The following is a 61,662-nucleotide window of genomic DNA, read 5'->3' on the forward strand; positions in this document are numbered from 1 at the left end:
TGTTAATAAAATAAATTTCACCGTAAAATTTTTTTAGTTGATTATTATAAAAAAAGTAAATTTTATAAGCTGATGGTACCATTCCAAAGATAAATTCATTTGAATAAATTTCAATATTATAATTTCAATTGCAAATTTTTTAATACTGAGTTTCAACAATATGTTATTTATTAAAATTAAAACGAGTTGAGAGAATTGAGATTTTTTAATGCAAATAGTTATATCGTTATATTAGTATAAAACTGATATACATTGAAAAATATTATGAAAAGCTTCTGGTCAATAAAATATTAACAATTGTTAGGATTCGATACCACTTTTAATTAGGTTAAAACCTAATTATTCAATTTTTTTAAAACATAACTCAAGCTTGAACGAGTCATCGCCTAATAATCTTATGTGGTAAAAGACTCGCGGATAAGGTTAAAAATTGCTGATGTGGCTTGCTCCATATAGATTAAACAGAAAATTTTAAAAAATTGTTAAATGCGGTTTATAAAGGAAGGTACTGCGGAAACAAATGAAGAAGAAAAATAAAACGGTCAAGAAGGCGCAGACGCTCCAGGAAGAAACCGACGACGGTGGATGACGGATGAGAAGCGCAGCGCAGGCTTGTATGAAAGAAAATGAGAGGAGAGAACGGGAGGAAAATGTTTAATAAACTTTGATTTAAGAAATTAAAAAGTTAAGATTAACAGCTTTTAAATTTTCTGTTAGATCCACATGAATCAAGCCTCGCGTCTGCAAGTCGTTGGCCATGATGATCAGGTTAAGACTCACATTTAAGTTATATATGACAATGATTAATTTATTAAATAAGAAAAAATTAGGGATTGAGTCCAACTGAGCTAGAATTAAGGGACTGAGTAGTAAAGAAGTTGAATAACCCAAAAATTAATTTTTTCTTATTAAAATTGAATCAAATTATGAAAATCAATTAGCCAAAAATTTATATAAATAAATTTAAATTATTAAAATTTGATCTAAATAGTTCACATGTATACTTTTATGGAAACATATTATATATATATATATAACATTTTGTGAGATATAGACTCTTAACCGTTTAAAGCTGATCTAATGATGATGATCAATACAAACTTGTATAAAAACCCCAAGAAAAGCGAGCAATAACATCAGACGAATTAAGAATCAGTACAAACTTGTAAAAAAATATTGCTTTTCTGAGTTCATCACTAGCATTACGATAAACGAAACATACATTTACGAGATAAATAATAACTTAGAGGAGACACAAAAACAGTCAAAGTTAAACATATGATTCACAGCCCATAAAAGTTACTCTCGTTTAAAATACAAACATCAAATCTTTAAAAGGGCATGGTTTTTTTTTATAAGATTCAATTTAATTTGGATTTGTCTAATCATTTACTATATTTTTTCATTTTTATTCCTAACTAATTATTATGTCTCTCTTATTTCTCTTTTTACTTACTCTCTCTTCCACTTATCTTCTCCATAAATAAGAGCGTTTTAAGAAAATAAGTTGTATATACTGGGGCTTCTCCTGGGGCATGATTGGAAGCAGCACATACTAGAGACTCCATATATACATTGTGAACCTCGTAATTAAGCACCACGCAAAGAAAACACACTTTAGCTTGCGAGGCGTGGAAAACTAATTCTACAAAACTGACTCGAATTAGAAATGAAATCAAGAACAAGAAGCACTAATGAAAATTTGCTTCCCTTACTTTTCCTAGGTGTGCGTAATCCCATATAATGAAACCAGTGGTATATACTGTATAAAACAACAAATCCTAAGAAAAACCATACACCAGCAACCTATAAGAAGAAATCTAATTAAACAATTAACCTAATATCATAGTTCATAGATAGGTCGACACAGATAGAGAGCTAGTTAGTAACATCTGGTAGTTTTTGCACCTACATTCATCATTCTGCATGATTTATCACCAAAAAGACTCAACAAACATAGATACATAATGGATTTATTTAAACACAAAAAAAATCTTTTAGGATTAAGATTCTTTATTACTGATGTTGCCAACGGACATAAGGCTTTCCACGTGAGTACAACTATCATATATGATACAGCCACATTTAACAACAAATGTGTTAAACTCATTAGTTGTGAGATTGAGTGTGTAAACATCATCCCCCATGGTACAGAAGACAATCTCATTCCTCCAAATAGTCATTGGATGTAAGATGCGTGGACATGAGCTGCTAGTATATTTTTTAGTCCAAATCCATCTTCCCCTATATGCACATATGTCCTCCTCCATCACCCACAAATGAACAATATAAGATCCATGAAGAATGACAGCAACCACAGCAAGTTTGTCCTCATATACTATAAGCCTTTTACTTCTATTATATTTTAGATCAGGCAATGGTATCAAGGTACACACTTCCTTTGTTAGGTCAATTGAAACTACCAGATTATCATCATTAGACGGAGTCGACGGGTCTCTACCAGAGAAATACATAACACCATTAACAGCGACATTTTCCCATTTACTAATTTTTATGCCCTCTAAGTTCTCAAATTCTACTTCCTTCCATGACCCAGCTTTTAATGAATAAATTTGCGCTGGATTAGCTGCAAAACAAGGTCCACAAACATAAATTCTCACTATTTTGTAATCATTGTCGATGGGACTGAACCCAAATCCTTGACGGTAAGCACTATTAAAATCCTTAATATTTAAGGGCAACTTTCTGAAGTGTCTAGTAGCTGGATTCCATAATAAAAGGGTAGGGGGAACTATACCATTTTCCTTTGTCTTCCATGGAAGAACTGTTTTTACCAAATTATCAACCACTTGAACACAGAGCAAGCCATTGCTGGAACCCACGATCACAAGATCAAAACAGGAATCGACCAAAGGTGATATTTGAATCTGAGGGACTTGCATGTTGTGACGATCCACGATGCGCAAATCTCCGAGCCATTTGAGTAGAAGCAAAGGGTTTTGATGACTGGAGTGATGGAGGTGGTCTTGGATGAAAAACGGAGTTTTGATGAGATTTTTCCAATCTTTGCACACACATTGAAATCGGATTAAGGATTTCACCGGAAGTCTTTTGAGAATGTTAAGTATGATGTCTCAGGGAACAAAAGGTATGTGGTCTTCCATTACTTTCATGATGCTCCCCCATAAATTGGAGAAGGAATCTGAGGTTGACGGCGAGTAGTGATATCGGCGTTATTTGAGGGTTGATCTTTTAAAATATTTTAAAAAATTTCTCTTAATAGAATTAAGTGTTTGAACTTAAATGTATAATTTCAAAATAAAGGCGAGATTCACGTAAGTACTAATTAGAACAGAATATGAGGAAATTTATTATACTCTAAGATAAAATGTTACCGGGGTAAAATAATAAAAATAAAAAGTGCAAACGTAAGAAATTGAACTTAAAAAGTTTTTTTTTTCCTTAAAAGAGATAAACTATAAAATATGTATCTAAATCTAAATGTTTATAAAAGTCATGGTTATTTGGGGTTATCACTGCCGATTCTCACCTCTAAATTTGATTCTCATTAAATGACTTTTTAATTAAATATTGATGTTGATTTATTTTAAAGTGATTCCCCTTATTTATTCAACTTAATTCATGTTGATCTTTTGGATTTCAATCGAATTTTATTTAGAACGTGATTATAATTCCATACTACACTACCATGTTTTATTTATTTTTAATTAAAATCTGATTCAAGATTCTCAAACTCTAATGATCTAATCATGGTTATTTGGCATTATTGCCGCGGATTCTTACTCTCAAATGATTTTCATTAAATATCTTCTAGTTAAATATTGATTAATTTTATTTATTCAATTTTAATTCATTTTGATATTTGAGATTTCAACAGGTTTTACTTAATTAGGTCCCATAATTTATTATCATATTTAATTTTTTTATTAAGATCTAATTCAAGATAACATTTTCTAAATCAGAATCTGGCAGTAATTAGTTTTTAGATATTAAAGGCCGTTCTCATCTCACATCCTGCTTAAATAAAAAATAATTTTTTAATTGGATTTTGAATTTTTAGATATTAAAGGCCATTCTTATCGTAATTTTTAGATTATTTTTCAGGTTGATGAATTTTTCTATTAGATTTCTGTATAGTTTATGTCTACTCGGGTTATTCTTAAAAACAAACGCAAACAAAATTAGGCTCAATCCGCCATATCAATTAAATTAATCTAAAAGACAGGGTGAGGCTAAAAAATAGGATGAATATATGAATGGCGCATATCAATTAAATACTTCATCTCCGGTCCTAAATATAAGACCCTTATACACACTAGTATAAGGGTCTTACATTTATGACCGAATGAGTAGTATTTATAATTGACAGCTTAAACATAGGATTAATATATGAGATTTTGTGGTTTGGAACCTCTCATCTTCCCTTCTCATCCTCTTCCCTCCTCTTCCTTTTTTAACCATTGGAATAATATTTTAACAATTCAGATTTAAATTTTTTTAAAAATTATTATTAAAATATTAAATTATAAGAATAAATAAATAATAAATTACAAACTATATTAAAATTTAATTCTAGTGGTTTGCAAATGCACTAAATGTTTTTAAAATTTTTTTATAAATAGTTTACAAAAATATAAATCTAAACCGTTAAAATATATTAATCCAATGGTTAAAAAAAGAAAAAGAGAAAAGAGGATGGAAAGGGAAGAAAAAAGGTTCTGAACCAGAGGTTTTATGGGGTAACAAAAGTGAGCTAGAGATCTATTTTGTGGGGTAACATGATGATTGATGACAGCTCCCTCTTCTCTCTCACCGCGCATATTTGATTCGGAGAAACGAAACTATAGAAAAGGAAAGAATCGAAAAGGAGGAAACAAAGAAGCAAATGAAGGTGATGGATTGTTGGTGGAGAAATGCAGATTTCGAACTTGAAATTATATGAGAACCGTAGATATCATATTCCCCTTTTATTATGGAACTCAATGCTTAGAGAGGTTAGAAAAGGCGTGTTCCGGAGTTATATTTAGGACCAAAACTAACTCAAAAATTGGGTCCTATATTAAGGACCGGAGGAGTATTAATTTTGAGCTTGATTATATTCAGGATATGGCTTCGGTCAAGTTGATAATGATTACAATATAGTGAACATTAAGGTTCCTGATTTATAAATCAGTCCTCACCCTTTCGTTTTCCATAGTTACGATATTTTTTTCCCAATTTTTGGGCTGTACTCACAATCCCCCCCCCCCAAAAAAAAGTCAGAAAAGCTTGCTTAGTTGAGTAAGAATTGATTAACGGAAAATATCGAAGAAATTGTAGAAGACGGTTACGAAATCAAGTAATAATACCTCAAAGGTTATGAAACAATAGTCAGAATTCGGAAAAAAGAAAGAACAGAAATTGCAAAAGACAGATTACAACACAAAGCTTATATAGATAATCATTCCACTCATGACTTTGAAGAAGGATTTAACAACTATAAATAAATTATGATATAGAGCTTCAACGAATGAATTTACACTAAAACTCTAAAAGTGTTTGATTAACGTAAACTTGAAATTTGAATGCAGGATCAAAATTCTTCAATGTTAATGATGCCGATTTACTAATACAAAGCTGTCCACGTAATTGAAAATCTTAGTCCCAGTGTCTCTTTCGGGGTAAGAGACATGTCTTCTTTTCCTTATTGGTTCAAAATTGGAAGAGTGAGATCTCACAGAAAGCCTCTTAAACTCATTAGTAGTGAGATTGAGCAGATATAAAATTGTTGTTTGACGTCCATCATTCTCAATCTCATCAAAAGGTAGCAAGACAATCTCATTCATCCAAATAGTCACGGGATCTAAGGTCCCCCATGTAGAAGGGCTACTAGTATATATTTTAGTCCATCCCCCTCTCTCCTCGTCCTCGTCCTCAGATAGGCATGTATCCTCCTCCCACACCCACAAATGAATCAGAGAAGATCCATCATTTTCTTCAACGCAAGCAACCACAGCAAGTTTGTTCTAATACTCAATAAGGCTTGCACGACGAAAACCACCGTATATGCGAGGCAATGGTATGAACTCACACACTCCCTTCTTTAATAGGTCAATTGGAAGTATTAGATCCTCGTCGTCGCACCACGTAAAATCCCAAAACATAACTCCATTAATAGTGATATATGTAGCACTTGTTGATATGCCCCTTAGGTCGTCTCCAACGTCTATGTGCTTCCATGACCCGCAATTCAATGAATAAACTTCCACGGCTTTGATATGATAATGATTATATTCATTAATTCTCACTATCTTGTAATCATTATCAAGAGGACTGAACCCAAATCCATAATGGTCATCAAGCTCACGAGGATCAATGTGAGTTCTGTAGAACTCTAATCCTACCTCGGCAATAAGGTCAGAATGAACAATAGTTCCGGGGCGCACATCTCTGATGTCTCTAGTCGCTGGATTCCATATCAAAATGGGGTGAGGATCTATATAATGTTGATATGCCATCTAGGTCGTCTCCCACGTCTATGTGCTTCCATGACCCGCAATTCAATGAATAAACTTCCACGGCTTTGATATCATAATGATTATGTTCATTGATTCTCACTATCTTGTAATCATTATCAAGAGGACTGAACCCAAATCCATAACGGTCATCAAGCTCACGAGGATCAGTGTGAGTTCTGTAGAACTCTAATCCTACCTCGGCAATGAGGTCAGAATGAACAATAGTTCTGGGGCGCACCTCTCTGATGTCTCTAGTCACGGGATTCCATATCAAAATGGGATGAGGATTTATACCATTCTCAATTTTAACACAGACCAAACCATTGCTGGAACCCAAGACCTTAAAATCATAAAGAGAATGAGTAGAAGGCAATTTTTGAACTTTTTGGACTCGCATATCGCAATCCAGCACTCTGAGGCTGATACCTCGGAATCTGCGATGGTACTGTTCAAGGAGAAGCAAAGGCTTTCGACAGCGAGAACAGTTGAAGTGATCTTCGATGAAAGACGGAGTCTTGATGAGATCATTTATCAGATTTTTCCAATGTGTGCACACACATCGAAGGCGAGTTAAGGATCTTACCGAAAGTCTTTTGAAAATGTTAGCCATGATATCCCTGGGGATGAAGCCTACGTGGGCTTCCGTTTCCGTTATCTTCACAGTGGCCGCCATTAGAAAAGGAATCTCAGAGGAAAGAAGTCTGTTGCAGGCAACAATAGGGCATCGGAAGGTTGTTCTAATTTATTTGTTTATTTCCAGTTTGAGAATAAAAAAATCCAAATAGACTAAACTGAATCTGTTATGAATATTACGTGGATGTCTATATATCCCTTCCTCTTCATCTTCTCCAAGTAACTTCCACTTCTTCCACCATCCATTACTTCTCCACTATTCATTATTCCTCCACTATCCATTCACTCTTGTAACCCAACTCCATTCATATTTATGGGATTGATTATCCATTATTTGTCATTTAAGGAAAATTGTAACCTATATATAAGACTATGCTTACAAATAGGGCATGCCATTATATTGTGATGCAAGTAAAGTAAGTGAAGGAATACAATATCATTCTCTCATTTTCTTGTCTACTTCTCTTCTCCAATCTACTTTCATTGTTAGTTAATTTCATAACAGAATCGAGGATTATATATATATTTCTTAAAAATGCATGTAAAATAGCTAAATCCAAAAATGAAAGTAATTATTATTTTGACGGAAAAAGTCAAAACTATTGGGGGAAAATGAAGAAAGTCATGATTATTTTGGGATAATTAATCCACAACTCCTTATAGTTTCAACTAATTTTGAATCAGATCCTTATAGTTTTTTTTCTTTTTATCGGGTCCTTATACTTTTACCTATTTTTAATTAGGTCCTTGTATTTATTTTTCTTTCTATCAAGTCCTTACAAGTTCACCTTATTTTTAATTAAGTCCCTGAATTTTTTATTCTTTATTTTATAAATTCTAATAGTACTATTATATAAACATAAGGTAGTGTATATTATTTAATATTAGTTTATAAACAATAATATCCTAAAGATATTGAATTATTATAATGATTTTAATTTTTTCAGCAAAAAAATTAATTGTTCTAAAAAATTTTCCTGAATTAATTAATTCTATTACTTTTTTATTACATAATTATTAATTTAATTTAATTATTAATATTTTATATTTAAGTATTAATCTATTTAATTAAGCTTATATTTAATTAATAAATAAAATTTAAAACTACATGGACCTGATTAAAAATTTAGTGAATTATAAGGGCTTAATTAAAAGAAAAATAAATACAAGGACCTAATTAAAAAAGAGTAAAAGTATAAGGACCTAATAAAAAGAAAAAAACAATAGGGACCTGATTCAAAATTCGTTGAAACTATAAAGACTTGCGAATTAATTAACCCAATTATTTTTACACATTACCGTTGATTTTACTCTGTATTGATTGTCATTAAATATTACTTAATTTAAAAGTAATTTCCTTATTTATTCGGTTTTAATTCATTACGATATTTGGTAGGTTTCATTATTTCAACCGAAATTTATTTGATTTAATTGATTCGTGTTCCATAATTTATTACCATAGTTATCCTCTCTTTATTAAAATATAACTTTTTAAAAAAAAAGAATTTCACAACATTTTATTATGTGATATTAAAGATCATTCTCATCTCACAATTTGCTTAAATAAAAATAGTCGTTTTTCAATTATATTTTGAATTTGATTTGTTTTTTATGGTAATTTTTGGATTATTTTTCAACGATCAATTTTTCAAACCTAAATTTGTGTATAATTATGTACTTTATTTTCTTTTAAAAACAAAGGTCAAAAAAATTAGGCTCACCGGCCCTATAAAGTAGTCTAAACTAAATAAACAGAAAGCTTATTGTACTTGACACACAATCATCGTGGTATAGATTATAGAGTTTTAACATACAAAATGTTTTCGTGGGATGCTGGAATTTTTTCCTTTTGGACTGAGGATGCGGAATTAAATTTGTTAGATATAAAAATTGGCGATATAATGAAATGACTATAATTTATCGAAAAAAGAATGAAATGAAACAACTCTAAAGTAAAAGAACTTAGAATATTTTAATTAATCGAAATAGTAAAATAAAAGTCCCTCTCTAGGCAAATCGTATTATAAGTGAGAAAACAATGTACTTAAATCTCTAGTTCACTTTTGTTACCCCACATGGTACAAAATCTCATTATATCAATGGAGAACAAGAAAAAGAAAGTGAAAACAAAAAATTAAAAAAAAAAAAGGCTTAGTTGATGTGCGCCAATTCATTTATTGATCCTATTTTTTGGCCACCAATTTATAAATCAGTGCTCATCCCGATGTTTTCCATAGTTACGACTTACGATGTTTCCTGGATCAATTCTGTAGTTACAATATTAACTTCCCAAAAATCCCACAACAAAGAGAAAAAAGTCAGAAAAGCTTGCTTAGTTGAGTAAGAATTAACGGTGAGTATGGAAAAAATTGTAGAAGGTTACTAAATCAAGTAGTAATAAATTATCATTCCACTCATAACTTTGAAGAAGGATTTAACAACTAGAAATAACTTATGATATAGGCTACTACGAATGAATTTCTCCTGAAAGTGTTTGATTAAAGTAAAATTGCAATTTGAATGCAGGATCAAAATTCTTCAATGTTAATGATGCCGATTTACTAACACAAAGCTTTCCACGTAATTGAAAATCCCAGTATCTATGTTTCTTTTGGGGTAAAAGAGAGATCTTCTTTTCCTTACTGGGTCAAAATTGGAAGAGTGAGATCTAACAGGAAGCCTCTTAAACTCATTAGCAGTGAGATCGAGCAGATATAAAATTGTTTCATGTCCATCATTCTCAATCTCATGAAGAGGGAGGAAGACAATCTCATTCATCCAAATAGTAAAGGGATTTAAGGTCCCCCATGGGGAAGGGCTGCTAATGTATATTTTGGTCCATCCACGTCTCTTGTCGTCCTCATCCTCATCCTCATCCTCGGATAGATATGTCTCCTCCTTACGCACCCACAGATGAATCAAATCAGATCCATCACTTTCTTGAGCGCAAGCAACCACAGCAAGTTTGTTCTCATACTCAATAAGGCTTGCACGAGCAAAACCGTATATTTGAGGCATTGGTATCGCTGTACACACTTCCTCCTTTGATAGGTCAATTGGAAGTATTAGAGGCTCGTCATCGCGCCACATAGCATTCCAAAACATAACTCCATTAATAGTGGCATTAGTTCCTGTTGATATGCCCCTTAGGTCGTCTCCAACGCCTATTTCCTTCCATGACCCACAATTCAATGAATACACTTCCACGGCTTTAATATCATAGGGATGAAATTCATTAATTCTCACTATCTTGTAATCACTATCAAGAGGACTGAATCCAAATCCATAATAGTCATGAAGCTGAGAATTGATATAAGTTCTGTACTCAAATCCTACCTCGTCAATAAGGTCAGAATGAACAATAGTTCTAGGGAGCACCTCTCTGATGTCTCTCGTGGCTGGATTCCATATCAAAATGGGATGAGGACTCATACCATTCTCAACTTTAACACAGACCAAGCCGTTGCTGGAACCCAAGACCTCATAATTATAAGGAGAATAAATAGAAGGTAATTTTTGAACTTTTTGGACTCGCTTATCGCAATCCAGCACACTGAGGCTGATACCTCGGAATCTGCGATGGTACTGTTCAAGGAGAAGGAAAGGGTTTCGACAGCTGGAACAGTGGAAGTGATCTTCGATGAAAGACGGAGTTTTGATGAGATCATTTATCAGATTTTTCCAATCTGTGCATACACATCGAAAACGAATTAAGGATCTTCCCGGAAGTCTTTTGAAAATGTTAACCATGATATCCTTGGGAATAAAGGCTACGGGGGCTTTCTTTCTCTGCATCGTCACATTGGCCGCCATTGGAAAAGGAATCTCAGAGGAGAGAGGTCCGTTGCAGTCAATATTAGGGTATCGGAGGGTTGTTCTCCGACTAGGGTTCTATGCGGCTCCTTTTGAAGGAGAAGGAGAAGGCGAAGGCTTTTGTTTCTAGGATAAGGCGAAGCGGAAGGATTCCCTTCTCGAAGACGATTTCCAATTTTATGGGATCTACCCGAAGAGGATTTCAACAAAACAATGAAATCAATATTAGGGATGAGACAACAGAGGTGATCGAAAGATAATAATGAGAATAATATTATTATCTTTTTATAATATCTCTAATTTATACGTACCCTCACTAACATTGACGGTGTGGAGTGATATCGGCCGTATTTGAGGGTTGATCTCCGAGGGGGGTTTTCAATAAATTTTAAAATATTTTTAATAGAATTAACTGTTTGAACTTAAGTGTATAATTTCAAAATATTGGCGAAATTCGTGTAATTAGAATAAAATAAAAGAAAAGTTATTATACTCTAAGATAAAATGTCACTGGGGAAAAAAAAATAAAAAGTATAAATAAATGTTACAGCCATTTATCTTTACTGAGGGGGAAAAAGGCTACGACGATGAAGGTTGTATTTTGTGATTGCCATGGCCGAGTGCTTGGATGGAACATGAACTCTGTTTATCTCTTGCTGACTAACAACACAAACAAAATTAGCAGTGTCATAATTTTAAAAATATTTATAAAAACTTTGCCTAGTATCACGTGGAAGAATAAAGTCTCCATACATAAGAAAAATTTTAGTTAAGGGTAACAATCAATGCAGTAAATGAGTACTCCCTCCAATCCATAATATAAAAAGTTGGTTAACTTTTTTCACATACAAAAAAATAGAAGTTTAGTCAGTAAACTAGAAATTTATGCTTCTGTGCGATGCACGGACTAAAATATTTGATTAAATTTTAAATTCTAATAAATTGCATTATTTAAGATAACTCAAGATTTACTTTTTTTTAATAGAAATGTGTTTTTTTATTCATTCAAATCAATTAATCAATCAATCATCAATCATCAATTATATTCTTAAAAACTTGTAATACCTGACTCACTTAAAGCGGTTCGGATATGATATTATAAAATCTGAATATATTTAATTAATAATAAGATCTAAATAATATTTTGATTGGGATTTGGGTTTATTGAATTAAATGAGGAGCATTATTATTAAATGAGATTTTAATAGAAGCTCAAATGAAGAAATTAATAATTAATTTTAAATTTTGATAATATCTTAATTGGAATTTGAATATATTAAATTAAATGAGAAAAATCATAAAATAATATGTCAATTGGTGTTTAAATGGAGAGATAAATAAATTTTCATATGTTCCCCCTAAAAGAACTCAGTAAAGTAGAACACCAAAGGAGGGAAGAAAGTTGCCCGAAAGCTTAGAGCACGGCATTCTACTTTGAACTTCGATTTCATGCCTTTTTAATAGACTACGGATCACAATACCATTAGGCATATTTAAACACACTTAATGAGCATTAATTCATAATTAAATGAGCAGTTTCAAATCATGATTAATTTGTTTAATGACTATTTAAGATGAATAAAATCTTCAGTTACAAATATTGAAGAGACATAATTGTCATTAAAATTTAGATAGATATGTTCAATAAAGTGCCCAGTACTACATTTGACTCGTGCACAGTGGAGAACATCTGTTAATTATTAACATGAAAAGGAAACAAATACTCAACTAGGCATGAGTAAATAAAAATATAATTTAGAGGGCAGCTAAGTAGTGCAATGTATTAACTAATGAATTAATATCTCAAACCTTAAAATAACAGTAAGAATTAAGTGACAGTGAATATCAAAGAAATTACAGAATAAAACATATTATCAAATCAAGGTTATGTAAATCATATTCCACATAACTTTGCAAGAAGGTTTTTACGGTACGACGCATAAAATGACATAAGCTATTATGGATTCATTAAATTTCCACCGGCGCTTGAAACAAGCCAAGTAAACTTGCAATTTGACAATTATGATTCAGGATCAAACTTTTTCGATGTTGATATTGCCAACTTCCACGTCATTGAAAATTTCAAAATTGATTCTGTTATGATAATATGATCTTATAGGAAACGTCTTACACTGATCAATAGTGAGATTGAAACACAAAGTTTATCTAAATGATTATTCCACTCATAACTTTGAAGAAGGATTTAACAATTATAAACAAATTATGACCTGAATTTCCACTAAAACTCAAAGTGTTTGATTAAAGTAAACTTGCAATTTGAATGAAGGATCAAAATTCTTCAATTGTAATGATGCCGATTTACCAATACAAAGCTTTCCACGTAATTGAAAATCTCAGTATCTATATCTCTTTTGATCCAAGAGGGAGGTCTTCTTTTCCTTGCTGGGTCAAAATTGGAAGAGTGAGATCTAACGGGAAGCCTCTTAAACTCATTAGCAGTGAGATCGAGCAGATATAAAATTGTTTCATGTCCATCATTCTCAATCTCATGAAAAGGGAGCAAGACAATCTCATTCATCCAAATAGTCACGGGATCTAACGTCCCCCATGGAGAAAGTCCGCTAGTATATATTTTAGTCCATCCATATCTCCTGCCGTTCTCCTCCATCACCCACAAATGAGTCAGAATAGATACATGATCTTCTTCAACGACGCAAGCAACCACAGCAAGTTTGTTCTCATACTCAATAAGGCTTGTACGACGAAAACCGCCTATGTCAGGCATTGGTATCAACTTACGCACTTCCCCCTTTGACAGGTCAATCGGAAGTATTAGATACTCATCTTCGCACCACATAACCTGCCAAAACATAACTCCATTAATAGTAATATATCTATATAATGTTGATATGCCATCAAGGTCGTCTCCCACGTCTATGTGCTTCCATGACCCGCAATTCAATGAATAAACTTCCACGGCTTTGATATCATAATGATTATGTTCATTGATTCTCACTATCTTGTAATCATTATCAAGAGGACTGAACCCAAATCCATAAATGTCATCAAGCTCACGAGGATCAATGTGAGTTCTGTACAACTCTAATCCTACCTCGGCAATGAGGTCAGAATGAACAATAGTTCTGGGGCGCACCTCTCTGATGTCTCTAGTCACGGGATTCCATATCAAAATGGGATGAGGATTTATACCATTCTCAATTTTAACACAGACCAAGCCATTGCTGGAACCCAAGACCTTAAAATCATAAAGAGAATGAGTAGAAGGCAATTTTTGAACTTTTTGGACTCGCATATCGCAATCCAGCACTCTGAGGCTGATACCTCGGAATCTGCGATGGTACTGTTCAAGGAGAAGCAAAGGCTTTCGACAGCGAGAACAGTTGAAGTGATCTTCGATGAAAGACGGAGTCTTGATGAGATCATTTATCAGATTTTTCCAATGTGTGCACACACATCGAAGGCGAGTTAAGGATCTTACCGAAAGTCTTTTGAAAATGTTAGCCATGATGTCCTTGGGAATAAAGGCTGCCTGGGCTTCCATTTCCGGCATCGTCACAGTGGCCGCCATTGGAAAAAGAATATCAGGGGAGAGATGTCCGTTGCCGTCAATATTAGGCTATCGGAAGGCTGTTCTCCGACTGGGGTTCTGAACTTGTGATGGTGTGACTCCTTTTGCAGGGGAAGGCGAAGGCTTTTGTTGTACCGGTTTCTAGGCTAATGCGAAGTGGGGACATTCCCTTCCCCAAGGGGGTTGCCAGTTTTATCGGATTTTTTTTCTTTTTGCCATCGCTATTTGATTGGATCTACCCAAAGAGGATTTCAACAAAACAATCAAATCAATATTAGGGATAAGATAACAGAGGTGATCGAAAGATAATAATGAGAAATGAGAATAATATTATTATTTTTTTATAATATTTCTAATTCATTTGTTTGTTTCCAATTTGAGAATAAAAAAATCTAGATAGACTAAACCGAACTGAGGATTATATTTTTTTAAAAAAAAGATATATAAAATATCTAAATCCAGCAATGAAAGTCATTATTATTTTGACGGAAAAAAGTCAAAACTATTGGGGAAAAAGGAAAAAAGTCATGATTATTTTGACATATTACTGTTGATTTTACTCTGTATTGATTGTCATTAAATGTTGATTAATTTAAAAATAATTTCCTTATTTATTCAATTTTAATTCATTACTATATTTGGTAGATTTCCATCGAAATTTATTTGATTTAAGTAATTATTGTTCCATAATTTATTACGATAGTTAACTTCTTTTTATTAAAATCTGACTCAAATTTCTATATTTTAAATGAGTTTCATAACATTTTCTTATTCAAGACAGGAACGGGCACTAAATATCGAATCTTGATTCGTAACATGCCAACATTCTGAGGGTTTGCAACGTTGTGAGGGACTATCTGAGAATCCCAGTTAATTAAATCTGATTGAAATATCAAAATTTAAATTAAGGCATACACTATTAACAAATCCCTAATTAGGCCAAGGGGCCTTATTAAGAATTTTTTAATGTTGTTAAAAGATGTAGCTAATCATATGTACATCAAATATCTTGTTTGTTAATTAAACAAATATAGAGAAAATAATGATAAAAAAAAACAGATGAAACATAATAATAATTGTAATTAATATAATAGAACACACTCATCATACTCTACACAGAGAAATCGAACTCGCAACCTTACGTTCAGAAAAGCTTTAAGGAAAATTTTTGGTAATATAATTTTGCCAAAATAATATACTCTTTCGGTCCTAAATATAAGACCCATTTTTATAGTGTAAATTATACTACAAAAATGGTTTTTATATTTAGGACTGGAGGAATATTATTAAAACAATCCAAATCATGGTTTGATTACAAGATGTTGGAGTCCAAAATAAAGAAAATTTAAATTTGCTAATGGGTTAGTAAGAAAGATTGCATCATGTACAATATTAATAAACATATCCCATCAAAGCAACAAAAAGAAGAATTAACATAAAGTATTATTGTAGTTCATGCCAGCGGCATACATTAGCCACATTGCAAAGAGCAGGGGTTATAAATCACGATATATATATATATATATATTCAAACTTATGTCACTCATATATAAAATTAATTAAGATGAAGACTGTCACTAGTAGAGACAAACAAAATATAAAATTTTATAACCAATGGGTCATCACGTTTAGAAAGCAGCTGCCAATGTTGACTATTGAACCATACTCATTTAACTAATTAAGATACTAATTAATTACTAAATAAATTTCAAAAAATTATTATTATTGGACTTGAGACTAATTCTTTTTAACCGGCAACAGTTAACAAATAACCCTTCTAACAAGTAGTGTGGAACCTCTACATTGAGCAATTCTCTCCACTAACCCAAAACAAGGTTGTTTCTTTCTTTCCACCAATCAGCTTCTTGTATTCCCCCCCCCCCACCTAAAACAGTGACTGCGTTTTTTGGGGTTCCGATTTTATCTTAAATAAAGGCAAAAAAAAAAAAAAACACAATCAACCATTTGGGGGGAAAAAAAGGAAGAGGCTTCTCATTACAGTGACGTCATTTCCTCCATTACACAAACACAAGCTTCTCCTGAGATTGACAAGCATTGTTTTGGAAACTGGATGTTGCAGAAGCTAGTGGACTTTCAGTTTGAACCTCAGGAAAAAGAATTTGAAGGGGGTGAGTCTTTGGAAGTTTTTCATCCGAAGAGGAAGAAGACCCTTTTTTTTAAATGGTTGATTGATTTTTTTACCTTTTTTGTTCATGGCATGATTGCAATACTATTTAAATTATAAAACGCTGAGTTTTATATAAATGGAGGTTAAATGGATAGGATTTGCAATAGAGAGGCTCTGCGCCGACAAGCAAGGGTCCTCTCAAAAAATTAATATTAATTGCTACTCCATTTGAATTACAGCCAACGGAACTGGAAGGTACAAGAAGCAATTTCCAAAATTAATTCCAGGGATATTTTAGCCTTTTCATGTTAGAATTCAAGCATTTTCTCCTATTGTATGTATGTAAAAATCCTTTTTTTCTTAACTAATTTACAAGAATTAAGAAAATTAGTTATGGGTAATTAATAATCTTGTCAATTCTTTGCCTTATTCTTCAACAAATATCCTTAGTATATACTCTTCTAGTCTTATTTATAAAGTAGAGATAGAAGTTTTTTCTTGCTCTTATTTATAAGTCACTTAATTAAAATTTTATCCTGAATGTATTATTTTATCTTTTATTTATTATAATGTAAATAGTTTTTTTAAAAGATGTATATACTCCCTCCGTTCCTTATTATAAGAGACATTTGATGCTTATGGCATGTTCCTATATATAAGAGACACTTAAAAGTTGTCTCTACTTTTTTGTGTTGATTTCCTATTTTACCCATATTTATTATCTCCAACTCACACTCTCTCTCCCTCCCACTTCTCTTTCTTTTAATAATTTAATTGTTCTCTCTCATGCTCTCTCTCCTTATTAATGAGGGCATTTTTGGAAAAAAAAATTATATTTTTTACACATTAATTGTTCTTAACTAATTTTAACTATTTTTTTGATCAACGTACTTCGATTATTTGTCTCTTATAATAAGGAACGGAGGGAGTATTAAATAAAATAGGGGTAAAGTTAAAAAATTATTATATTTTAATGAAGAGTTAACATAGTTTAAAATTTTTCTTAATCTGTATAAAATATATTAAAAGTATCTTACAGATAGAATCATGAGTATTTAATGAGCTAGAGCATCTTAAGTTCTTAAGTAATGACTTTTCGGCAAATTTAACTTTGGATCATCAACTAAGCATTAATTAAGGCTATTATGGTAAAAGCATTTATTACAGTAAACAAAGTACAGGGGTTCTTCGACAAAAAACAAAACATTACAATAAAATACTTTTTTTGGCCATCGATCACAATAAAATACTTAAAAAGAGTCTCATATATTATTGTCAAACATGTGAGTTGATCCATGTCTTTGCATTTTCAACTTACAAAATTATGTTCATTGGTTCTTGTTCCTACAAAATCACACTTATTTTCAAAGGAATTGTCGGATACTAAAATAAAAATTCGAATATTTGTTTGCCACAAGAACTAGCACCATCTGCTTATAATCGGTATAAATAGGTAATAGAGGAATAATAAAGAAGCCTGTTGGGCCCAAAACCTAAGAATAAACCTATGTCACGCTTCTATGCTTGTGATTTGTGACTATGAAGGCATCAACCATCAAAAGACGCCCCATTTACCATAGAAATGGGCCCTCCTATTCATTTGGACTTTCGGGCCCAAAGGAGGTAGATAGCTTTTTTTGAATGAAGGAGACACCCCTTCAGTCCTTAATATAGGACCTAATTATTAAGTTGATTTTGGTTCTAAATTAAAACATATTTCTCATATTTATTAATTTTTTTCTATATTACTTTTATGGATATTCCCTCAACCATAATCAAGTAGAAGAAGGAGAAATGATATTAAAGAAGATAATTATAGTATTTTAGGAAATATATGTCATATTTCTTATAACTAACTAACTTACCTAACTTTCTTAATATGATTAAATTAGTTAATTAAATTTTATATTAAAGACCGGAGGAGTATGTGCCTTTGATGATACTAGTGATTCCGGGCGCACACATATTTTGATAATATATGATCCCATATGTTCACGGGGAATTGCAATCAGCTCCAAAGAAGACATTTAATTATCATAAAGTCAACGGAGGAGAATGTAACGACAAATTCACGTATAAAAAATAACAATTAATTTTTGCTGCTTATTTGTTATTAGGATTTTTTAGTAATTAAATTTTTTTTATTAGGATCCCCTATTCATCACCCGCTCATAGCTATTGATAATATTTTTTGTCATGATAATAATTATGTAATTATTATTAATGTAAACTCTTTTTTCCTTCCTTTGCATGGATTTTTTTTTTTATCATAATTAACGCACTCATTACATCCTGTATTAAAAGTTTGAACTCACGATATGATGCTTGAAATAGACTTAAGAAAAATGGTTGATATCAGTTGGATTATATATAAGACCTTATGCTTTGCATGGGATTTAAAATTTTAAGCAAGTTATATTATTAATAATTGACTTAATCTTTTTTTTTTTGGGTAAGAATAATTGACTTAATCTTTGAGACAAGGTATCAAGATAATAGGATTATTAAAAAATTAGTGTGAATTTTTTAAAGGGTTCTAATGAGAAAAAAAAACTATATTTTTTATACCTCAGGAATAGTTTGACTTGTTAAGTTTTTATATTTGTAAATGTAGATTTAAATTATTATATCTACTCATCAATTTGTTTAAAATTAAATTAAAAAGTTATTTTAATCAAGTTATAAACAGGAGAGATAGATCTCCCGGCCAAAAAAAAAAACAACAGGAGGGATGCATCCGGAAAAACGTTATCATGATTTATGAGTTTATTATTTTTTCCAAAAAAAAAAAAAACCAAGACACTAGCAGACATGGTGGTCTTGATCAGTGAAACAAAATAGGTTTTGTGAAGTTGTCCGATAAAATTCTGAGAGCCTTACATTTGAGGCATGAGATAGATAGGATAATGGATCAGAAAATCCCATTCCACAAAAAATTCAAGCATGGCCATAGACGAGATTATCGACAGAAAAGAAACGAACATGATTATTCTTGTTTTGTTTCATGATATTATTATTTAGCCCAATTCATATATAGCTCTTCTACACCGGAACTCCCCATCCCTGTCTGTATTTTCGCTGGAAGAACAGAGAAATGGAAGCTAATGCACAGGCCAATCGCCGCATTGCAACAATCACGAATCAGCTTCTGCCTCCTAATTTCCAGGTTTCTTCCCCCCCTTTTTTTTGGCTTCAATTCCTGTCTCCTCTTCTGGTAATTTATTCTTCAAAGCTCGGATTGATTTTCGATTTTGGTAATTTGGACTGAAATTCAAACTCGGACAATTCACACAACCAAATGAGAAAATTCGAAGCTTTAATTCTCAATTTAGCAACGCCTAGAACGAAATCTAAATCTATCGTAATGGTTCGTTATAACATCGTTTTCGAAAATTGTTGCGTTATCATGTGAATTTGATATGCTATTTGCATATTGAATTTGATAGGAAGGAGGTGATGTTCATCTGAAGAGAGTTGACTGCAGAGCGAAAGGTGGGTCCCCTGGATTCAGAGTTGCTATCTTAGGTGCTGCTGGGGGAATTGGCCAACCCCTTGCTTTGCTGATGAAGATGAACCCACTAGTTTCAGTTCTTCATCTTTACGATGTTGTAAACGCCCCTGGTGTCACGGCTGATGTTAGTCACATGGACACTGGAGCTGTGGTAAATTTCTTACATCGCTGCTACTTGCAATCTCATTACTGAATTGTTGATCCATGAAGCGCGTATACTTGACCAAATTAAGTTGATCTAATAGCATTGGAATCAAGTAATTAAAAGGTCCTTGTTCCTATTGCAAAAAGAAAAGTCCTTGTTCCCATAAATTTCTTATCAATATATTAGAGTTAGCATAAAATATTATATTATGCATTATCAATTTTTTGCTCTTAGTATTTCCAAAATTTTCAATGTAAAATGTTTTTTATAAATAGAAACTAATATAAATTTTCATGGTTTAATTTTTTGTTCCTAAAACAATATTGTTTTAAATTATGAAAGGGCATTTTAGTCTTTTAACAATATTAGAAAAAACCTTAATCAGGCCTCTTGGCCTAATTAGAAATTTGTTAAAAGTGCAGGCCTTAATATGAGTTTGAATATTTCAAGCGGATTTAATTAGGATTTTTTCCAGATAAAAATAGTCTTGTTTGCTTAGATTTTGAATTTGATTTGGTTTTTACGGTAATTTTTTGATTATTTTCGTGGAATGCTGGAATTTTTCCCTTTTGGACTGAAGATGCTGGAATTAAATATGTTCCATATAAAAATTGATGATATAATGAAATGACTATAGCTTATTGAAAAATGAATGAGATGAAACTCCTATCAAGTAAAAGAGCTTAGAATATTTTAATTAATCGAAATAGTAAAGTAAAAGTCCCTTGCCGGGCAAATCGTATTATAATTGAGAAAATAATATACTCCTCCGATCTTTAATATAGGACCCGATTTTTGAATTGGTTTTGGTCCTAAATATAAGACCCATTTCTCATATTTATCAATTTTCTCTAAATTACCCTTATGGATACTCCTTCAGCCATAATCAAGTAAAAGAGGGAGAAGGAGTATTAAGAAATATTATTATGGTGTTTTAGGAAAAATGTGTCACTTTTCTTATAATTAACTTATTTAAATTTTTTAATCTAATTAAATTAGTTAAATAGGTCTTATATTAAGGACCGGAGGAGTATATACCTAAATCTCTAGTTCACTTTTGTTACCCCACATGGTGCAAAATCTTCTTATATCAATGGAGAACAAGAAAAAGAAAGGGGGAAAAAAAATAGGCCGTTTAATTGATGCGCGCGAATTCATATATTAATCCTATTTTTTGGCCACCAAATTATAAATCAGTGCTCATATCCTGTTGTTTTCCCTAGTTACGATGTTTTTTTTTTGGGGACCAATTCTGTAATTACCATGTTACCAGACCAAGTAATAATACCTCAAAAGTTATAAAACAATAGTAAGAATTAAAAAAACACTAAACAACAGAAATTGCAAAGGACAGATTACAACACAACGTTTATAGAAATTATCATTCCACTCATAACTTTGAAGAAGGATTTAAAAACTAGAAATAAATCATGATATGATCTACTATGAATGAATTTCCACTAGAAGTGTTTGATTAAAGTAAACTTGCAATTCGAATGCAGGATCAAAATCTTCAATGTCAATGGTGCCGATTTATTAACACAAAGCTTTCCACGTAATTGAAAATCACAGTCTCAATGTCCCTTTTGGAGTAAGAGACAGGTCTTCTTTTCCTTATTCGGTCAAAAACGGAAGAGTGAGAGCTAACGGGAAGCCTCTTAAACTCATTAGTAGTGAGATTGAGCAGATATAAAATTGTTGTTTGACCATCATTCTTAAACTCATCAAAAGGTAGCAAGACAATCTCATTCATCCAAATAGTCACGGGATTTAACGTCCCCCATGGAGAAGGGCTGCTACTATATATTTTAGTCCATCCACATCTCTCCTCGTCGTCGTCCTCATCCTCAGATAGGCATGTCTCCTCCTCTCACACCCACCAATGAATCAAATAAGATCCATCATTTTCAGGAACGCAAGCACCCACAGCAAGTTTGTTCTCATACTCAATAAGGCTTGCACGAGCAAAACCGTATATGTGAGGCGTTGGTATCGACTTACACACTTCCTCCTTTGATAGGTCAATTGGAAGTATTAGATACTCATTCATCGCACCACATAGCTTTCCAAAACATAAATAACTCCATTAATAGTGATATATCTATATCTTGTAGATATGCCCCTTAAGTTGTTTCCAAAGTGTATTTGCTTCCATGACCCAGAATTCAATGAATAAACTTCCAGGGCTTTAATATGATAATGATTATATTCATTAATTCTCACTAACTTGTAATCATTATTGAGAGGACTGAACCCAAATCCATAACAATCATCAAGCTGAGGATCAATAAGAATTCTGTAGTGCTCAAATCCCACCTCGTCAACGACAGTCATTATTTTTTAACCAAAAAAGTCTTAACTAAAAAAGGAAAAAAGCCACGAGTATTTTTACCTATTACCGTTAATCTAACTCAAAATTCTCTTTTATCAAATTATAATAATTTTTAGGAAAAATTGGCAAAAAAGTTTCATTTCAAATGGCTAAAAAGACTTGAATGTGAGCAACTGTAACTATGATCCGTGAGTGTGATATATCTTTTGTTGTGCACAACATATCATCAATATGAAAGTTATTTGCACACGGTGAAAGATATATTACACACAGTCGAAGATATATTGTACTAACATATAATGGTTATACTCATTCACATTCAGATCATTTTAACGAATTAAATTATCAAATAGGAATTTTTTAACCAAAATTTCCTAAATTTTTATGCAAAGAAACCAAATTATAATCATATCAGGAAAATTAAAAAAATGGGTGAGATTACACCAAATTTAATTAATAAATCATGAATAAAATTATACCACTAAAAAAATCTAATGTTAAGTGCACAGGAAAAATAAGATAAGGTGTTGGGTGCACTTTTATTAACATTGAAAGAATAAAAAGTATAGTTCAATATCTTAGTATGTTTGGAATTTTAACATCAAGAACTCGAACTTCTTTAATGCTTGGAAGAAGTGTATTTTTTCCTTGCCACGCTTGGAAGAAAGGTTAGAACTTGAGAGAATGGGAAAAAAAGCTTAAAGGTGTGAGTTTTAGATGAGAGGTACAAGTTCTTTTAGATATGTCTCCATTCACTTACAATTGAAACTTGAAATTATATTGTTGTAAAAATAAGTTGATAAAATTACTTATATATCAATTTATAAGTGAGGGACAAAGTAGTTGAGAGAAAAACAATAAGTATGAATATTTTAAAGTAATTTTTTTGTAGAAATATTTTAAAGTAATTTACTGACTTCATTAATCCTCCCACATTAGTTACGACTGTGTGTAATCTAAAGATATCTGCAGAATTTAAAGTCCTATAACATCTAATCGTAACTACCTGAACTAATATCTAATATATACAAAACAATAGCATTCGTATTATGGTTCTAAGTCACTGGAGATATCCTCTCAACAGTGTTCTTCGGTGAACAACTGCTTCCCTGTGCTCGCCATTGGGAACTTGGAATAAGAATTCCAAGAAAAGAGCGTTTAGGGGTATATATATGTGGAAGAAAACAATATTTCTCTCGAAGTTTAAATAATAAGATGCATTTTAAAGTATATTAATGTATCCCTACTTTTTGTTTCAAGGGGAAAAAAAAAAACGAAAGAATGCAAGCATATGCTTGAGAATTGAGAATCACTGCAATATCTATAATTGAAAATGCCACTCCACTTATCTTGTGGTTGCCAACTCTTTCCTTTTAGATCCGACTTGGGTGACTGCTCCAAATATTTGGGTATTTATTAAAAGAGGCCGGTTGAGATTTGAAATAATTACGATGGATTAAGTATTCGAAATTGTAAAGGAATTCTAATAAAAAAGATTTGACTGGATTGGGATCAAATATAAACGTATAAAATTTTATGTATCCAAATAATAGATTTGGTTTGCATCTAAATCCTGATCTTAATATGTAAATTCCATATAAAATGACTTATTGGGCAACAAGAATCCATGGAATCTGAAATTATGCAAAAAATTTGATATAGAATTTCAAAACGAGTAATATTTAAATAAAAAGATGTTAATCCACGAATAATAAAATGAAATATTCATGCATAAACCAAATATAATTTAATAAAATACAAATTGGGCTGAATCCAAATCCTAGATAGTAATAACAACAAAAAAGAATCCCAAGTTCGGGAGCACCTTCCTGACCTCTTTAATTAACTGCTAGTTTTCCCAATAAAAAGGAATGAGGAAATATTTTAAATAGATTTTCAAAACAGAGCGAGTCATTGCTAGAGCCAACAATGAAATCAAAGAACAATGGGTTGAAAAGTGATTTTGGAACTTTAAGGGTTTACATGTCACTGGATCCAGCAAAATAAAATGACTATAAGGTGAACTGGAATTAGAGGAGAATTTAAGGGTTGTGATGGTTACAGTGGTGTAAAAATTTAATTAGAGTCTTTGACCATTAAAATGAAACTTTTTCTGATCAATTTCGTTAAGAAAATGATTATACAGTAGGAAAGAGAGAGAGAGAGAGGAAAACAATGACCCAAAATCTCGCATATAACGCTAGACAATTTTTTGCCAACTATATAACAATAACCTTTCAGCATAATTGACCTGTGGAATTTGTTTCCAAATTTGGCCAATTATATTTGTCTGAAATGTACGTAGAGAAAAAAAAATATTTCTGTCAAATTTTAAATAATATATTTCACAATCAGTTTCAATACAAACCTTTGTGCCATTAAATTTTTCACCTAAATTAGACCCTCGATCTCTTGCTGCCAAACGCTCAGCCTCTGTTTAATTAAAAGAGGTGATCGAGAGTTACGATAGGAATGAAAAAATCATTATTCTCTTTAAATCGATATTGTTCAGAAATAAAACCAAATCAAATTAAGCTTAATTCGATTTTTTAGGCTTTTTTATAATTAAATTATGCTTGTAATATTGTTAATTTATTTATTTGGTTAGTGCGATTTGGAGAATAAAAAAAATCCTATTTGACAAGGTCGAATCAAAGAGGATTTTTTTTTTGACAAAAAAGAGAAACAAAACATATAAAAATATCCAAGTCCAGCAAGGAAAAGTACTAAAAGTCATAATGAGGAAAAGAAGCCCTGTCTCTTACCCTAAAAAAGGTCACCAATTTACAAAGTCCTCATTCTGTTGTTTTCTATAGTTACGATGTTTTACCAAATCAGGTAATAATACCTCAAAGGTTAAAACAATAGTAAGAACTGGGGGGGGGGGGGAATACTAAACAACAGAAATTTCGAAGACTGATTTCCAAAGTATGTATTAATTACCATTCCACTCATAACTTTGCAAGAAGGATTTAACAACTAAAAGTAAATTACGAGATAAACTACTATGTATGAATTTCCACCAAAAGTAGTCTTCTACTAAGTAAACTTGCAACTCGAAATTGAGATCAAAATTCTTCAATGTTAATAGTGCCGATTGACTAATACAAGACTTTCCACGTAATTGAAAATCTTGATATCTCTTTTACGATAAGAGACGGACATTCTTTTTCTTATTCGATCAAAGTTGGAAGAGTGAGATCTAATATCAGGCCTCTTAAACTCATCAGTAGTGAGATTGAGCATGTATAAAATTTCCATTTGATAATTATTCTCATTCTGATAAGAAGGCACTAAGACAATCTCATTCCTCCAAATACTCACTGGATTTAAGTAATCCCATGGACAAGGGCTGCTAATATATATTTTAGTCCATTCCCATCTTTTTCGGTCCAAGTCCTCGGATGGACATGTCTCCTTCCCCTGCACCCACAAGTGAATCAAATTGAATCCATCCTCTCCTTCCATGCGAGCAACCAGAGCATGTTTGTTCTGGGGCGTACCTCTCTGATCTGATGTCTCCAGTGGAATAGAGGCATAGGTATCAATTCAAACACTTCCTTTGATAGGTCCATTCAATGTGGATAATTCTTAACATAGCCCATCATATCATCCCAAAACATAACTCCATCAATAGTGACATATCTAGCACACTATAGTTCTGGGCCGTACCTCTCTGATCTGATGTCTCTAGTGGAAGTGATCTTCGATGAAAGACGGAGTCTTGATGAGATTTCTTATCAGATTTTTCTAATATTTGCAAACACATTGAAACCGATCTAAGGATCTTACCGGAAGCCTTTTGAAAATGTTATAGAGGGCTGATGAGGTTTTTGTAGAGTCAGTTTCTTTTCTGTTTAATTTATTTGGTTCCATTTTTGAGAATCAAATCAGGTTAAAAAAATGATTTTTAGAATAAAAAATCTTACCAGACTAAATCCAATCAGAGGATTCTATTTTCTTAAAAAACATTATATAAGATATCTAAATCTAGTAATAAAAGTCATAACTTTTTTGTCCAACAAAACCATAACTATTTCTCTGCGATTCTCATCCTGAATTGATTTTGATTAAATATTGATTAATTTTAATGCAATTTTCTTATTTATTCAATTTTAATTAATTGAGGTAACAGAAATGAGGATGTTGAGATGGTGATTTGGAGGTGAAGATGGGAGATCAAATCATTCATCAAATATCAAAGTCAGTAATTAATTTGTGTGAGCTCTCTATTTTGTTCCTTGCACCATTTAGAAGAAGGTGTCTTTTAAAAATTTGAGTCTTCCATGTGCTTGTGTTTTGTAAAAGTTCAATTGTTTCATTGATAGGATATTAGCTTTTGCTCCTCAGGGAACAATGTTCAAAATGTTTGAAGATGTGTGTTTCCCTGCAAATAAGAAGTAAACGCTGGCAGATGCCCATTCAAATAAACTGTTGGTAAGTTTGGAATCACTGACTATAAAAACAGTCATAATATTTAAGCATATGTATATATCTCTTGACTTTGGCGTTCCAACTCAGAGCTTTGGTGACCCCTGTTTTCTGAACTTCTTTTGTATCGCTCTATGCTTTGGTTTTGCCGTTTCTTTGTCTTCTCTTTAAATTCTTTTTGCGCAAGCACTTGCAATTCTTCCTTTTAAGTTCTTATGTTCTTCGAATCGATGAGGTTCTGTTTGGTTTGTGTGAAGAAATTACAGGTATTAGAGCAGCTAATCAGTGAACTGTTCTTCATGTATGACATCTTGCAATCCTGCCTTTATTTCCTTCGTTTATTTTTTTGATTATTGATGATGTGGTTCTTTAGTAAAATTTATCTTCAATTTATTGCTTATTTGAAGGGGGAAGCAGCAATTCCAAAACGGAAGATGATAAAGCGAAGACTTTTGTCCGTAGGTTTACTGGTATAGGTGTTGTCTTTCTTTATAGGTTGTAATTCTAAATTGTAATATGGGTTTATAAATTTTGCTGGTAGAGGTTCTCTACACAAGCTGCAACTTGTAGGAAGGAGCCAAAACAAATGAAGTCATCCTTTGTTTATCTTTCATTAGTTACCATAATTTTTTAATGTAATGTTACATATATGCTTATTTAAATGACTGCAGATACAGAAGCAATTCAGAAAACAGGGGCGCATGCGTGCGCTCAAATATATGAATGACTGCACATATATATGAAGCACCTTCAATAAATCAACGGCACAGCATGAAAATGCCCACACAAATAACAAAATTTCAAAAATTTCCAACCCCATCCCGAGGTTAAGGGGCGCACGCGTGTGCTCATTTATATGAATGACTGAACAAAACTTCAATGCAAACTGTGACATCTTAATGAAACTTAACAGATAAAGCTAACAATGTCCACTTCCAATGGAAGCTTAAATATCAAAAGGTAATGCAAGAGGGGAAAAGCCTGAACTCGATGAGAGCAAAACGGGAAATGCATTCATTAGTCCAAAATAGAAGAAAGCAAAAATATAGAATGCAGGGTAAACAATTAGAAGAACCAAATCCATAACTAGACAACTCCCATCAGTAATGGATACTTCATACAACATCATTAAGCAAGAAAATTCGAAACTCAAAACTATAACTGGATAACCTCATCACTTACGGCTGCAGAAGATGGATATGGAAGGAGCAGAATAAACAAAGAAATTTGCAGACAAAGAGGTTTTAGTTTAAAGCGCAGAGAGAGAGAGAGAGAGAGAGAGAGAGATTACGTACTTTTCTGGCCTCTCAATCTCATACAATATAGTAAATCAGTGGTATATTTTTCACCCAACAACAAAAACAGACTATTGGCACATTGAAGGACAAGTAGCCCCAAACAACAGGCACAACTGCTTCTTAATATCTGCATTCATCATTCTAGATAACTCTAAATAACATCAAATAATATGGGTATAGAATCATCTAAAATATGAGAGATTCCATTTCATCAAAAGTACTCCAACAATGTAAATTTGCAATGTAGTAATTTGGATTTGGGATCAAGATTCTTCAATGTAGTTGTTGCCAACTGATACAAGGCTTTCTACATAATTGTATACATTTTGAATAGGGCCACGATAGGGAACAACAAACCTCTTAACTTCATTAGTAGTGAGATTCATCAAATGAACATTTCTTCCTTTCTTACTAGGCACTGCAGAACCCCATTTGTAGACAATCTGGTTCCTCCAAATAGTCAACGGATCTAATGTCTTTGAAAAGGGGCTAGTATATATTTTAGTCCAATTCCATCTCTCCCCAGATGCACATGTATCCTCCTCCATCACCCACAACTTAATCAAATCAAATCTTTCATTATCCCTACGCCAAACGTCACAAAGTATAGCAAGTTTGTTCCCATAAATAGTAAGCTTTTCCTCTCCACTCGTATAGTTTAAATCAGGCCATGAAATCAATGTGAACACTTCCTTTACTATGTCAAATGATGCTATCACCTCAACACCATCTTCACCATCTTCATCTGCACCTAACTTTACACCAGACCAAAATATGGTTCCATTAGTCGTGACAGTTTCAGAATTAAGTCTCACTTCCTTTAAGTTCCCACTATCTATTCGCTTCCATGACCCTCTACTTAACGAAAACACTTCCGCTCGATCAACTGCATCGTGAAACTTAGAATAAGTTCTTACTATCTTATAATCATTAACAATTGGACTGAACCCAAATCCTGTCATGCAATCATCCAAGTCAGAAAAAATAATTCTGGGTCTAGGAACATGTCTGACTGCTGTAGTGGCAGGATTCCACAATGACAGAGAAGGAGGAGATTTATCATACTGATGGATTTGAACACAAACCAGGCCATTGCAGGAACCGATGATACTAGCACCCCCCAAGGAATCGACCAAAGGTGCCTTCTGAACTAGACGGACTTGCATCCCCCAATCCAGTAAACGCAAGCGCCAGCGCAAAGGACTGAAACTATTATTACAATCAAGAAGAAGAGAAGGGTTTTGATGACTAGACTGTTGAAGGTGGTCCGCAATGAAAGATGGACTTTTTATGAGATTATTCCAATGTTTACACACACATTGAAATCGGATTAGGGATTCTACCGGAAGTCGTTTGAGAATGTTTAGGATGATTTCTTCAGGCAGATATGGCGGGTGGCTATCCATTTCCATCTGCTTCATGAATATCGGCTCAAACGCACTTAGCAGAAGAACGCACTCGCAGTCGACGAAGCCACTAGGGATTTCAAATTACCAAAGTCGAAGGAAGAGATAGTTGGGTCGCTGGCTTATCGTCCGTCCTCCATTTTACTGAACCAACCCAAAACTTTTGTTTTGGGCCCAAGAACCCAAACTTTGAGTAAAAATTTTGTTTTTGCCATCACAAAACCTCAAGCAAATCTTAATTCAAAGTGTAAATGACTGCATATGAGCACATAGGCTATGTTTGGTAGAAAGATTTCCCCCGGGGGGGTTTCAAAAATATAAATTTCAAGTAAACAATACTTCTAATATTTATTGAATTTAAAGTGACCAGCATTTTGAAACAAAGGTAAAATTCCAACCACCGTCATTTTGAAATGGAAGAATATTTACTACCTAAAACATATATTTGGAACTTTAAGTTCCAATGGACAAAATATAAATATGTTTGCTGTTTAAAAAAAAAAAGTTAAGAAAAAGGGCAGCAAAACCACTTGACCTCAAACAATGCAAAACGAAAATACATTAGTTAGGAAAAGAAGAAGAAGAAGAAAGAAATACGAAATGCAGAATGAAGAAATTGAACAACTTAACTCAGTTCGTTGTGAAACAGGAAAAAGATAGAGAACTTGGTATTTTGTTTTAAAATAGACCTCATCATTTTTTTCAATAACCATTCTTGTAAGTTACAATCCTATGATCAAATTTCCACACTTTAATTCAGGGTTAAACTTACTCCGAATCTATATACTCCTTCGGTCCTAAATATAATGCTTATAAAATAGGTCTTATATTTATGACTGGAGGAGTCCTTTTAATAAATTTTGGTTTTGATCTTTTATCATTTTTTGGTTAATTGTCATCCATTATACCATCCAAAATGTTAAGTGCTATTATTTTATGAAAACATTGGTTCTGAGTTTAGCAACCTTCACTTATGTGGTAGTCATACTGTTAAATAAGCTGGCATGAACTATTGGACTACTAGCTAGACGGACGTGACTTATGTGGGTGTTGACGTGAAAAGGTCCAATTCCTTATGCTTTCAACAGGTATTTTGGTTCCTATGCTTCTTTTTTTCCCTTACTTTTTATCCCTATATTATTTTATGCTGTCCAAACTGTTAGTTCTTATAATTTTCTAAAAAATTTAGGCCCGAGCTTAATGGCGTTAACTTAACATTAATACCATGTGGCCTAACAAAATTGATTTTACTGAACCAGATGATTTTATTAAGGCATGTAATTTATTTTCTTAGAACACGATTTTGAAATGGCAACTTTCCCCGGAACTTGGTCAATGTTAGAATTGTTTTGGATGAATTTGTTTAAAAAATTAATCATGTTAAACGAGGATAAATTTGGAACTTCAAATTAAAAATTACAAAATTATTTGTTAAAGGTTTAATGTATCATTAATAAGTGATAGTTATCGTTATAGAGATCATGTACTAGGTCATACATTAATATATATATATATATATATATATATCAAATTATCGTTATAGGTGCCATGTACCAAGTCATACATTAATATATATATATATATATATATATATAAAACATAAGATAAAGCTAACAATGTTCACTTCTTCTTCGTTTTTTTTTTTTTTGCCAGCACAATGTTCACGTCCAATGGAAGGTTCCGCATCTACTAATGTAGAGGTTTAAAATATTGAAAGGTAATGCAAGAGGATGGAACTTGAACTCAACCAAAGCAAAAGGGAAAATGCATTCATTAGTCCAAAACAGAAGAAAGGAAAAATATAGAATGCAAGGTAAACAAATAGAATAACTAGATATTAATGGAGGTTAGGTCTAGTGGAAGGGATCAATCCCTTATCACATGAACCAAGATTTAAATCCTCATCAGGAAAGGTACTCATATTTAGTACTACCTCCGGTCCTTAATATAAGACTCTGTTTGACTTTTATTTTGGTTCTAAATATAAGACCCTAATCCACTTTGTGTCTCATATTTATGTATTTTTTTCCAAAGTAATCCTTCTAATAATTGTAGTTCTAACCAATATAGTTTATTAGTAAGGATATTTTAGAAAAGATAATACCTATTTGTTACAAATAACTAATTTAACTTCTTTCATTAATCTCCTCAAATTAGTCAACTGGGTCTTATAATTAGGACTAGAGGTAATAATAACTAACATCAAATAGTATAGGCACGGAATGATCTAAAATATTTGTCAAGTGATACACGGCTCTCCACATAATTGTAAATACTATGAATAGGGCCACAATAGGGAATAACAGACCTTCTTACTTCATTAGTAGCGAGATTTATCATATATAGACCATTTCTTGCTCCTTTTTCACTGTCCTTTTTAGAATCAGGTGTGTAGAGTACAATTTCATTTCTCCACATAGTCATTGAATATATCGTGCTAAGAAAAGAATGGCTTCTCCGGCATGGAAAGGGGTTGCCTTCATATCTTCTAGTCCAGCTCCATGTCTCCCCAGAAGTTCATTTACACTCATCTAACACCCACAGATCAATCAGATAAGATGTTCCATCATCGCCTTTCCCAATGTCACAAAGCATGGGAAGTTTGTTCTCATGAACAGTAAGCTTCATGGGTGTACCATAGTCTAAATGGGGCTTTGGTATCAAAGTAAACACTTCCTTTGCTATGTCAAATGAAACCATCACCCTAACATCATATTCACCCTCCTCAACCTCAATATTGTCTTCACCCGCCTCATATCAGCAACATAAGTTCTTACCATCCTTGTAATCATTAACTATTGGGCTGAACCCAAATCCTGTCACGCAATCATCAAAGTTAAAAAAACAATCTGCAGTTATGGATCTAGTCACATCTCTGAAGATTGTAGTCGCAGAATTCCACAGTGATAATGAAGGAGGAGATTTTTCTATACTGATTGGTTTCGACACAAAGCAGGCCATTACAGGAGCCGACTATCTTTGTACTCGCCAAGGAATTGAAGAAAGGTACTTCATCAATTTCACGGACATGCAAACCGCAATACAGCAAACGCAACGGCCAGCACAAAGGATTATCACTTCTATTCCATTGGAAAAGGAGAAGAGAAGGGTTTTGATGAATGGATTGTTGAAGGTGTTCCACGATGAAAGATGGGTTTTTTATGAGATTTTTCCAATCTTTACACACACATTGAAATCGGATTAAGAATTTTGCCGGAAGTCGTTTGAGGATGTCTCTGATGATTTCTGGGGGAAGATTTTTTTTTTGGCCTGCATTTCTTGGGGAAGATAAAGCGCGTCATTCTCCATTCCCGTCTGGCTCGGGTGGATAATGGATTCCACAGAAGAAAAGCATTGTGATCACTTACGCTATAAATCTATAAACTTTTGTTGTAAATATTTAAATTTTACTTACTCATTTGTACTTAAACACTTGTATTTGGGGTTGTGAATTTTATTATGTTATTTGTAAATTATCTAATTTTTGTTGTAAATTGCTGAATTTTACTTATAAATTAATTTCACTTGTTCACTTATACCTAGACAGTTGTGTTTGTTTTATTATATATATTTTTATTTGCATTAAATAATTGAATGGTTTTCTTGGCTTGATGGTTATATTACTTTTGGCGAGCCAAGGGGTCATGGGTTCAAACCTTCTCTTGGCCACTTTGTTTTTTTAAAAAAATTTCGGCTATTGGAGTTACAGTAACAGCCACCGGAGGTTCAACCTCTGACGGCAGCCACCTAAGTACTGGTGGCCATTACTGTAATTTCGGTGGCCGGAACAGTTGCATCCATTAATATTTATTTTTTAAAAAAATAAAAGTGAAGGGTATTATTGTAATCTTACTTTTAGTTTTAATTTCAATTTGGTCTCTTGGCTCTGCAATGACATTTCAGAATGTTTTGAGGGTTGAGTGATATAAATTTCCTTCTGCTGTCGTTAAATAAAATTTTCCCATATTAAATGGTTCGTTAATTGAATAAAAAAGTATTCATGTATATCAATCGATTACTAAGAGAGTATATGCCTTTACATTTGTTTGTTTTATTCCAAAATGTTCATGACTATGTATTTAATATGAGATGGATAGGTTCAGGTGGCCGTGCACGCAATGATCGGTGGTGAATGAACCTCGTCATGAAATTGACTAACCAAAGAATTAAGTGCACCTTATATTTAGAATAAAGAAATGATTTCAATAAATTAAAGTAATTCATGTATACTTATTTAATTCAGAATGAGAGTGTGAGATGTATGTACATATTCAAATGGTTCATCCCATGAATAAAGGCTTAATACATATATTGGTGTTAAAATAAAGACATTGCCATTAAGTTCTACCAATTTGATAAATTACTAGACCTGGCTTGCCGTTAAACCATCAGATCGTTGTCATCGCTTGCTGTTGGATAGTGTCTATAGAAGTAAATATTAACATCTTAATAATATTTTATTAAATTAGTATTAGTATTATTATTATTTACGTTCATGTGATGATTGTAGTTGTGTTCTCTTCATTGTCTGAGTTGAACCTTCAAATTTTAAAAGTGTATTTACAAGTTTTCTTTCACAAACTAACCCCGACGTTGAGATTTGACAGAGTCCCGTTTTAAAAGTAGGACAAGTTTTTACTTAATAAAATAAAAAGAATTTAAAAGAACTTGCAAAAAATTAAGCAAAAATGACAAAAAAAGCTGCTAAAATAAAAAAATTGTATATAGGGACTGATTTACAAAAATTATTATCAAAACATATGCTATTGTTGTCAAAATACATATTAACGTTGATCATAGGTTTTTATTTGCAATTTTTTGATTTTGATGGTCTTTTTTTTTTGCCATTTTCCCAAAAATTAATATGAACTGCGCTAAGTGGAGAGAAGCATGATTTTGATGTATAGAAAACAGTTGTTTAATTTTGTTTTGGCGTAACAATTATTGAATTTGATATCAAATAAAAATGTTGATAGAATAAATTTCAAGGTAATTTTTTTAATTGAGCGTTATAAAAAGGTAAATTTTATAAGCTGATGGTACAATTTCTAAAATAAATTCATTTGAATATATTTCAATATTATAATTTCAACTGTAAATTTTCGAATACTGAGTCTCAACACTATGTTATTTGTTACAATTAAAACGATTTGAGAGAACTAAGGTTTTTTAATACAAATAGTTATATCCTTATATTAGTATAAAACTGATATACATTGAAAAATATTATTAAAAGCTTCTGGTCAGTCAAATATTCGATACCACTTTTAGGTTAAAACTTAATTCTTAATTTTCTTTTCCAAACATAACTCAAGCTTGAATGAGTCATCGCCTAATAATCTTATATGGTAAAAGACTTGCGGATAAGGTTAAAATTTGCTGATGTGGCCTGCTCCGTATGGATTGAATAGAAAATTTTAAAAAATTGTTAAATGCGGTTTATGAAAGAAGGTACTCTATTGCGGAAACAAATGGAGAAGAAAAGCAAAACGGTCAAGAAGGCGCAGACGCTCGAGGAAGAAACGGACGACGGTGGATGACGCTTCTGATGAGAAGCGTAGGTTCCCCATACAGGACCCATTTGGCATGGAGGAACATGAGAGAAGGGGATGGGAGAAAAAATTTTAATGAGCTTGATTTGAAAAATATAATTAAAAGCTTTTAATTAGTTTTTATTACTCTTTGATAATATTTTTCTCTTTATTTTTTCTTTTTATTAAAATTTCAAAACCTCATTTTTTTTATTTTTTAAATAGAGTTTATTAAAGTTTTTCTTTCCCTCTCCTTTTCTCCATTTCCCTCTTATCGAACAGTACCTAAAGCCTGCTTTGCTGAAAAGCCGTCGTCCACTGTGAACTCGTCAGTTCCTTCCTTCAGCGTTTGCATCGTCTTCGACCGTATTATTTGTCTTCTTCAATTGTTTCTGCAGTTCCTTCTTCCATAAACCATGCCTTTAGCAAATTTCATTAAATAGTAAATAGTAAAGGAGTTGAATAATCCAAAAATTAATTTTTGTCTTATTAAAAATGAATCAAATTATGAAAATTAATTATCCAAAATTATATATAAATAAATTTAAATTATTAAAATTTGATCTAAATAGTTCACATATTTATACTTTTATAGAAACATATATATATATATATATTAACATTTTGTAAGATACAGAATCTTAACCGTTTAAAGCTGATCTAATGATGATGATCAATACTAACTTGTATAAAAACCCTAAGCAAGCAATAGCATCACAAGAATTAAGAATCAATACAAACTTGTATAAAAATATTGCATTTCATAGGTCATCACTAGCATTAGAATAAACAAAACATACAGAGATGAGGATGTTGGGATGGTGATTTGAAAGTGAAGATACGAAATTAAATCATTCATCAAGTGTCAAAGTCAATAATTAATGTTTGTAAGCTCTCTATTTTATTCCTTGCACTATTTAGAAAAAGGCGTCTTTTAAAAATTTGGGTCTTCCATGTGCTTGTGTTTTGTAAAATTTCAATTGTTTCAATGATAAGATATTACCTTTTGCCCCTCAGGTAACAATGCTCAAAATGTTTGAAGACGTGTGTTTCCCTGCAAATAAGAAGTGACCTCCTCAGGGAAAATTGTTTGAAGATGTGTGTTTCCCTGCAAATAAGAAGTAAATGCTGGCAGACGCCCATTCAAATAAACTGTTGATAAGTTTGGAATCATTGACGATAAAAACAATAATACTCCTCCGGTCCTAAATATAACATCTCTTTTGTAGTGTAAACTATACTATAAAAGGAGTCTTATATTTAAGACTGGAGGAGTAATATTTAAGACGATATATGGATATATCTCTTGACTTTGGCTTTCCAACTCAGCTTTGGTGACCCCTGTTTTTTGAACTTCTTTGTATCGCTCTATGCTTTGGTTTTCCGTGTCTTTGTCCTCTCTTTAAATTCTTTTTGCGCAAGCACTTGCAATTCTTCCTCTTAAGTTCTTATGTTCTTCCAATCGATGAGGTTCTGTTTGGTTTGTGTGAAGAAATTACAGGTATTAGAGCAGCTATAATCAGTGAACTATTCTTCATTTATGACATCTTGCAATTCTGCCTATATTTCCTTCGTTTACTTTTTTGATTATTGATGATGTGGTTCTTTAGTAAAATTTCTCTTCACTTTATTGCTTATTTGAAGGTGGAGGTAGCAATTCCAAAATGGACGATGATAAAGTGAAGACTTTTTATGGGAACATGCACCCTCCTCCATCACCCACAACTTAATCAAATCAAACCTTTCATTATCCCTACACGAAACGTCACAAAGTATAGCAAGTTTGTTCCCATAAATAGTAAGCTTTTCATCTCCACTCGTATAGTTTAAATCAGGCCATGGAGTCAATGTGAACACTTCCTTTACTATGTCAAATGATGCTATCACCTCAACAACATCTTCACCGTCTTCATCTGCACCTAACTTTACCCCAGACCAAAATATGGCTCCATTACTCGTGAAAGTTTCAGAATTAAGTCTCACTCCCTTTAAGTTCCCAATATATCTATTCGCTTCCAAGACCCTCTACTTAACGAAAACACTTCCGCTCGATCAACTGCATCGTAAAACTTAGAATAAGTTCTTACGATCTTGTAATCATTAACAATTGGACTGAACCCAAATCCTGTCACGCAATTATCCAAGGCAGAACAAATAATTCTGGGTCTAGGAACATGTCTGACTGCTGTAGTGGCAGGATTCCACAATGAAAGAGAAGGAGGAGATTTATAATACTGATGGATTTGAACACAAACCAGGCCATTGCAGGAACTGATGATACTAGCACCCCACAAGGAATCGACCAAAGGTGCTTTCTGAACTAGACGGACTTGCATCCCCCAATCCAGCAAACGCAAGCGCCAGCGCAAAGGAATGCAACTGTTATTACAATCGAGAAGAAGAGAAGGGTTTTGATGACTGGACTGTTGAAGGTGGTCCGCAATGAAAGATGGACTTTTTATGAGATTATTCCAATGTTTACACACACATTGAAATCGGATTAAGGATTCTACCGGAAGTCGTTTGAGAATGTTTAGGATGTTTCTTCAGGAAGATATGGGGGGCGGCTATCCATTTCCATCTGCTTCAGGAATATCGGCTCAAACGCATTTCTCAGAAGAAAGCACTCGCAATCAACCAAGCCATTAGGGATTTCAAATTACCATAGTCGACGGAAGAGATACTTGGGTCGCTAGCTCATCGTCCGTCCTTCCATTTTTCTGAACCAACCCAAAACTTTTGTTTTGGGCCCAACAACCCAAACTTTGAGTAAATATTTTTATTTTTGCCATCACAAAACCTTAAGTAAATCTTAATTCAAAATGTAAATGACTACATATTACATGTTGAGTTCGGAAAAAAAAATTATTTTCTCAAATAATTAAGTCTAAACAAGAATTCAGGCTTTGGCTTAACTTATGCTATGTTTGGTAGACAGGTTTTGGGGGGGGGGCAATTTACAGTTACTTATCGTCAAAATATTTATGGCAGGATTTCAGGGGGAAAAAATTCTTTCTTTCTGGGATTATTAAACTTGTCAAATTTGAAAAATATAAAGTTCAAGTAAACAATACTTCTAATATTTATTGAATTTAAAGTGACCAGCACTTTGAAACGAAGGTAAAATTCCAACCACCGTCATTTTGAAATGGAAGAATATTTACTACCTAAAACATATTTGGAACTTTAAGTTCCAATGGACAAAATAAATATGTTTTCTGTTATAAAAAAAAAAGTTAAGAAAAAGGGCAGCAAAACCATTTTACCTCAAGCAATACAAAAGGAAAATACGTTAGTTAGGGGGAAAAGAAGAAGAAGAAGAAAGAAATATGAAATGCAGAATGAAGAAATTGAACAACTTAACTCTGTCGGTTGTGAAGCAGGAAAAAGATAGAGGACTTGGTATTTTGTTTTAAAATAGACCTCATCATTTGTTTCAATAACCATTCTTGTAAGTTATAATCCTATGATCAAATTTCCGCACTTTAGTTTAGGGTTAAACTTACTCCGAATCTATATACTTTTAATAAATTTTGGTTTTGATCTTATACTTTTGTTAACTTTCATCCATTAGACCATCCAAAATGTTAGTATTATTATTTTATAAAAGCTGGCTCTGAATTTAACAACCTTCACTTATGTGGTACTCCTCCGGTCCTTATTATAAGATCCCATTTGACTTTTTATTTGGTCCTAATTATAAGACCTCAATCATTTTGTCTCTTATATTTATGCATTTTTTTCCAAGATAATCCTTCTAATAATGATAGTTTTAGCCAATATACTTAATTAGCAAGGATATTTTAGGAATGACAACACTTATTTATTATAAATAATCAATTTAACTTACTTCCTTAATCTCCAAATAAGTCAATTGGGTCTTATAATTAGGACCGGAGGAGTAGCAATATTGTTAAATACGCTGGCATGAACTATTGGACTATTAGCTAGACGGATAAGGGTTGGTGCAAAGGTCCAATTCCTTATACTTTCAACAGGTATTTTGGTTCCTATGCTTCTTTTTTTCCATTACTTTTTATCCCTATATTATTTTATGCTGTCCAAACTGTTAGTTGTTATAATTTTCTAAAAAATTCAGGCCCAAGCTTAATGGCGTTAACTTAGCATTAATACCATATAGCCTAAAAAAATTGATTTTACTGAACCAAATGGATTTTATTAAGACATGTAATTTATAATCACATCGAACATTCTCGCGGACCTTGGTCAATGTTAGAATTGTTTTTGGATAAATTTGTTTAAAAAATTAATCCAGTTAAATGAGGATAAATTTGGAACTTCAAATTAAAAATTACAAAATTATTTGTTGAAGGTTCAATGTATCATTAATAATTGATAGTTATCATTACATGGGCCAGGTACTAAGTCATACATCAATTTATATATATAAATATATAAAACATAAGATAAAGCTAAAAATGTTCACTCCTTCTTCTTCTTCTTTTTTTTTGGTGTGGTGACAATCATTCTTTTTTTTAAAAAAAAAAAAAAACCGCCCAATGTTCACGTCCGATGGAAGGTTCCGCATCTAGTAACGTAGAAGTTTAAAATATTGAAGGGTAATGCAAGAGGGGGGAAACTTGAACTCAACCAAAGCAAAAGGGAAAATGCATTCATTAGTCCAAAACAGAAGACAGGAAAAATGTAGAATGCAGGGTCAACAAATAGAATAACTAGATAACAATGGGGTTGGGTCTAGTGGAGGAATCAGTCCCTCATAATGTGAAAAACCAAGGCTTGAGTCCCTATGAGAGAGGTGCTCACCTTTAGTGCTCAGTGCCTTGAATAGGACTGTCACTAATAGGAGGATACCTATGCATGTAAAAAAAAAATCTGCATTCATCATCCTAGATACTTATGAATAGGGCCACAATAAGGAATAACAAGCGTCCTTACTTCATTAGTAGCGAGATTCATCATGTATAGGCCATTTCTTCCTCCATTTTTACTGTCCTCTTTAGAATCAGGTTTGTAAAGTACGATGTCATTTCTCCAGATACTCATTGAATATATCGTGCTGAGAAAAGAATGGCTTTCTCCGGCATGGAAAGGGGCTGCCTGCATATCTTCTAGTCCAGCTTCAAGTCTCCCCAGAAGTGCATTTACCCTCATCTAACACCCGCAAATCAATCAGATCAGATGTTCCGTCATTGCCTTTCTATATGTCACAAAGCTTGGCAAGTTTGTTCTCATAAAAAGTAAGCTTTATAGGTGTACCATAGTCTAAATGGGGCTTTGGTATCAAAGTAAACGAAACTATCACCCTAACATCATATTCACCGTCCTTAACCTCAGCATTGTCTTCACCCGCCTCATATAGACGTAGATCTAACCCGAACCAACACATGGATCCATTAGCTGTGATAGTTTCAGAATCAAGTAGCACTCCCTCTAAGTTCCCAAAATCTATTCCCTTCCATGACTCTCTACTTAAAGAAAACATTTCCACTCGATTAACATAACAATCAGCAACATAAGTTCTTGTAATCATTAAATATTGGGCCGAACCCAAATCCTGTCAAGCAATCATCAAAGTTAAAAAAAAAAAATCTGCAGTTATGGATCTAGGCACATCTCTGAGGTTGTAGTCGCAGATTCCACAATGATAATGAAGGAGGGAGATTTTTCTATACTGATTGGTTTCGACACAAAGCAGGCCATTACAGGAACCGACTATCTTTGTACTCGCCAAGGAATTGAAGAAAGGTACTTTATCAATTTCACGGACATGCAAACCGCAATCCAGCAAACGCAACGGCCAGCACAAAGGATTATCACTTCTATTCCATTGGAAAAAGAAGAGAAGGGTTTTGATGACTGGATTGTTGAAGGTGTTCCGATGAAAGATGGGTTTTTTATGAGATTTTTCCAATCTTTGCCGGAAGTCGTTTGAGGATGTCTATGATGATTTCTGGGGAAGATTTTTTCTGGGGGCCTGTATTTCTGAGGGAAGATAAAGCGCGTCATTATCCATTCCCGTCTGGCTCGAGCGGATTCCACAAGAGAAAAGCACTGTGATCACTGACGCTTGAGGAGTAAATTTTCCGTTCCTGAACCAAGCCCAAAACCTTGGGCCCGCCAACCAAAACCTAAAGTGAACATATTGTTGTTTGACGGAACCTAAAGTGAATACTAATTCAAAATATAAAAACAACCATTTTAATAATTAATTCCAAACGAGAATTCAAGCTTTAGTTTAACTGAGGGAATATTTATCACAAAATTTTTTAATTTTCCGTTGTTCTCGAGTTATTAAACTTGTTAAATTTCAAAAATAAATTTTAAATAAATAATTATAACATTTATTGAATTTATTAATTAAAGTGACTAGCAATCATCATCAATCAATCATCAACTTTATACTTGAAATCTTGTGATACCCCATTGAGATGCAAGCGGATCGGGTCTTGCATTCAAGGTATTTTATTCACCTGCTGATTTTCTTGTTTTGTTCGATAGTCACCTAGTTACTATATCTTTGAAATCTTGTATTAGCCGATTGATACAGGGATCGGGTTTAGAGATAGTGGAGAGAACCGTCCGTATGGACAGATTATTGAGGAGACAAGACAGTTGATTATGAAGATTGGGATATTGAAATTGCTCGCATGCTATTAGGAAAGTTTTGAAGTTTGCTGATTGTTTGGCACGAAATGCACATTCAGATATTACGTAGATGAAATTCATGTTGCAAGTACTACCATGTTAAAATAATTTTTACCATATAATATTTTTATATTTCATACCCCACGTGCAACCCACAGGAGAAGTTTAGTTTGAAACTAAATCAAAGTTCCTGTAAATTGCAAGGAATTGGGTGAGGTTAAAATGTATCTTTGTTATAAATAAATGGGAAAATTGCATTAGCGTCTTAATAAACATAAAATACTATATACACACACATATTAGCACCATTAGTTAATATAAGAGTTAGATAACTAATTTAGAAAGATAAAAAAAATTAGTTAAGTTAATTATTTGTAACAAATATGTGATGATTTTCTTAAACTACCTTATCTAATTATGTATATTGGAGCTATACTTGGATGAAAATACCTTACAATAAATAGGGATATTCTTGAGAACACATTATAAATTTAAAAGACAAAATAAATTGGATATTATATTTAGAACTGTTAACAATTATTTATATTTAGAACTAGAGGTAGTATTTACTGAATTTATTAAAGTATCTTTGCTACCTTTATAATTGCGCACACGCATACTTTGTTTCTAACCTCTTTTTTTTTTAATGTATAACGCCAACTTTATTTGAGCAAGATAAAAAGATCATATAATATTCTATAAATCAAACCAAATAGTATAAAAGACTAAAAATAAAGTATGACAAAAGGGGACAATATGGACCAACCAACTAACCCAAACAACCGTCATGCATGTCCTACTAGTACCTATAAACTTTTCTTCATATCCCAGATGAAAACTTAGAATCTTTGATTAACGCCAACACCATGAGATCACTTTTAAATTGGGACCAATATAATATGAAAGTTTTACCCTATACATCGTACCACAGAATTGGAAGCGAAGGAGGAAAAGTAAGAAAAAATTTTGATGAGTACAATTTCAAAAATTAGAAAAGTGGGGTTATAAAATCTTAATAAAGAGAAGATGTAAGATAAAATAGTAAGTAAAATTAGTTAAAAATTTTTAACCTCACTTTTCTAATTTTTTAAAGGGAAAACTATATTGAAGGTACCTATACTTTCTCTCAATTTTTAATTTGGTACCTATGTGTTTTTTTCTCTTTAATTAAACATTTAATTTTATCTTTTTAACAATATTAGCTCTTATAACTTTGTTCTATTGATATTTTTAGTCTCTACATAAGGATTAATGATGTTAATAGAAAAAATAAAGATTTAGTTAAGAACAAAAACACATAGGTACCAAATTGAAAATTGAAAAAAGTATAGGTACCTCCAATATGGTTTTCCCTTTTTTAAATCAAGTTCATTAAAATTTTCTCTCCCTTTCCTTCCTTCTATTTCCTCATATTAAACAGACTATAGGGTTGAATGGGGTCATACCCCAACCATTTATATCCATTTTACTAAATAGTCATGTATATTTGTTTATATTTAATGCTAATTTGAAATATTAAAAGTTGAGTACTACTTTTTAATGTCTCCTGTTTTCGATGGCCATTAAAATTTTTATGTGGTTAAGGATATAATCAGCATTTTCAAACCTGCTAGTATAAATCATCATATTTGTACTAGTAATAAGATTTTATATTTATAAAAAATCATCTATGATATTCTTCCAATTTTAATATAAAAATTTCCTTTAAATATATGATATTTACCGCACGCAATCTCATTTCTGAACAAAGTCACGAGATCCCATAAACTTGTATAGGATTTGGTATTGTCTTTCTGAGTCTAACCATTCATACCCTCATTCATCACTTACAATTTAATTTTAAATATTACATCTTCTACATGAATGGCAGAGGAGAAAGTAAGTTCCTTAGCATACTTAGTAGGCTTAAAAGAAAATAATTTAGCAGAGTCTAAAGGAGGCAATTTTATCAATCTAGACTATTTTGTTGATATGCTAAACCAAACTATATGATCTTTGAAGCTCTCCTTATTTTTTTCATGCACTATCCAAACTACCATTTTACTTATAGTGATAGTGACACCATCAAAATCAAATATGATATTTCTTAACAAATTCTCAAATTATATTTCTTTTTAAGAAGAAAACTTTATAAATAATGAGAACACCTCCCCTTAATAAACGATATATTATTTACATTAAGAAAAAACAGAAAAAGTGATATATTCATTAAAAAAATTGAAAAATATGAAAGGATTACATTTTAAAAAAGTAGAGGAGATGAGGTGAAAATAATTCAACGCCAATATAACTTAATAATTTTTTTTAAAAAAATTTAATTTCTTTTAAATTACAAAAACCAGTATCAGAATTAATAAATGGTATCAGAACATAATTAAAGTCTTAATAAATACTGATATTGACAATATCATAATACGATATAATATTCTCTGAGTTTTTAAACTCTACTTCTTACTAGATTTTAGTTATTTTTTTCATCATAAAATTCACTTTATATAATTTAAAAAATTGATTTAATAAATAATATTGTAACATAATTAAAACTTCAATGATATATCAAAATATACAATTTTAATTAATTATAAATCAAACTATCTAATTATAAAATCAAAATTTCTTATTGTCAATTATATCGACATTGATATTACTTAAAATTGATATTGAAAAATCTAATTATAATATACATTATTTAATAAAATGAAAATTTAAGACTTCAAATGACAAAATAAAAGAATTTAATATAGCATGTTATTAACTGTGTTAATATTTTTTATTTTTAGAGCCTATGACTTGAGAAGTAGAACAGACGTGTTAGAGTTGCTAATGAATACAGAGAAAATAGTGATTATGTCAAATTGTTATACAAGCTTTATTTTTGTGTGTGCTGTTATATATTTATGTTAGAAAGCGTTTTCATTTCTATATTGTTATGTCAAATGGTGTTGCAAGTTATGTCTTTTGCCTCTAAGTGACTCTTGTTGTTTACATAGCCAGTAGTATAAACTGAGTTCAAATGGTTGGTCTTCTTGTGACTTGCTTTACTGTAAGAAACATAAGTGAGAGGCATACAATTGTTTTGTTGAAAATTTTTTTATACTATTTCTTCATCATGTCTACTCTAAAAATATCAATGCTGAAAGACATTGATGATTGAATTGATAAATGGAGGATTGTGGCTCTCTGTAAAATTAAAGTACTAAATATATGTTTTAGGCTAAAGAAAACCATACATAGTGATTCTTAAAAAATATTATTTTTTCAAGTCATAAAAAAATTTACAGGCAATTAAAAATGACTAATACATTTTTTATATAGAGATAAAATTTTTACCATGTGTGATTTATTAGTTTATTTCACTTTCCATAAGTTGAAAGATAAATGTGTAATTTTACTCTTGATATTATTTCTCGTGTGTAATTTTACTCTCAATCTTTTTAATAGTGCAATTTTATTCTGAACTTTTTTTTCTTGGTGTAGTTTTATAATTACACCTGAAAAATAAAGTGAGGACATTTTTACTCTAAGTTGTATATAAATATATATATATTAATAGAATATATGAAGTATATAGAATGAAAATATCAAATAATTAAACTATTTAAAAATAGAAAACATACCGAAGCAGCAGTGCAAACAATCAGTTTGTTTTCTGATAAAAAGAGAAAGAAAATGAGAAAATGCAAAGCAATTACTGTATAGAATGAATATAGCAGGGCTGCAAACTCATTGAAAAGAGAAAGAGAAAACACTTTGTTGCTAAGTCAACAGCCATCCTCATTATATCTATGAGTAGGGCATGTTCCTTCCCATATGACACCGTTTGGATGAAACCCATCCCTTGTTTCTTTTTCTTTTTTTATTTATAATTTTTAATTAACTTTTATTTGTATTTATTTGGGTTAAGTTGGATTTAGTACTCTAAGATATTTTTTTTAAAAAAATGCCCAATATTTTAAATTAATTAATTTTTAGTGTATTCAACACTATAAAGTATATTTTTAGGAATAATTAGTGTTTTAAATTCATTATTTTTAGTGCATTCAGTATTCAAAAATATTTTAGCAGCACTTAGTATCCTAAATTAATTAGTTTCTAGTTTATCCATCATCCTAAAATATTTTGTAGCACTTAGTATCTTAAATTAATAAATTAATTTTTAACACAATAGATGAGCCCAGAATATTCATCCCCAAATAGCAGTGTCTAAGAATGAGGTACTAACTTTCTTTCTTTCTTTTTTAATTTTAATTTTATTAATTTCATTTTTTTGTTTATTCAAATATATTTGCATATGGTACCTTAAAATATTTTTTTAGTAACACTTGGCATTAAAAATTAATGTATATTTAGTGCATCTAGAAAATTGTTTTAGTTAGTATTTTTTCAGTAGCATCTAATATTCTAAATGAATTAATTTTTATTGCCCAGTAACACCCAATACACACTAAAAATTGTAGTGCATCTGCATGCGCTGAAAATTAATTAATTATTTTATAATACTGGGTGCCACAAAAATATATTTTAAGATACTGGATGCACTAAAAATTAGTTAGTTTAGGATAATTAGTGCTGCTGAATTTAAGATATTGATAGCTGATTCATGTTCTCACCTCTATTTTGATATTTTGTGCACTTTGTGGAGATATTAACCCTCTGATCCTCTGTTTAATCTAAGATAAATGAAGATGACAAAATGAAATTTTTTTAATGAATTCAATTTAAAAAATGACAATTTATTATTTTACAAAAATTTTTTTAGTAATTACCAATAAATTATTACAGCAATGAAAGCATAAATAAATATATTTTTTATTCTTTGTGCCTTGCACGGAAATTTAAAAGTGATCAAAAGATAAAAATAAACAAAAAAATTGTCTACAGGTATATATAAAGTATTATTTTAAAATTTGTTACCTTAGCTATACAATTATAAATAACAAGGGAGAATCCGTTTAAATCCAGTTAAAATACTAAAATTAGCCTTCATTTTGAACAAATTTCTAATTAGCACTAATTAGAAATTTATGAATATTATTAAAAGACCAAAGTGTCCCTCTATATATTTTTTCCTTACAATTTTTTTTGAAATATGAAAATAATAAATTATAGCATTTTCCTCAATCCACATTAATAACTACTCTAGCACTCTAAAACAACTGTAAAAAGTTCGTTATTTTAATATGTTTTTCATTCTTAGAATATACGTGTGTTCTGTTAAAAAAAATGTATGTGTTTGACTAAAATTTTTTTGTATATATGGAGGATGGATCAATATTAAAACTGAGCACAAATTAAACCCATCCAAAATTTAAATCTAACAATGACCTACACTATTATATTGATGAGGGCACTGGAGTAACTATTAATATGAATTAAGAACTGTGTTGTAATTTGTTATCATCTACTAAAGATTTACTATTTTCAAATTTCAGGAAAATCCGGCAAAAAAATTGTAGAAAAAGAATTATTGAGGAAGAAAAATATAGAGGTAACAACTAATATTAAACCATAGAGGGGTATTATAGACTTTTAACAACATTCATAAATCCCTGATTAAGTCTCTTGGCATGATTAGGAATTTATTCAAAATATAGGCCTAATTTTGAATTTTAGTATTTCAGTTGGATTTAAACAGGATCCTTCCAAATACGAGTAACAATTTATTTTAGTTCACAAATTGTTGCAGTCATGCAAATTAAAAATTTAAAATATATTTTTGTTTTAGAATTTTTTTCTTTCTTTTAGAATATTTGATGCATATTAATAATAATATAATCAACAATTAACAAGATCCAACGCAGCCATCGAGTATTTTAATTTAAATAAAAAATGCATTGAAGATGCATATAATAATTTATTTCCAGTGATTAAAAAAAAAAAAACCTGTAAATCACAACATTCGGTACATTTTATCAAGAGTTTAATTATATTCTTTTCAATTTTAAAATATTGAATGATTATCACTCCCAAACTTGCTTTTTCTTTTTTGTGAAAAAAAACTACTAGTTATAGTTGAGATGAACTAACAACTATAGGTAAGATTTGTAAATTTGATCCCTTATATTATTTTATCACAGGTCGTTTTTATCGTAGATTAGAAAGAAAGGACCGGAGCAATAGAGAAAATAGTGAAGCATGGAGCATAATAAAATTGCAACACGACATCATTTTATTCTTTATCATAGATAAGAAGCAAACAAGCTAGCGAAAGAGAAGCCATAAGAGCTGCAGAGAGCATAACATCATAGTACTATCACAACATTTTATTCTTTATTATAATAGATAACAAGTAATAAAGCGGTGGACTTAAGTAGAAACAGCTTGAGGCTTGGCAGAACGAAACTTGAGAAAGTTTGGAAAGGTAAATTCATCAGCTCTGTAGTGCCACTGAGTAAAATGGGCTAATTCAGACCAAGTGAAGTCAGGATAATTCCTTGTCCCATCCAAGCTCAAAATATCTGAAGGAGGTTGAACCACCTTATCTCCTTTAGGGTTCATAAAGAATGCCAAGGACCTCCTATCACACTGGTTGTTCACTACAGCCCTGTGTCGACTGCTTTTGTACCTCCCATTTGTTAATGCCTATGACAAAACCACATTGAAAATACAAATTCAATTAAATTGAATGCTAAAAGTGTATAGAGAATAGGTTTATGGAATAGGACACATATACGTACCATGAAGGTATCACCAATGTTGATGACAAAGGAATTAGGAAGAGGTTCAATAGTGAACCATTTGTCGCCTGAGAAAACTTCGAGTCCTCCAACATGATCTTGGTGAAGTATAGTGAGTGAGGTTGGGTCACGATGCGGTCCTGTGCCTAGGACTTCAGCAGGAACTTGGCAAAAAGGGTAGTAGTTGCATCTCATCAAGGAGCATCCATCTGAGAAAAAGTCCCTCAGATACATCTGATCTAAGCCTAAGCTTATTGATAGCAAATCCATCATCTTCATTCCTAACTCCTTCATTGCTTCACAGTACTTTTGGAAGACGTCCCTAAGAAATCAACCAAAATATGAATAAATCAATGTTTTTCTATACATATATATACATATGTATGTACAAGTTTATTAGCAAAACATTACGTACCCAGTTTCATACAAGTCTTGGCCTAGGGTGGAGACAAAGTAGTCCCTAACAGCAGGTTGTGGATTATCATGAGGAAGCAGGAAAGTGAGGGTCTCTTTCCAAGTTAGGTTAGAAGAGAAGCGTTCAGAATGAGCACCAGAGTAGCCTGAAAAGGAACCCTTAGGTTTATAGGCCCTTAGTTTTGTATCAATCGGTTGCTTAAAGTAGGCATCTGTACGCTCATATGCCTTCTTGATCAAATCATCATCAACTCCATGATTGATCACTATAAAGAAGCCGTGCACTAAGCAAGCATCCCTGATTTGTTCAACAGCTCGATCGATGGCTTCTTGCTCCCCACGTAGGACTCCTCCTAAGTCTACAATTGGTGCTTCCAACTGACCTTGGGCTTGTACCAAGTACTCCTTAGACCATACACAGTTGTTGGGCAACTCAACCTCATTTCCAAGCTCACATGGAAACACAAGTTCTCCATCTTTCCTCTCCTCGTGCTTTTGTTCACTCAACAACACACTTGAAGCCATCTTGTCCTTGTGCTTATGCTTATGATCTATGACAAGCACATATGAAACTGATGGCTAGGAAGCTTCTTATATAGATGTGTGTGTGACTAGTTAGGCACAGTTATGGGATGTAATGTAATTTACATCTTTCCAAGTTTGTTTGTGAGGGTCCATTGATCAGGTGAGAGATTCATGTACATGTGATAATATTAAATGGTTCGTTCATTGAATAAAAAAGTGTTCATGAATATGAATTGATTACTAAGAGAGTATATGCCTTTACATTTGGTTGTTTTATTTAAAAATGTTCATGAATATGTATTTAATATGAGATGGATAGGTTCAGGCGGCGGTGCACGCAATGATCGGTGGTGAATGAACCTCGTCATGAAGTTGACTAATCAATGAATTATAAATGTACCTTATATTTAGAATAAAAAAATGTCTAAATAAATCAAAGTAATTCATGTATACTTATTTTCAGCTCAAAAGAAAAAATTCATGTATACTTATTTATGAATTCAGAATGAGAATGTGAGATGTGTGTACATATTCAAATGGTTCATCCAGTGAATAAAGGTTTAATACATACATTGATGTTACAATAAAGACATTGCCATTAAGTTCTACCAATTTGATAAATTACTAAAGCTGGCTTGCCGTTAAACCATCAGATCGTTGTCATCGCTTGCTGTTGGATAGTGTCAATAGAAATAAATATTAACATCTTAATAATATTTTATTAAATTAGTATTAGTATTAGGAAAAATCGCAAAAAAGAAACTGTCGAAATTAAAAAATTACACATAAGGACCTGTTCATAAAAATTGCCATGAAAATCCATACTAACTACGTTCATGTGATGATAGTTGTTGTGTTCTTTTCATCGTCGTCCGAGTTAAATTTTCAAATTTAAAAAATGTATTTACAACTTTTCTTTCAAATTTCACAAATTAACCCCGATGTTAACATTTGACAGAGTCCCGTTTTAAAAGCAGCACAAGTTTTTATTTAACAAATAAAAAGAATTTAAAAGAACTTGCAAAAAATTAATATAAATTGCCCTAAGTGGAGAGACGCATGATTTTGATGTATAGATGACAGTTGTTTAATTTTGTTCTGGCGTAACAATTAATGAATTTGGTATCATATAAAAATGTTAATAAAATAAATTTCACGGTAAAATTTTTTTAGTTGAACATTATAAAAAATTAAAAAGTTAAGATTAACAGCTTTTAAATTTTCTGTTAGATCCACATGAATCAAGCCTCGCGTCTGCAAGTCGTTGGCCATGATGATCAGGTTAAGACTCACATTTAAGTTATATATGACAATGATTAATTTATTAAATAAGAAAAAAATTAGGGATTGACTCGAACTGAGCTAGAATTAAGGGACTGAGTAGTAAAGAAGTTGAATAACCCAAAAATTTTTTTTCTTATTAAAATTGAATCAAATTATGAAAATCAATTAGCCAAAAAAATTATATAAATAAATTTAAATTATTAAAATTTGATCTAAATAGTTCACATTTATACTTTTATGGAAACATCATATATATATATATATATATAATAACATTTTGTAAGATACTTAACCGTTTAAAGCTGATCTAATGATGATGATCAATACAAACTTGTATAAAAACCCTAAGAAAAGCGAGCAATAACATCACAAGAATTAAGAATCAGTACAAACTTGTAAAAAAATATTGCTTTTCTGAGTTCATCACTAGCGTTACGATAAACGAAACATACATTTGCGAGATAAATAATAACTTCGAGGAGACACAAGAATAGTCAAAGTTAAATATATGATTCACAGCCCATAAAAGTTACTCTCGTTTAAAATACAAGCATCAAATCTTTAAAAGGGCTTGGTTTTTTTATAAGATTCAATTTAATTTGGATTTGTCTAATCATTTACTATATTTTTTCATTTTTATTCCTAACTAATTATGATGTCTCTCTTATTTTTTTTTACTTACTCTCTCTTCCATTTATCTTCTCCATAAATAAGAGCGTTTTAAGAAAATAAGTTGTATATACTGGGCTTCTCCAGAGGCATGATTGGAAGCAACAAATACTAGAGACTCCATACATACATTGTGAACCTCGTAATTAAGCACCACGCAAAGAAAACACACCTTAGCTTGTGAGGCGTGGAAAACTAATTCTACAAAACTGACTCGAATTAGAAATGAAATCAAGAACAAGAAGCACTAATGAAAATTTGCTTCCCTTACTTTTCCTAGGTGTACGTAATCCCATATAATGAAACCAGTTGTATATACTGTATAAAACAGCAAATCCGAAGAAAAACCATACACCAGCAATAGGTCGACAGGGATAGAGAGCTAGTTAGTAACATTTGGTAGTTTTTGTACCTACATTCATCATTCTGCATGATTTATCACCAAAAGGACTCAACAAACATAGATACATAATGGATTCATTTAAACACAAACAAAAAATTAGGATTAAGATTCTTTATTACTGATGCTGCCAACGGATATAAGGCTTTCCACGTAAGTACAACTATCATATATGATAGAGCCACATTTAACAACAAATGTCTTAAACTCATTAGTTGTGAGATTGAGTGTGTGAACATCATCCCCCATGGTACAGAAGACAATCTCATTCCTCCAAATAGTCATTGGATGTAACATGCGTGGACATGAGCTGCTAGTATATTTTTTAGTCCAAATCCATCTTCCCCTATTTGCACATATGTCCTCCTCCATCACCCACAAATGAACCAAATAAGATCCATGAAGAATGACAGCAACCACAGCAAGTTTGTCCTCATATACTATAAGCCTTTTACTTCTATTATATTTTAGATCAGGCAATGGTATCAAGGTACACACTTCCTTTGTTAGGTCAATTGAAACTACCAGATTATCATCATTAGACGGAGTCGACGGGTCTCTACCAGAGAAATACATAAACACCATTAACAGCGACATTTTCCCATTTACTAATTTTTATGCCCTCTAAGTTCTCAAATTCTACTTCCTTCCATGACCCAGATTTTAATGAATAAATTTGCGCTGGATTAGCTGCAAAACAAGGTCCCCAAACATAAATTCTCACTATTTTGTAATCATTATCGATGGGACTGAACCCAAATCCTTGACGGTAAGAACTATTAAAATCCTTAATATTTAAGGGCAACTTTCTGAAGTGTCTAGTAGCTGGATTCCATAATAAAAGGGTAGGGGGAACTATACCATTTTCCTTTGTCTTCCATGGAAGAACTGTTTTTACCAAATTATCAACCACTTGAACACAGAGCAAGCCATTGCTGGAACCCACGATCACAAGATCAAAACAGGAATCGACCAAAGGTGATATTTGAATCTGAGGGACTTGCATGTTGTGACGATCCACGATGCGCAAATCTCCGAGCCATTTGAGTAGAAGCAAAGGGTTTTGATGACTGGAGTGATGGAGGTGGTCTTGGATGAAAAACGGAGTTTTGATGAGATTTTTCCAATCTTTGCACACACATTGAAATCGGATTAAGGATTTCACCGGAAGTCTTTTGAGAATGTTAAGTATGATGTCGCAGGGAACAAAAGGTATGTGGTCTTCCATTACTTTCATGATGCTCCCCCATAAATTGAAGAAGGAATCTGATGGTTGACGGCGAGTAGTGATATCGGCGTTATTTGAGGGTTGATCTTTTAAAATATTTTAAAAAATTTTCTTAATAGAATTAAGTGTTTGAACTTAAATGTATAATTTCAAAATAAAGGCGAGATTCACGTAATTACTAATTAGAACAAAATATGAGGAAATTTATTATACTCTAAGATAAAATGTTACCGGGGTAAAATAATAAAAATAAAAAGTGCAAACGTAAGAAATTGAACTTAAAAAGTTTTTTTTTCCTTAAAAGAGATAAACTATAAAATATGTATCTAAATCTAAATGTTTATAAAAGTCATGGTTATTTGGGGTTATCACTGCCGATTCTCACCTCTAAATTTGATTCTCATTAAATGACTTTTAATTAAATATTGATGTTGATTTATTTTAAAGTGATTCCCCTTATTTATTCAATTTAATTCATTTTGATCTTTTATGGATTTCAATCGAATTTTATTTAGAAAGTGATTATAATTCCATACTACACTACCATGTTTTATTTATTTTTAATTAAAATCTGATTCAAGATTCTCAAACTCTAATGATCTAATCATGGTTATTTGGCATCATTGCCGCGGATTCTTACTCTCAAATGATTTTCATTAAATATCTTCTAGTTAAATATTGATTAATTTTATTTATTCAATTTTAATTCATTTTGATATTTGAGATTTCAACAGGTTTTATTTAATTAGGTCCCATAATTTATTATCATATTTAATTTTTTTATTAAGATCTAATTCAAGATAACATTTTCTAAATCAGAATCTGGCAGTAATTAGTTTTTAGATATTAAAGGCCGTTCTCATCTCACATCCTGCTTAAATAAAAAATAATTTTTTAATTGGATTTTGAATTTTTCAGGCCAAAAAAAAATTGGATTTTGAATGTTTAGATATTAAAGGCCATTCTTATCGTAATTTTTAGATTATTTTTCAGGTTGATGAATTTTTCTATTAGATTTCTGTATAGTTTATGTCTACTCGGGTTATTCTTAAAAACAAACGCAAACAAAATTAGGCTCAATCCGCCATATCAATTAAATTAATCTAAAAGACAGGGTGAGGCTAAAAAATAGGATGAATATATGAATGGCGCATATCAATTAAATACTCCTCCGGTCCTAAATATAAGACCCTTATACACACTAGTATAAGGGTCTTACATTTTGGACCGAAGGAGTAGTATTTATAATTGACAGCTTAAACATAGGATTAATATATGAGATTTTATGGTTTGGAACCTCTCATCTTCCCTTCTCATCCCCTTCCCTCCTCTTCCTTTTTTAACCATTGGAATAATATTTTAACAATTCAGATTTAATTTTTTTAAAAAATTATTATTAAAATATTAAATTATAAAAATAAATAAATAATAAATTACAAACTATATTAAAATTTAATTCTAGTGGTTTGCAAATGCACTAAATGTTTTTAAAATTTTTTATAAATAGTTTACAAAAATTTAAATCTAAACCGTTAAAATATATTAATCCAATGGTTAAAAAAAGAAAAAGAGAAAAGAGGATGGAAAGGGAAGAAAAAAGGTTCTGAACCAGAGGTTTTATGGGGTAACAAAAGTGAGCTAGAGATCTATTTTGTGGGGTAACATGATGATTGATGACAGCTCCCTCTTCTCTCTCACCACGCATATTTGATTCGGAGAAACGAAGCTATAGAAAAGGAAGGAATCGAAAAGGAGGAAACAAAGAAGCAAATGAAGGTGATGGATTGTTGGTGGAGAAATGCAGATTTCGAACTTGAAATTATATGAGAACCGTAGATATCATATCCCCCTTTTATTATGGAACTCAATGCTTAGAGAGGTTAGAAAAGGCGTGTTCCGGAAATATTATTAATTTTGAGCTTGATTATAGTCAGGATATGGCTTCAGTCAAGTTGATAATGATTACAATATAGTGAACATTAAGGTTCCTGATTTATAAATCAGTCCTCACCCTGTCGTTTTCCATAGTTACAATATTTTTTCCCAATTTTTGGACTGTACTTACAATGCCCCCCCCCCAAAAAAAGTCAGAAAAGCTTGCTTAGTTGAGTAAGAATTGATTAACGGAAAATATCGAAGAAATTGTAGAAGACGGTTACAAAATCAAGTAATAATACCTGAAAGGTTATGAAACAATAGTCAGAATTCGGAAAAAAGAAAGAACAGAAATTGCAAAAGACAGATTACAACACAAAGCTTATATAGATAATCATTCCACTCATGACTTTGAAGGAGGATTTAACAACTATAAATAAATTATGATATAGAGCTTCAACGAATGAATTTACACTAAAACTCTAAAAGTGTTTGATTAACGTAAACTTGAAATTTGAATGCAGGATCAAAATTCTTCAATGTTAATGATGCCGATTTACTAATACAAAGCTGTCCGCGTAATTGAAAATCTTAGTCCCAGTGTCTCTTTCGGGGTAAGAGACATGTCTTCTTTTCCTTATTGGTTCAAAATTGGAAGAGTGAGATCTCACAGAAAGCCTCTTAAACTCATTAGTAGTGAGATTGAGCAGATATAAAATTGTTGTTTAACGTCCATCATTCTCAATCTCATCAAAAGGTAGCAAGACAATCTCATTCATCCAAATAGTCACGGGATTTAAGGTCCCCCATGTAGAAGGGCTGCTAGGATATATTTTAGTCCATCCCCCTCTCTCCTCGTCCTCGTCCTCAGATAGGCATGTATCCTCCTCCCACACCCACAAATGAATCAGAGAAGATCCATCATTTTCTTCAACGCAAGCAACCACAGCAAGTTTGTTCTCATACTCAATAAGGCTTGTACGACGAAAACCACCGTATATGCGAGGCAATGGTATGAACTCACACACTTCCTTCTTTAATAGGTCAATTGGAAGTATTAGATCCTCGTCGTCGCACCACGTAAAATCCCAAAACATAACTCCATTAATAGTGATATATACAGCACTTGTTGATATGCCCCTTAGGTCGTCTACAACGTCTATGTGCTTCCATGACCCGCAATTCAATGAATAAACTTCCACGGCTTTAATATGATAATGATTATATTCATTAATTCTCACTATCTTGTAATCATTATCAAGAGGACTGAACCCAAATCCATAATGGTCATCAAGCTCACGAGGATCAATGTGAGTTCTGTAGAACTCTAATCCCACCTCGGCAATAAGGTCAGAATGAACAATAGTTCCGGGGCGCACATCTCTGATGTCTCTAGTCGCTGGATTCCATATCAAAATGGGGTGAGGATTTATGCGATTCTCAATTTTAACACAGACCAAGCCGTTGCTGGAACCCAACACCTCATAATTATAACGAGAATGAATAGAAGGCAATTTCTGAACTTTTCCGACTCGCATATCGCAATCCAGCACTCAGAGGCAAATACCTCGGAATCTGCGATGGTACTGTTCAAGGAGAAGCAAAGGGTTTCGACAGCTAGAACAGTGGAAGTGATCTTCGATGAAAGACGGAGTCTTGATGAGATCATTTATCAGATTTTTCCAATCTGTGCGCACACATTGAAAGCGAGTTAAGGATCTTACCGGAAGTCTTTTGAAAATGTTAGCCATGATATCCCTGGGGATGAAGCCTACGTGGGCTTCCGTTTCCGTTATCTTCACAGTGGCCGCCATTGGAAAAGGAATCTCAGAGGAAAGAAGTCTGTTGCAGGCAACAATAGGGCATCGAAAGGTTGTTCTAATTTATTTGTTTATTTCCAGTTTGAGAATAAAAAAAATCCAAATGGACTAAACTGAATCGAGGATTATATATATATTTCTTAAAAATGTATGTAAAATAGCTAAATCCAGCAATGAAAGTAATTATTATTTTGACGGAAAAAGTCAAAACTATTTGGGGAAAACGAAGAAAGTCATGATTATTTTTACACATTACCGTTGATTTTACTCTGTATTGATTGTCATTAAATATTACTTAATTTAAAAGTAATTTCCTTATTTATTCGGTTTTAATTCATTACGATATTTGGTAGGTTTCATTATTTCAACCGAAATTTATTTGATTTAATTGATTCGTGTTCCATAATTTATTACCATAGTTATCCTCTCTTTATTAAAATATAACTTAAAAAAAAAAGAATTTCACAACATTTTATTATGTGATATTAAAGATCATTCTCATCTCACAATTTGCTTAAATAAAAATAGTCGTTTTTTAATTATATTTTGAATTTGATTTGTTTTTTATGGTAATTTTTGGATTATTTTTCAAGTTGACCAATTTTTCAAACCTAAATTTGTGTATAATTATGTACTTTATTTTCTTTTAAAAACAACGGTCAAAAAAATTAGGCTCACCGGCCCTATAAAGTAGTCTAAACTAAATAAACAGAAAGCTTATTGTACTTGACACACAATCATCGTGGTATAGATTATAGAGTTTTAAACATACAAAAATGTTTTCGTGGGATGCTGGAATTTTTTCCTTTTGGACTGAGGATGCGGAATTAAATTTGTTAGATATAAAAATTGGCGATATAATGAAATGACTATAATTTATCGAAAAAAGAATGAAATGAAACAGCTCTAAAGTAAAAGAACTCAGAATATTTTAATTAATCGAAATAGTAAAATAAAAGTCCCTCTCTGGCCAAATCGTATTATAAGTGAGAAAACAATATACTTCAATCTCTAGTTCACTTTTGTCACCCCACATGGTACAAAATCTCATTATATCAATGGAGAACAAGAAAAAGACAGTGAAAACAAAAAATTTTAAAAAAAAATTAGGCGTTTTAGTTGATGTGCGCCAATTCATATATTGATCCTATTTTTTGGCCACCAATTTATAAATCAGTGCTCATCCCGATGTTTTCCATAGTTACGACTTACGATGTTTCCTGGAGCAATTCTGTAGTTACAATGTTAACTTCCCAAACAGCCCCCACCAAAGAGAAAAAAGTCAGAAAAGCTTGCTTAGTTGAGTAAGAATTAACGGTGAATATGGAAAAAAATTGTAGAAGGTTACTAAATCAAGTAGTAATAAATTATCATTCCACTCATAACTTTGAAGAAGGATTTAACCACTAGAAATAACTTATGATATAAGCTACTACGAATGAATTTCTCCGGAAAGTGTTTGATTAAAGTAAAATTGCAATTTGAATGCAGGATCAAAATTCTTCAATGTTAATGATGCCGATTTACCAATACAAAGCTTTCCACGTAATTGAAAATCTTAGTATCTATATCTCTTTTGATCCAAGAGGGAGGTCTTCTTTTCCTTACTGGGTCAAAATTGGAAGAGTGAGATCCACAGGAAGCCTCTTAAACTCATTAGCAGTGAGATCGATCACATATAAAATTGTTTCGTGTCCATCATTCTCAATCTCATGCAAAGGGAGGAAGACAATCTCATTCATCCAAATAGTAAAGGGATTTAAGCTCCCCCATGGGGAAGGGCTGCTAATATATATTTTGGTCCATCCACGTCTCTTGTCCTCCTTATCCTCATCCTCATCCTCATCCTCGGATAGATATGTCTCCTCCTTACGCACCCACAGATGAATCAAATCAGATCCATCACTTTCTTGAAGGCAAGCAACCACTGCAAGTTTGTTCTCATACTCAATAAGTCTTGCACGACCAAAACCGTTTATGCGAGGCATTGGTATCGCTGTACACACTTCCTCCTTTGATAGGTCAATTGGAAGTATTAGAGGCTCGTCATCGCGCCACATAGCTTTCCAAAACATAACTCCATTAATAGTGGCATTAGTTCCTGTTGATATGCCCCTTAGGTTGTTTCCAACGCCTATTTCCTTCCATGACCCACAATTCAATGAATACACTTCCACGGCTTTAATATCATAAGGATGAAATGCATTAATTCTCACTACCTTGTAATCACTATCAAGAGGACTGAATCCAAATCCATAACAGTCATGAAGCTGAGAATTGATATAAGTTCTGTACTCAAATCCTACCTCGTCAATAAGGTCAGAATGAACAATAGTTCTAGGGAGCACCTCTCTGATGTCTCTCGTGGCTGGATTCCATATTAAAATGGGATGAGGACTCGTACCATTCTCAACTTTAACACAGACCAAGCCGTTGCTGGAACCCAAGACCCCATAATTATAAGGAGAATAAATAGAAGGTAATTTTTGAACTTTTTGGACTCGCTTATCGCAATCCAGCACACTGAGGCTGATACCTCGGAATCTGCGATGGTACTGTTCAAGGAGAAGGAAAGGGTTTCGACAGCTGGAACAGTGGAAGTGATCTTCGATGAAAGACGGAGTCTTGATGAGATCATTTATCAGATTTTTCCAATCTGTGCATACACATCGAAAACGAATTAAGGATCTTCCCGGAAGTCTTTTGAAAATGTTAACCATGATATCCTTGGGAATAAAGGCTACGGGGGCTTTCTCTCTCTGCATCGTCACATTGGCCGCCATTGGAAAAGGAATCTCAGAGAGGAGAGGTCCGTTGCAGTCAATATTAGGGTATCGGAGGGTTGTTCTCCGACTAGGGTTCTATGCGGCTCCTTTTGAAGGAGAAGGAGAAGGCGAAGGCTTTTGTTTCTAGGATAAGGCGAAGCGGAAGGATTCCCTTCTCGAAGACGATTTCCAATTTTATGGGATCTACCCGAAGAGGATTTCAACAAAACAATGAAATCAATGTTAGGGATGAGACAACAGAGGTGATCGAAAGATAACAATGAGAAATGAGAATAATATTATTATCTTTTTATAATATCTCTAATTTATACGCACCCTCACTAACATTGACGGCAAGGAGTGATAACGGCCGTATTTGAGGGTTGATCTCCGAGGAGGGTTTTCAATAAATTTTAAAATATTTTTAATAGAATTAACTGTTTGAACTTAAGTGTATAATTTCAAAATATTGGCGAAATTCGTGTAATTAGAATAAAAGAAAAGAAAAGTTATTATACTCTAAGGTAAAATGTCACTGGGGGAAAAAAAATAAAAGTATAAATAAAAGTTACAGCCGTTTATCTTTATTGAGGGGGAAAAGGGCCACGACGATGAAGGTTGGATTTTGTGATTGCCATGGCCGATTGCTTGGATGGAACATCAACTCTGTTTTCTCTTGTTGACTAACAACACAAACAAAATTAGCAGTGTCATAATTTTAAAATATTTATAAAAACTTTGCCTAGTATCACATGGAAGAATAAAGTCTCCATACATAAGAAAAATTTTAGTTAAGGGTAACAATCAATGCAGTAAATGAGTACTCCCTCCAATCCATAATATAAAAGTTGGTTAACTTTTTTCACATACAAAAAAATAGAAGTTTAGTCAGTAAACTAGAAATTTCTGCTTCTGTATGATGCACGGACTAAAATATTTGATTAAATTTTAAATTCTAATAAATTGCATTATTTAAGATAACTCAAGATTTACTTTTTTTTTTTATAGAAATGTGTTTTTTTATTCATTCAAATCAATTAATCAATCAATCATCAATCATTATATTATTAAAAACTTGTAATACCTGACTCACTTAAAGCGGTTTGGATATGATATTATAAAATCTGAACATATTTAATTACTAATAAGATCTAAATAATATTTTGATTGGGATTTGGGTTTATTGAATTAAATGAGGAGCATCATTATTAAATGAGATTTTAATAGAAGCTCAAATGAAGAAATTAATAATTAATTTTAAATTTTGATAATATCTTAATTGGAATTTGAATATATTAAATTAAATGAGAAAAATCATAAAATAATATGTCAATTGGGGTTTAAATGGAGAGATAAATAAATTTTCATATGTTCCCCCTAAAAGAAATCAGTAAAGTAGAACACCAAAGGAGGGAAGAGAGTTGCCCGAAAGCTTAGAGCACGGCATTCTACTTTGAACTTCGATTTCATGCCTTTTTAATAGGCTGTGGATCACAATACCATTAGGTATATTTAAACGCACTTAATGAGCATTAATAATTAAATGAGCAGTTTCAAATCATGATTAATTTGTTTAATGATTATTTAAGATGAATAAAATCTTCAGTTACAAATATTGAAGAGACATAATTGTCATTAAAATTTAGATAGATATGTTCAATAAAGTGCCCAGTATTACATTTGACTCGTGCACAAAGGGTGAAGGAAAATTGCTAGATTTGTCTCCGGTGGCCTATTGTGCATGCGAGTTCACTTCTCCTCTTGTCCCATTTAATAGTCTAAGATAACTTATTACCTGGAACCCACAATCCCAGGTAATGTGGGATTCTTCCTTTGACACACCTACACACATTATTTACAACAACTCTGGCCCCCTTTACGCTATGTTTGGCTCGACGGAGGGAAGGGGAGGGGAGGGATTTTAATCAAAGGAAGGGGAGGGGAGGAAAGGGGGGGTAGCTACAAAGGGGAGGGGAGGGGAGGGATTTCAATGATCTCCTGTTTGGATTGATTGGAGGGGAAGGGAGGGAGCAATTTTAATAATACCTTATTTTGTTCTAAAAAAAATTGACTATGCAACACCTCACTTATATACTAATAGGATCATTTTAACGTCTGTGA

At 32.2% G+C, this 61,662-nt stretch overlaps 9 protein-coding genes across 9 annotated transcripts; 1 reads left to right on the plus strand and 8 right to left on the minus strand.

The window, feature by feature from the left end:
• Positions 1-2,003: 2,003 nt before the first annotated feature.
• Positions 2,004-2,903, minus strand: LOC114714201 (F-box/kelch-repeat protein At3g06240-like). The gene has a single exon (XM_028898926.1). It carries the CDS (start codon positions 2,901-2,903, stop codon positions 2,004-2,006), a length of 900 nt encoding a protein of 299 aa, XP_028754759.1.
• Positions 2,904-5,987: 3,084 nt separating this feature from the next.
• Positions 5,988-7,152, minus strand: LOC114714202 (uncharacterized). The gene is made up of 2 exons (XM_028898927.1): positions 6,477-7,152; positions 5,988-6,361 (listed from the first exon to the last, which is right to left on the minus strand). The coding sequence occupies exons 1-2, from the start codon at positions 7,150-7,152 to the stop codon at positions 5,988-5,990; spliced, it is 1,050 nt and encodes a 349-aa protein (XP_028754760.1).
• A 2,504-nt stretch (positions 7,153-9,656) lies between these two features.
• Positions 9,657-10,925, minus strand: LOC114714203 (F-box/kelch-repeat protein At3g23880-like). The gene has a single exon (XM_028898928.1). It carries the CDS (start codon positions 10,923-10,925, stop codon positions 9,657-9,659), a length of 1,269 nt encoding a protein of 422 aa, XP_028754761.1.
• A 2,299-nt stretch (positions 10,926-13,224) lies between these two features.
• LOC114714204 (putative F-box protein At3g16210) lies at positions 13,225-14,475 on the minus strand. Its single transcript, XM_028898930.1, has one exon. The coding sequence runs from the start codon at positions 14,473-14,475 to the stop codon at positions 13,225-13,227; it is 1,251 nt and encodes a 416-aa protein (XP_028754763.1).
• A 5,141-nt stretch (positions 14,476-19,616) lies between these two features.
• On the plus strand, positions 19,617-20,307 carry LOC114714205 (malate dehydrogenase, glyoxysomal-like). The gene is made up of 2 exons (XM_028898931.1): positions 19,617-19,769; positions 20,050-20,307. Exons 1-2 carry the CDS (start codon positions 19,698-19,700, stop codon positions 20,305-20,307), a joined length of 330 nt encoding a protein of 109 aa, XP_028754764.1. The 5' UTR covers positions 19,617-19,697.
• Positions 20,308-28,583: 8,276 nt separating this feature from the next.
• On the minus strand, positions 28,584-29,726 carry LOC114714206 (putative F-box protein At2g02030). The gene has a single exon (XM_028898932.1). It carries the CDS (start codon positions 29,724-29,726, stop codon positions 28,584-28,586), a length of 1,143 nt encoding a protein of 380 aa, XP_028754765.1.
• Positions 29,727-48,190: 18,464 nt separating this feature from the next.
• On the minus strand, positions 48,191-49,500 carry LOC114714207 (gibberellin 20 oxidase 2-like). Its single transcript, XM_028898933.1, has 3 exons — positions 48,977-49,500; positions 48,562-48,883; positions 48,191-48,466 (listed from the first exon to the last, which is right to left on the minus strand). Exons 1-3 carry the CDS (start codon positions 49,498-49,500, stop codon positions 48,191-48,193), a joined length of 1,122 nt encoding a protein of 373 aa, XP_028754766.1.
• A 6,181-nt stretch (positions 49,501-55,681) lies between these two features.
• LOC114714208 (F-box/kelch-repeat protein At3g06240-like) lies at positions 55,682-56,494 on the minus strand. Its single transcript, XM_028898934.1, has one exon. The coding sequence runs from the start codon at positions 56,492-56,494 to the stop codon at positions 55,682-55,684; it is 813 nt and encodes a 270-aa protein (XP_028754767.1).
• A 1,886-nt stretch (positions 56,495-58,380) lies between these two features.
• LOC114714209 (putative F-box protein At3g16210) lies at positions 58,381-59,559 on the minus strand. Its single transcript, XM_028898935.1, has one exon. The coding sequence runs from the start codon at positions 59,557-59,559 to the stop codon at positions 58,381-58,383; it is 1,179 nt and encodes a 392-aa protein (XP_028754768.1).
• Positions 59,560-61,662: the final 2,103 nt, after the last annotated feature.

Source organism: Neltuma alba, unplaced genomic scaffold (assembly GCF_004799145.2).
Source record: "Neltuma alba isolate B1F8T4 unplaced genomic scaffold, ASM479914v2 tig00011496_pilon, whole genome shotgun sequence".
Taxonomy (NCBI): Eukaryota; Viridiplantae; Streptophyta; class Magnoliopsida; order Fabales; family Fabaceae; genus Neltuma; species Neltuma alba.

Excerpts from the sequence above, each read along its gene's own strand:
- LOC114714201 (XM_028898926.1), bottom strand. The coding sequence starts at position 2,903 with ATGCAAGTCCCTCAGATTCAAATATCACCTTTGGTCGATTCCTGTTTT.
- LOC114714202 (XM_028898927.1), bottom strand. The coding sequence starts at position 7,152 with ATGGCGGCCACTGTGAAGATAACGGAAACGGAAGCCCACGTAGGCTTC. Across the intron at positions 6,362-6,476 it reads CGTGGGAGACGACCTAGATG|GATTAGAGTTCTACAGAACT; the intron begins GCATATCAACAT and ends TTGCCGAGGTAG.
- LOC114714203 (XM_028898928.1), bottom strand. The coding sequence starts at position 10,925 with ATGGCGGCCAATGTGACGATGCAGAGAAAGAAAGCCCCCGTAGCCTTT.
- LOC114714204 (XM_028898930.1), bottom strand. The coding sequence starts at position 14,475 with ATGGCGGCCACTGTGACGATGCCGGAAATGGAAGCCCAGGCAGCCTTT.
- LOC114714205 (XM_028898931.1), top strand. The coding sequence starts at position 19,698 with ATGGAAGCTAATGCACAGGCCAATCGCCGCATTGCAACAATCACGAAT. Across the intron at positions 19,770-20,049 it reads TTCTGCCTCCTAATTTCCAG|GAAGGAGGTGATGTTCATCT; the intron begins GTTTCTTCCCCC and ends TGAATTTGATAG.
- LOC114714206 (XM_028898932.1), bottom strand. The coding sequence starts at position 29,726 with ATGGATAGCCACCCGCCATATCTGCCTGAAGAAATCATCCTAAACATT.
- LOC114714207 (XM_028898933.1), bottom strand. The coding sequence starts at position 49,500 with ATGGCTTCAAGTGTGTTGTTGAGTGAACAAAAGCACGAGGAGAGGAAA. Across the intron at positions 48,884-48,976 it reads CAAGACTTGTATGAAACTGG|GGACGTCTTCCAAAAGTACT; the intron begins GTACGTAATGTT and ends TTGATTTCTTAG. Across the intron at positions 48,467-48,561 it reads ACATTGGTGATACCTTCATG|GCATTAACAAATGGGAGGTA; the intron begins GTACGTATATGT and ends GTTTTGTCATAG.
- LOC114714208 (XM_028898934.1), bottom strand. The coding sequence starts at position 56,494 with ATGCGAGTCGGAAAAGTTCAGAAATTGCCTTCTATTCATTCTCGTTAT.
- LOC114714209 (XM_028898935.1), bottom strand. The coding sequence starts at position 59,559 with ATGGCGGCCAATGTGACGATGCAGAGAGAGAAAGCCCCCGTAGCCTTT.